This window comes from Salvelinus alpinus, chromosome 1 (genome assembly GCF_045679555.1).
Source record: "Salvelinus alpinus chromosome 1, SLU_Salpinus.1, whole genome shotgun sequence".
NCBI lineage: Eukaryota > Metazoa > Chordata > Actinopteri > Salmoniformes > Salmonidae > Salvelinus > Salvelinus alpinus.
In genome coordinates this window covers 16,481,207-16,553,295 of record NC_092086.1, presented here as the reverse complement: position 1 = coordinate 16,553,295, position 72,089 = coordinate 16,481,207, and the positions used below count along the sequence as shown (strand labels likewise).

The window sequence follows — 72,089 nt, the reverse complement described above, 5'->3', positions numbered from 1 at the left end:
GACTCCTGTCTTTATTCCTCCTGAAAACAGATTCCTGTCTTTATTCCTCCTGACAACAGACTCCTGTCTTTATTCCTCCTGAAAACAGACTCCTGTCTTTATTCCTCCTGAAAACAGACTAATGTCTTTATTCCTCCTGACAACAGACTCCTGTCTTTATTCCTCCTGACAACAGACTCCTGTCTTTATTCCTCCTGACAACAGACTCCTGTCTTTATTCCTCCTGACAACAGACTCCTGTCTTTATTCCTCCTGACAACAGACTCCTGTCTTTATTCCTCCTGACAACAGACTCCCGTCATTATTCCTCCTGACAACAGACCTCTGTCTGAGGAGGACAGCAGCAGAGGAGGTGGGGTGGGGGAGGACAGCAGCAGAGGAGGTGGGGTGGGGGAGGACAAGAGGAGGACAGCAGGCTAGTGACATCACAAGGGAATGATGGGAACGTTCACGATGTGAAGTCAGGTTCCTTGTGATAATCATGAGAGATAAACTAAGGAAGGAGAGAGAGAGAGAGAGAGAATCAGAATCAAAGCCCGTAGTCTACTAACAACTACACTGAGTATACTAAACATTAGTGTACTAAACCCCCCCCCCCCCCCCACACCCTCAGAACAGCCTCAATTTGTTGGGGCATGGACTCTACAAGGTGTTGAAAGTGTTCCACATGGATGCTGGCCCATGTTGACTCCAATGCTTCCCACGGTTGTCAAGTTGGCTGGATGTCCTTTGAGTGGTGGCCATGCTTGATACACACGGGAAACTGTTAAGCGTGAAAAACCCAGCAGCGTTGCAGTTCTTGACACAAACCGGTGTGCCTGGCACCTACTACCATACCCCGTTCAAAGGCACTTAAATATTTTGTCTTGCCCATTCACCCTCTGAATGGCACACATACACAATCCATGCCTCATTTGTCTCAAGGCTTAAAAATCCTTCTTTACCCCTCCCCTTCATCCACACTGACTGAAGTGGATTTAACAGGTGACATCAATAAGGGATCATAGCCTTCACCTGGATTCACCTGGTCAGTCTATGTCATGGAAGGTGTTCTTGATGTTTTGTCATTGTGAAATCGACCATGTCTTTATCTCTGCTGCCCTCGTGTGGTTTAGCCTCAACAGTGTCTCTGCTCTTTTCTGAGGTTGTGTTTTTTTTATCTGTAGTTTCATCAGAATGTCTTATCAAGTTAAGGACTACAAACAGAAAAAGTCGATGTCATGCAGGTTGGCATTTATTGTCATGAATCTTGTTCTGGAGGCAGCTCTGCAGAGTGGTCACTAGCTGGCACAGCCACAAAGTCATAACGTCTGACTTTAAACCCTAACCTTAACCACACTGCTAACCCTAATGTCTGACCCAAACCTTAACGATAACCTTAACCACACTGCTAACCCCAATGTCTGACCCAAACCTTAACCACACTGCTAACCCTAATGTCTGACCCAAACCTTAACCACACTGCTAACCCTAATGTCTGACCCAAACCTTAACGATAACCTTAACCACACTGCTAACCCTAATGTCTGACCCAAACCTTAACCACACTGCTAACCCTAATGTCTGACCCAAACCTTAACGATAACCTTAACCACACTGCTAACCCTAATGTCTGACCCAAACCTTAACGATAACCTTAACCACACTGCTAACCCTAATGTCTGACCCAAACCTTAACCACACTGCTAACCCTAATGTCTGACCCAAACCTTAACGATAACTTTAACCACACTGCTAACCCCAATGTCTGACCCAAACCTTAACGATAACCTTAACCACACTGCTAACCCCAATGTCTGACCCAAACCTTAACCACACTGCTAACCCCAATGTCTGACCCAAACCTTAACGATAACCTTAACCACACTGCTAACCCCAATGTCTGACCCAAACCTTAACGATAACCTTAACCACACTGCTAACCCTAATGTCTGACCCAAACCTTAACGATAACCTTAACCACACTGCTAACCCCAATGTCTGACCCAAACCTTAACGATAACCTTAACCACACTGCTAACCCCAATGTCTGACCCAAACCTTAACGATAACCTTAACCACACTGCTAACCCTAATTTCAGACACTAACCTTAAATTAAGACCAAAATGCTAATTTTTGTTTTTATGAATTTTTACAATATAGATAATTTTGACTTTGCAGCTGGACTATCTTGCTGGAAATTGCTCAGTTATGCCTCCAGGGAAAGATTCATGACAATAAACGTCAACTTGCACAAATGCCACCCTATTCCCTACATAGTGCATTACTTTTGATCAGGGCCCATAGGGTTCTGGTCAAAAGTAGTACACTATATAGGGAATATTATGCCATTTGGGACACAGTTCAAATCTCTTGACCAGACTATCCTCTGTCTGATTCCTCTCTTTACACCATAGACTATGAGCCTCAATGAGTTTGAAATGTCACAGAATATCTACTGAATGTATTTTATACTGTTTCCATAGGCCTGTGTGGGTGGCAAATACCTCAAAGTAATGCATTTTATACTGTTTCCATAGGCCTGTGTGGGTGGCAAATACCTCAAAGTAATGTATTTTATACTGTTTCCATAGGCCTGTGTGGGTGGCAAATACCTCAAAGTAATGCATTTTATACTGTTTCCATAAGCCTGTGTGGGTGACAAATACCTCAAAGTAATGCATTTTATACTGTTTCCATAGGCCTGTGTGGGTGGCAAATACCTCAAAGTAATGCATTTTATACTGTTTCCATAGGCCCGTGTGGGTGGCAAATACCTCAAAGTAATGCATTTTATACTGTTTCCATAGGCCTGTGTGGGTGGCAAATATCTCAAAGTAATGCATTTTATACTGTTCCCATAGGCCTGTGTGGATGGCAAATACCTCAAAGTAATGTATTTTATACTGTTCCCATAGGCCTGTGTGGGTGGCAAATATCTCAAAGTAATGCATTTTATACTGTTCCCATAGGCCTGTGTGGATGGCAAATACCTCAAAGTAATGCATTTTATACTGTTCCCATAGGCCTGTGTGGGTGGCAAATATCTCAAAGTAATGCATTTTATACTGTTCCCATAGGCCTGTGTGGGTGGCAAATACCTCAAAGTAATGCATTTTATACTGTTCCCATAGGCCTGTGTGGGTGGCAAATATCTCAAAGTAATGCATTTTATACTGTTCCCATAGGCCTGTGTGGATGGCAAATACCTCAAAGTAATGTATTTTATACTGTTCCCATAGGCCCGTGTGGGTGGCAAATACCTCAAAGTAATGCATTTTATACTGTTCCCATAGGCCTGTGTGGGTGGCAAATATCTCAAAGTAATGCATTTTATACTGTTCCCATAGGCCTGTGTGGGTGGCAAATACCTCAAAGTAATGCATTTTATACTGTTTCCATAGGCCTGTGTGGGTGGCAAATACCTCAAAGTAATGCATTTTATACTGTTTCCATAGGCCAGTGTGGATGGCAAATATCTCAAAGTAATGCATTTTATACTGTTCCCATAGGCCTGTGTGGGTGGCAAATACCTCAAAGTAATGCATTTTATACTGTTTCCATAGGCCTGTGTGGGTGGCAAATACCTCAAAGTAATGCATTTTATACTGTTTCCATAAGCCTGTGTGGGTGGCAAATATCTCAAAGTAATGCATTTTATACTGTTTCCATAGGCCTGTGTGGGTGGCAAATACCTCAAAGTAATGCATTTTATACTGTTCCCATAGGCCTGTGTGGGTGGCAAATACCTCAAAGTAATGCATTTTATACTGTTCCCATAGGCCTGTGTGGGTGGCAAATACCTCAAAGTAATGCATTTTACCCTTAAATAAAAAAAAGAAATAACATTATGTGCTTGACATTTTAAAAAGTGTTTATTTACGATTTCCCTTTAAGAACAAGGGTTCTGGGCTTGTGTCAGGCCTCTAGACTCTTCAGTAGGAGACAGAACGTTGAAGTGGTCATAGAATGGAGCCTTGAGTTCCGAGACGTAGCAACAAGAGAGCTGTTTCCATGGCAACGTGGATCTACCTTCCCTTTCCTCCATCAGGAGCACACTGAGTCACACTACTCCGTTGTGTGTGGAGAAAACAACTGTCTGTCTGTTCCAAATGGTACCCTATTCTCTATATGGTCCACTACTTTTGAACAGAGTCCTATGGGCCTCGGCTAAAAGTAGGGCACTACATAGGGAATAGGGTGCCATTTCGGATGCAATCAGTGTGGCTGTGTGGAGAAAATAACTCTTATGTGCTGTGTACTCGTTCAAGACAGTGGCCTTGATTAGAATAAAGGAGAGGAGATGGCGAGATGAAGACATGGGGAGATGGAGACATGAAGAGAGGGAGACATGGGGAGATGGAGACATGGAGAGATGGAGACATGGAGAGATGGAGACATGGGGAGATGGAGACATGGGGAGATGGAGAGATGGAGAGATGGAGAGATGGAGACATGGAGACATGGAGACATGGAGACATGGAGACATGGAGACATGGGGAGATGGAGAGATGGAGAGATGGGGAGATGGGGAGATGGGGAGATGGAGACATGGAGACATGGGGAGATGGAGAGGAGACATGGGGAGATGGAGACATGGGGAGATGGAGACATGGGGAGATGGAGACATGGGGACATGGAGAGAGGGAGAGAGGGAGACATGGGGAGAGGGAGAGATGAAGAGAGGGAGACATGGGGAGATGGAGACATGGGGAGAGGGAGACATGGAGAGATGGAGACATGGGGAGATGGAGAGAGGGAGAGATGAAGAGAGGGAGACATGGGGAGATGGAGACATGGGGAGAGGGAGACATGGAGAGATGGAGACATGGGGAGATGGAGACATGAGAGAGAGAGGGAGGGAGACATGGGGAGATGGAGACATGGAGAGAGGGAGAGAAGGAGACATGGAGAGAGGGAGAGAGGGAGAGAGGGTTGGAGGAGTGGAGGGTTGGAGGAGTGGGTAGTTGTTTTGATGTATTGTGGAGTCTGTTCTGTTATTGCGTGTCACTCTGTCTCCACTCCAATATCTGGTTTACACTTAATGTGAAACTGCAAGGCATTGTCTGTACCTCACGATCTGTAATCCAGAAACCTTCAACTGTCAGTCCTACTCCACAGGGCTGGTTTAACCAGACTCTCTACAGAGTATGTTTTTAGCATATAGAAAGCCTATTCCTGAAAAATATATATACATTTCAGTAGAGAGTGTCAGTTGGTTTTTCATTGACGTCAAACTGTTTGAATGTGTGAGTTCTCCAAGAGTAGGGTGCAACACACTGGCCCAGAATGTTCTCTGCTTTTAACCCAGGTGCATTCTGGCACAGAATGTTCTCTGCTTTTAATCTAGGTGCATTCTGGCCCAGAATGTTCTCTGCTTTTAACCCAGGTGCATTCTGGCCCATAATGTTCTCTGCTTTTAACCTAGGTGCATTCTGGCCCATAATGTTCTCTGCTTTTAACCCAGGTGCATTCTGGCCCATAATGTTCTCTGCTTTTAACCTAGGTACATTCTGGCCCATAATGTTCTCTGCTTTTAACCTAGGTGCATTCTGGCCCAGAATGTTCTCTGCTTTTAACCTAGGTGCATTCTGGCACATAATGTTCTCTGCTTTTAACCTAGGTGCATTCTGGCACATAATGTTCTCTGCTTTTAACCTAGGTGCATTCTGGCCCAGAATGTTCTCTGCTTTTAACCTAGGTGCATTCTGGCCCAGAATGTTCTCTGCTTTTAATCTAGGTGCATTCTGGCCCAGAATGTTCTCTGCTTTTAACCTAGATGCATTCTGGCCCAGAATGTTCTCTGCTTTTAATCTAGGTGCATTCTGGCCCAGAATGTTCTCTGCTTTTAATCTAGATGCATTCTGGCCCAGAATGTTCTCTGCTTTTAATCTAGGTGCATTCTGGCCCAGAATGTTCTCTGCTTTTAACCTAGATGCATTCTGGCCCAGAATGTTCTCTGCTTTTAATCTAGATGCATTCTGGCCCAGAATGTTCTCTGCTTTTAACCTAGGTGCATTCTGGTCCAGAATGTTCTCTGCTTTCAACCTAGATGCAGCACAGGGGCCCAGAATGTTCTTTGCTTTTAACCTAGATGCATTCTGGCCCAGAATGTTCTCTGCTTTTAATCTAGATGCATTCTGGCCCAGAATGTTCTCTGCTTTTAATCTAGGTGCATTCTGGCCCAGAATGTTCTCTGCTTTCAACCTAGGTGCATTCTGGACCAGAATGTTCTCTGCTTTTAACCTAGGTGCATTCTGGCCCAGAATGTTCTCTGCTTTTAACCTAGGTGCATTCTGGCCCAGAATGTTCTCTGCTTTTAACCTAGGTGCATTCTGGCCCAGAATGTTCTCTGCTTTTAATCTAGGTGCAGCATTTGACATCTTCTGGTATCAGACAGTATAGTACCTGGAACATAGTCTGGACAGACTCAGGACCCAACATGTAACAATACTGATATTCTGTTCCTGTAGGCCTGTTTATCCTTTCCATTTGGAGACGTCATGTGTTCAAAAAGAGGTGTGATGTCATGTGTTGTCTCTCCTTTTCATGTGATGATGATGATGATGATGCGTCCTTCTCTGTCACATGTTGATTTTCCTACGGATGACCAGGCACAGCAGCTGTCACGTTCAAAGTGTTCCCCTGGACATACAGGCACAGCAGGTGTCACGGTCAAAGTGCTCCCCCTCTCGACATACAGGCACAACAGGTGTCATGATCAAAGTGTTCCCACTAGACCCACTGTCACAGTGATGTAGACAGAGAGAGAGAGAGAGAGAGAGAGAAAGCATTTGTGAGAAAGAAGAACATATTGATGGATAGGACAGAGACGGCAGATTGAGAGACAGATCTGTTGTTGTGCGTTTCTGTTTTTCTCAGGTAATTGTAGGTGACTACTAAATCACATTACTGTTCTTCCTTTACGATTACCAGTTGGATGACTCATCGCTGGGTGGTGTTGTCTTGAACAGTGTAGGCCTACCGTTGAAACACAACCCACTGGCTGGGTTCTGAACCTCCATCATGTAATATGAAGTATGAACATGATGTGCCCTTTCCTCCCTCTCTGAAAGTGAGATGGTGGTCGCATCCTAAAATGGAACCCTATTCCCTACGTAGTGCACTAGCACTGGTCTGAAGTAGTGCACGGGAGTAGGATATAGAGGTGCCATTTGGAATGCTTCCATTATGACACAATCAAATACGATCCAGTTTATCACCTCGGGTTCTAAAGAGCGACTGCATCAGTAGTTATTGTGATTCATAGCAGCCCTTGAGGGTGTTAAGTGAATATTTAGGTGTCTGTCACAAATGGCACCCTATTCCCAGCCCCATTGGTTCCGGTCAAAAGTAGAGCACTATATAGGAAATAGGCTGGCATCTGGGACGCTAACCGAAGTCTCTCCACAGAAGGGATAAAGTAAGTAGCCTGAGAAAGGCGTGATCACAGTGAAAACTGAACACGATGAGGCTCAAAAACATCATGTGTCACACGGCAGAAAGCACTAGAACTATTGAGCTGCAAGGGAAATAACAACCAGCCACAGCAAATAGACCAACCTGTTGATGTTGTACTGCTGCATGGGACACGGATCCTTTACTGCTGCATGGGACTGATCCTTTACTGCTGCATGGGACACTGATCCTTTACTGCTGCATGGGACACTGATCCTTTACTGCTGCATGGGACACTGATCCTTTACTGCTGCATGGGACACGGATCCTTTACTGCTGCATGGGACACGGATCCTTTACTGCTGCATGGGACACGGATCCTTTACTGCTGCATGGGACACGGATCCTTTACTGCTGCATGGGACACGGATCCTTTACTGCTGCATGGGACACTGATCCTTTACTGCTGCATGGGACACTGATCCTTTACTGCTGCATGGGACACGGATCCTTTACTGCTGCATGGGACACGGATCCTTTACTGCTGCATGGGACACTGATCCTTTACTGCTGCATGGGACACTGATCCTTTACTGCTGCATGGGACACTGATCCTTTACTGCTGCGTGGGACACTGATCCTTTACTGCTGCGTGGGACACTGATCCTTTACTGCTGCATGGGACACGGATCCTTTACTGCTGCATGGGACACGGATCCTTTACTGCTGCATGGGACACTGATCCTTTACTGCTGCATGGGACACTGATCCTTTACTGCTGCATGGGACACTGATCCTTTACTGCTGCATGGGACACGGATCCTTTACTGCTGCATGGGACACGGATCCTTTACTGCTGCATGGGACACTGATCCTTTACTGCTGCATGGGACACTGATCCTTTACTGCTGCATGGGACACTGATCCTTTACTGCTGCGTGGGACACTGATCCTTTACTGCTGCGTGGGACACTGATCCTTTACTGCTGCATGGGACACGGATCCTTTACTGCTGCATGGGACACGGATCCTTTACTGCTGCATGGGACACTGATCCTTTACTGCTGCATGGGACACTGATCCTTTACTGCTGCATGGGACACTGATCCTTTACTGCTGCATGGGACCCGGATCCTTTACAGCTGCATGGGACACTGATCCTTTACTGCTGCGTGGGACACGGATCCTTTACTGCTGCATGGGACACGGATCCTTTACTGCTGCATGGGACCCGGATCCTTTACAGCTGCATGGGACACTGATCCTTTACTGCTGCATGGGACACTGATCCTTTACTGCTGCATGGGACACTGATCCTTTACTGCTGCATGGGACACTGATCCTTTACTGCTGCATGGGACCCGGATCCTTTACTGCTGCATGGGACCCGGATCCTTTACAGCTGCATGGAACACGGATCCTTTACTGCTGCGTGGGACACGGATCCTGGGACTTCACAGAGAATCATTATTTCATGTTGCACACAACGTGATGCTTTTTAATTTGCTCCCTTTATTATCCACACAAACCCTAACCCTGTCCATCATGGAAATACTGTGATGCTTTTGAAAAGTCTAATTGAATACATTTTTTATAAACACATCATAGAAAAAAAACCTTTATCCATATTTATAGCACACAAATTAGCCAGCCTGGTCACAAAGCTGAACCATTAGGAAACCAATTAGTGACCACAGACATAACAATGATCTTAATTACTGCAATGTACCATACAGGGGGAACACTATGTCTGTTACTGCAGTGTACCATACAGGGGAAACACTATGCCTGTTACTGCAGTGTATCATACAGGGGAAACACTATGTCTGTTACTGCAGTGTACCATACAGGGGAAACACTATGCCTGTTACTGCAGTGTACCATACAGGGAAAACACTATGTCTGTTACTGCAGTGTACCATACAGGGGAAACACTATGCCGTTTACTGCAGTGTATCATACAGGGGAAACACTATGTCTGTTACTGCAGTGTACCATACAGGGAGACACTATGTCTGTTACTGCAGTGTATCATACAGGGGAAACACTATGCCTGTTACTGCAGTGTATCATACAGGGAAACACTATGTCTGTTACTGCAGTGTATCATACAGGGGAAACACTATGTCTGTTACTGCAGTGTACCATACAGGGAAAACACTATGCCGTTTACTGCAGTGTATCATACAGGGGAAACACTATGTCTGTTACTGCAGTGTACCATACAGGGAAAACACTATGTCTGTTACTGCAGTGTACCATACAGGGAAAACACTATGTCTGTTACTGCAGTGTACCATACAGGGAAAACACTATGCCGTTTACTGCAGTGTATCATACAGGGGAAACACTATGTCTGTTACTGCAGTGTACCATACAGGGAAAACACTACGCCTGTTACTGCAGTGTATCATACAGGGAAAACACTATGTCTGTTACTGCAGTGTATCATACAGGGAAACACTATGCCTGTTACTGCAGTGTATCATACAGGGGAAACACTATGCCGTTTACTGCAGTGTATCATACAGGGGAAACACTATGCCTGTTACTGCAGTGTATCATACAGGGGAAACACTATGCCTGTTACTGCAGTGTATCATACAGGGGAAACACTATGCCTGTTACTGCAGTGTATCATACAGGGAAACACTATGCCTGTTACTGCAGTGTATCATACAGGGAAACACTATTCCTGTTACTGCAGTGTACCATACAGGGGAAACACTATGCCTGTTACTGCAGTGTATCATACAGGGGAAACACTATGTCTGTTACTGCAGTGTATCATACAGGGGAAACACTATGTCTGTTACTGCAGTGTACCATACAGGGAAACACTATGCCTGTTACTGCAGTGTATCATACAGGGGAAACACTATGCTGTTTACTGCAGTGTATCATAGAGGGCAAACACTATGTCTGTTACTGCAGTGTACCATACAGGGAAACACTATGCCTGTTACTGCAGTGTATCATACAGGGAAACACTATGTCTGTTACTGCAGTGTATCATACAGGGAAACACTATGTCTGTTACTGCAGTGTACCATACAGGGAAACACTATGCCTGTTACTGCAGTGTATCATACAGGGGAAACACTATGTCTGTTACTGCAGTGTACCATACAGGGGAAACACTATGTCTGTTACTGCAGTGTATCATACAGGGAAACACTATGCTGTTACTGCAGTGTATCATACAGGGGAAACACTATGCCGTTTACTGCAGTGTACCATACAGGGAAAACACTATGTCTGTTACTGCAGTGTATCATACAGGGAAACACTATGTCTGTTACTGCAGTGTACCATACAGGGAAACACTATGTCTGTTACTGCAGTGTACCATACAGGGAAACACTATGCCTGTTACTGCAGTGTACCATACAGGGAAACACTATGCCTGTTACTGCAGTGTATCATACAGGGGAAACACTATGTCTGTTACTGCAGTGTACCATACAGGGGAAACACTATGTCTGTTACTGCAGTGTATCATACAGGGAAACACTATGCTGTTACTGCAGTGTATCATACAGGGGAAACACTATGCCGTTTACTGCAGTGTACCATACAGGGAAAACACTATGTCTGTTACTGCAGTGTATCATACAGGGAAACACTATGTCTGTTACTGCAGTGTACCATACAGGGAAACACTATGCCTGTTACTGCAGTGTATCATACAGGGGAAACACTATGTCTGTTACTGCAGTGTACCATACAGGGGAAACACTATGTCTGTTACTGCAGTGTATCATACAGGGAAACACTATGCTGTTACTGCAGTGTATCATACAGGGGAAGCACTATGCCTGTTACTGCAGTGTATCATACAGGGGAAACACTATGTCTGTTACTGCAGTGTATCATACAGGGGAAACACTATGCCTGTTACTGCAGTGTATCATACAGGGGAAACACTATGTCTGTTACTGCAGTGTATCATACAGGGGAAACACTATGTCTGTTACTGCAGTGTACCATACAGGGAAAACACTATGTCTGTTACTGCAGTGTATCATACAGGGGAAACACTATGTCTGTTACTGCAGTGTATCATACAGGGGAAACACTATGTCTGTTACTGCAGTGTATCATACAGGGAAAACACTATGTCTGTTACTGCAGTGTATCATACAGGGAAACACTATGCCTGTGTGCACACGGTGAATGATGATCTGTCACGTTTCCCAGGATCATTCCCCACCTACGTGTGAGCCCCAGGACCCATGATGACTAGCTAGCTGGATGATGTGGGTAGAGAGCCATCACATTATTACAGGGAGAGGGGAGAACAGGGCCAGGGGTGGGTAGAGAGCCATCCCGTTATTACAGAGAGAGGGGAGAACAGGGCCAGGGGTGTCCCGTCGCCCACGTCTCATCGGATGTCCAGAAATAGCCTAAATCGAATGTCTAAATATACCCCATATACCCCATATACCTCATATTACACCCCATAACCTCTAAATATACCCCATGTACCCCTAATTATACCCCATATACCTCTAATTATACCCCATATACCTCTAATTATACCTCATATACCTACTAATTACACCCCATATACCCCTAATTATACCCCATATACCTCTAATTATACCCCATATACCTCTAATTATACCTCATATACCTACTAATTACACCCCATATACCCCTAATTATACCCCATATACCTCTAATTATACCCCATATACCTCTAATTATACCTCATATACCTACTAATTACACCCCATATACCCCTAATTATACCTCATATACCTACTAATTACACCCCATATACCCCTAAATATACCCCATATACCTACTAAATATACCCCATATACCTCTAATTACACCCCATATACCCCTAATTATACCCCATATACCTACTAATTATACCCCATATACCTACTAATTATACCCCATATACCCCTAAATATACCCCATATACCTACTAATTATACCCCATATACCCCTAATACCTACTAAATATACCTCTAATTACACCCCATATACCTCTATCTACACCCTATATACCTCTATCTACACCCCATATACCCCATATACCTCTAATTACACCCATATACCTACTAATTACACCCATATACCTACTAATTATACCCCATGTACCCCTAATTATACCCCTAATTATACCCCATATACCAAATATACCTACTAATTACACCCCATATACCCCTAATTACACCCCATATACCCCTAAATATACCTCTAAATATACCCCATATACCTACTAATTACACCCCATATACCCCTAAATATACCTCTAATTATACCCCATATACCTACTAATTATACCCCATATACCTACTAATTACACCCCATATACCCCATATACCTCTAATTACAGCCATATACCTACTAATTACACCCCATGTACCTCTAATTATACCCCATGTACCCCTAATTACACCCCATATACCCCTAAATATACCTCTAATTATACCCCATATACCTACTAATTATACCCCATATACTGCTAATTACACCCCATATACCCCATATACCTCTAATTACACCCATATACCTACTAATTACACCCATATACCTACTAATTATACCCCATGTACCCCTAATTATACCCCTAATTATACCCCATATACCAAATATACCTACTAATTACACCCCATATACCCCTAATTACACCCCATATACCCCTAAATATACCTCTAAATATACCCCATATACCTACTAATTACACCCCATATACCCCTAAATATACCTCTAATTATACCCCATATACCTACTAATTATACCCCATATACCTACTAATTACACCCCATATACCCCATATACCTCTAATTACAGCCATATACCTACTAATTACACCCCATGTACCTCTAATTATACCCCATGTACCCCTAATTACACCCCATATACCCCTAAATATACCTCTAATTATACCCCATATACCTACTAATTATACCCCATATACTGCTAATTACACCCCATATACCCCTAAATATACCTCTAATTATACCCCATATACCTACTAATTACACCCCATATACCCCATATACCGCTAATTACACCCCATATACCCCTAATTATACCCCATATACCTCTAATTATACACCATATACCCCTAAATATACCCCATATACCTCTATCTACACCCCATATACCTACTAATTATACCCCATGTACCCCTAATTACACCCCATATACCCCTAAATATACCTCTAATTATACCCCATATACCTACTAATTATACCCCATATACTGCTAATTACACCCCATATACCCCTAAATATTCCCCATATACCTCTAATTATACCCCATATACCAAGAAACATTGCTTTTGTAGTTCAAGTTCTTCCTTCCGGTGTTTAAATGAATGTGTCTCTGTCCAGCACTGGTCAGCTCCTTATGTTCAGTACTGCTCCATCTCCATCTCTAGCTGTGCTCCATCTCCATCTCTAGCTGTGCTCCATCTCCATCTCTAGCTGTGCTCCATCTCCATCTCTAGCTGTGCTCCATCTCCATCTCTAGCTGTGCTCCATCTCTAGCTGTGCTCCATCTCCATCTCTAGCTGTGCTCCATCTCTAGCTGTGCTCCATCTCCATCTCTAGCTGTGCTCCATCTCCATCTCTAGCTGTGCTCCATCTCTAGCTGTGCTCCATCTCCATCTCTAGCTGTGCTCCATCTCCATCTGTGCTCCATCTCCATCTCTAGCTGTGCTCCATCTCTAGCTGTGCTCCATCTCTATCTCTAGCTGTGCTCCATCTCTATCTCTAGCTGTGCTCCATCTCTAGCTGTGCTCCATCTCCACCTCTAGCTGTGCTCCATCTCCATCTCCATCTGTGCTCCATCTCCATCTCTAGCTGTGCTCCGTCTCCATCTCTAGCTGTGCTCCATCTCCATCTCTAGCTGTGCTCCATCTCCATCTCTAGCTGTGCTCCATCTCCATCTCTAGCTGTGCTCCATCTCCATCTCTAGCTGTGCTCCATCTCCATCTGTGCTCCATCTCCATCTCTAGCTGTGCTCCATCTCTAGCTGTGCTCCATCTCTATCTCTAGCTGTGCTCCATCTCTATCTCTAGCTGTGCTCCATCTCTAGCTGTGCTCCATCTCCACCTCTAGCTGTTCTCCATCTCCATCTGTGCTCCATCTCCATCTCCAGCTGTGCTCCATCTCTAGCCGTGCTCCATCTCCAGCTGTGCTCCATCTCCATCTGTGCTCCATCTCCATCTCTAGCTGTGCTCCATCTCCATCTCTAGCTGTGCTCCATCTCCATCTCTAGCTGTGCTCCATCTCCATCTCCAGCTATGCTCCATCTCCATCTCTAGCTGTGCTCCATCTCCATCTCTAGCTGTGCTCCATCTCCTTCTCTAGCCGTGCTCCATCTCTATCTCTAGCTGTGCTCCATCTCCAGCTGTGCTCCATCTTCCTTTGCTATGGGTTTCCCTGATATGTGAATTTGAAGGCTATAGCCTACACTTGACTGATATCACATGATTACAGATATTTCTATGATACTACCATAAAAGGAGCGGAGTGTTGATGCGATGTTTCTATCTAATGACGTAGCAACCAATCTGCCCAGCCATACTCTATAAATACCCGCGCCGACGCTCCTCTCCGCACACTGCAACGCTCCACTGCAACGCATCACATGGTGAAGTAACAGGTGTAACAGACCTGTAACAACAGACACTCCGGATGATCCCCGTGCCTGGAAGGAACATGGAGGTGAACACAACAGAGAAAGTAGTCTACCTTTCCGTTGATGGCACCACCGACACGTTCAGCTCTTGTGCAACAGCCGGGCATCCACAGACCCAGCTCAACATGGACGATAATGTTGAACAAACGATGTCCGACCAGCTTCCCAATGTTAAAGTCTCAGGTGTCAACTGTCAATCTCCTACAATCCTCATGCAATACAAAAAGGTCTCGAGCATGACCAAGGCGAGTAAAGGGATCTTTAAAACGGTCACTGAGCACTGGAGACACACGGACAAGACGAGGGTGGTCCGGTCTTCCAGCACGGGGACCACTCAGGCTACATCCTCGGAAATGTTCCCCAAAAGAAGATCCTTCGACCCGCTAGCGACGTTGACCCTCCCGGACCAGACTCCATGCACCGCGCCACTGGAGGAGATGCGCCTCACCAAGCCCCGTAACTGCCGGCGCGTTGTAGTACTCGGCGCGCCCAGAGTGGGCAAGACGAACATTCTCAGGCGGTTCCTGCGCGACGGGTTCGAGGAACAGTACGAGCCGACGGCAGAAGACTTCCACAGGAAGTTGTACCAGATCCGAGGAGAAACCTATCAGATTGATATCCTGGACGCAGCGAAGGAGAGAGACTTCCCCGCCAGACGGAGGCTGTCCATACTGACAGGTGTGTAGGTTATGAGTGTATAGGCTATTGACTGTGTATAAATCGAATTGAGTTGGACAATGAAAAGTGTTTTTGTGTGCATTGAATTGGCCTTTGCATAGCCTTGATCTAATACATTGAGTTGGAAAATGAATGTGGGTGTTTTTTGTTGTTGCATTGAATCAAATCACTAAATCTGTGCTCTTCTCTACAACAGGTGACATATTTCTCCTGGTGTTCAGTGTGGATGACAGAGACTCCTTCAAAGAGGTGTACACACTGCGCAAAGAGATAATAGCAGCCAAGACCAAGCTGATGAAGCTCAAAGAGAATGCCCGGGTTCCCATGGTGATATGCGGCAACAAAGTGGATTTAGAGGCGGAGAGGGTCATCAGTCGTCCGGAGATGTTCCGAGCTCTTGGGGAGGACACGGCGCTCTTCGAGACATCAGCCAAAGACAGTACCAGTCTAGAAGAGATGTTCGAAGCCCTTGTCAAGCTAGGCGGTCTCCCTACCGAGACGCGTCCGTCGCAGCACCGCGAGATCTCCATACGTACCTACCAGGCGCTGAGCACCAGCAGAAGCCGTTGCGGCAGACGTAGTCGTGCGTTGGTTCCAGACGCGCCATGCGGTGCGGTGTACCCACTGGCCCGCCGCCCCAGCTTTAACAGCGACCTACAGCGGGTAATGGGCCCCAGCCCCACTAAACGGAGCAAACCCATAGAGAAGTGTCAAATTCAATGAATTGAGGGACTTCTCAGTACAAGAAACATATTGTAGTATTACAATATATAACCACTATGTCAAGAGTTATACTCTGCTTTAGGCTACTGGCTGGACCAGTTGAGCCAACTATGTAAATTTAGATTTTCTTTGTGTACTGTGAAATAATAAAACATGTATTATTATATTGATATGAGTGTGTGTTGTGATATTTTAGGTAGCCTATCATTTTACACTTAGCAGGCGCCCAAAGCGAGATTCAACTAAGTTAGTAGGGAGAAAAAAAAACATCAGACAATTTGAAACAAGTGATTGATATCAAACAATTGACTCTTTATAGGTATTGGTTATATATTCCATTTGATATCAAACAATTTACTCTTTATAGGTATTGGTTATATATTCCATTTAACAGGCGCTTTAAATGGAATCCAAAGCGACTTACATTCACTCGTGCATAAATGTTGTGGGTGGTCCCAGGTATCGAAACAACTAGCGTTGCAAGCGCCATGATCTATCAACTGAGCTACAAAGCTCCATATCAAATCCGAAGGATTACCATTTATGGACAGATTCACAGAGAAAGTATGTGGGTGGTAAAAGCCTGCAGGGGTGCTATGTTCTATAACACCTCTCCAGTGGGCACGTCAGTTCTCTCCTTTCTGTTAAAAGCTCAAGGCAATGCTTTGAGTGTGGAGCATTTCCGCAATGCCCCCCCCCCCCCCCCGGCGTTCTATTGCAACGAAAGGCTCTTAATGACGTGAATTAATCGTGCTCAATTAACCATAGAAATTACACAATTACGCAGCCATAGTATCAGCAGGGAAGTGAGAGTCCTTTTACAGGTCGACTTAATTATAAATGCCAGGGTTATTAAGTTAATTACCAAATATTGAAAGCAACAGGCCTACATTATTTCCATGGGGAAGTGTCAATGTGATATTATCCGTCCTCTCTGTTTCAGCACCATGGACAGGGCGTACCAACATGTACGTTCATACAGGAGTATTTCCAAGGGAAACATGATCAAACATTAACCGGCACGAAACACTCATTAAATACTGTTGGGTACCATGTTGTTAACGGTGAGCACTGCGGTTCCAATATAGACACGAAAGTCTCCCTTGTGACAGACAATAAACTGCATATCATTCCTTTTGGGGGCAAGTAGACAAAACCATTCATTCTGAATGTGAAAACATTGAGAGAGAGAGATAGTACAACGAAGAAGACATATTATTCTAAAACATTATTCTATACATTTATTTTATGATAGAGCTTACTGTCCTGCCCTTGTCTAAAGCAAACGTTCACCACATTGAATGTCCTTCCATTATAAAAACCGAATAAAAATAACAGACTGTTTATCAAAATAACAAATCTTAACACTCAATGTGTGACGTAGTAATTGAAGAGTTTCATTCCAAAACGCTATATATCCATTTTCAAAAATGTTGATAAATTAGCTTTAATTGTTTAAAGAAATTATGAAAGAGATTGGTGTGTTTTTTCACTAATGAAAATCACTCAAGCGGTTGTTCAATGACAGACGTGTTTAGTTTTAAATAACTTGCTTCATTTCAGAGACAAATAATAATGTTTTTTTTTGCTAAATATCTGCCTCACTCTCAGAGAAATCAGTAGTACTGCTAGGTTTCACACAGTAATAATATATATCTGCCTCACTCTCAGAGAAATCAGTAGTACTGCTAGGTTTTACACAGTAATAATATATATCTGCCTCACTCTCAGAGAAATCAGTAGTACTGCTAGGTTTTACACAGTAATAATATATATCTGCCTCACTCTCAGAGAAATCAGTAGTACTGCTAGGTTTTACACAGTAATAATATATATCTGCCTCACTCTCAGAGAAATCAGTAGTACTGCTAGGTTTTACACAGTAATAATATATATCTGCCTCACTCTCAGAGAAATCAGTAGTACTGCTAGGTTTTACACAGTAATAATATATATCTGCCTCACTCTCAGAGAAATCAGTAGTACTGCTACACAGTCAAATGTAACTATTAAAAAAAAAAAAAAAATGAAAATTATAAGTGACAAATAAAAAAAAAGGTAAACAATTATTCAATACAGTAATATGAGATCTGTATGTAAAACATTTACATTTCAAATGTAGTCATTTAGCAGACGCTCTTATCCAGTGCATTAATCTGAAGATATGGTGAGACGACCACATATCACAGTCCAGTATACAGGGTAGGAACGTAACATTCCAGCTACTGTATAGTGTTTCGCAAAAAAAACAAATTTTCATACACATCCAAAATCTACGGGGGAAAAAAATAACAATATCTATGAATAATAACAATAATTTTTTACAGAAACATGAAGGAACCCGTTAGCAACCATTTCTGATGAAAAAACACAAATGTGAAAACATGCCTAGTAAAATAAAAGTTAAAAAAAATGTTTTTACAAAAAAAATTGTGTTTTGGAAATAAACTCATCAATTATGTAGGCAATTAAAGGCTGTGGGTCGTCACTACTCTTCCCATAGAATGTAGCATTCTATGATCCTACCTGCCTGGTATATTGGGTCATAGAGCTGCATCAATGAATTTGTATTCATTGGGTCCTTGTCAACAGCTTCCAATTTGACTGCACCTGCAGATGCTCCACTATTGAAATGCAAAACCCCCTCAGCAGCAGGTTGTAGGAGTGGTGAACATTACCCAGTAGTGTCAGTCTGCTCACATTACTGCTAATCATTCATCCAGACATCTCTGAAGAACACAGCAGCACCAGTACAAGCCTATCATGATACCAAGGAGGCCTCCCAAATGGAACTCTATTCCCTACATAATGCACTACTTTAGACCAGAACCCTATGGGTCAAATGTAGCGCACTACACAGGGAATAGAGTGCCATTTGTGTCTCCTTCTCTATACAGGTCAACACAGGGCCCTTCTCTATACAGGTCAACACAGGGCCCTTCTCTATACAGGTCAACACACGGAACAGGGGAAAACACAAGTTTAGAGCAATAAACAGAGAGAGACATGGAGAGAGACATGGAGAGAGACATGGAGACATGGAGAGAGAGACATGGAGACATGGAGAGAGACATGGAGAAAGAGACATGGAGACAGAGACATGGAGACATGGAGAAAGAGACATGGAGACAGAGAGAGACATGGAGACAGAGAGAGACATGGATGGAGACATGGAGAGAGAGACATGGAGACATGGAGAGAGAGACATGGAGACATGGAGAGAGACAGAGACATGGAGACATGGAGAGAGACATGGAGAGAGACATGGAGACATGGAGAGAGACATGGAGACAGAGAGAGACATGGAGACAGAGAGAGACATGGAGACAGAGAGAGACATGGAGACAGAGAGAGACATGGAGACAGAGAGAGACATGGAGACAGAGAGAGACATGGAGACATTGAGAAAGAGACATGGAGACATTGAGAAAGAGACATGGAGAGAGAGAGAGACATGGAGACAGAGAGAGACATGGAGAGAGAGAGAGACATGGAGAGAGACATGGAGACAGAGAGAGACATGGAGACATTGAGAAAGAGACATGGAGAGAGACATGGAGACAGAGAGAGACATGGAGACAGAGAGAGACATGGAGACATTGAGAAAGAGACATGGAGACATTGAGAAAGAGACATGGAGAGAGAGAGAGACATGGAGACAGAGAGAGACATGGAGAGAGAGAGAGACATGGAGAGAGACATGGAGACAGAGAGAGACATGGAGACATTGAGAAAGAGACATGGAGAGAGACATGGAGACAGAGAGAGAGACATGGAGACATTGAGAAAGAGACATGGAGAGAGACATGGAGACAGAGAGAAAGAGACATGGAGACAGAGAGAGACATGGAGACATGGAGAAAGAGACATGGAGACATGGAGAAAGAGACATGGAGACAGAGAGAGACATGGAGAGAGACATGGAGACAGAGAAAGACATGGAGAGAGACATGGAGACAGAGACATGGAGACAGAGAGAGACATGGAGAGAGACATGGAGACAGAGAGAGACATGGAGACAGAGAGAGACATGGAGAGAGACATGGAGACATTGAAAAAGAGACATGGAGAGAGACATGGAGACAGAGAGAGACATGGAGAAAGAGACATGGAGACAGAGAGAGACATGGAGAAAGAGACATGGAGACAGAGAGAGACATGGAGAGAGACATGGAGACAGAGAGAGACATGGAGAAAGAGACATGGAGACAGAGAGAGACATGGAGAGAGACATGGAGACAGAGAGAGACATGGAGAGAGACATGGAGAAAGAGACATGGAGACATGGAGAAAGAGACATGGAGACAGAGAGAGACATGGAGACAGAGAGAGACATGGAGAAAGAGACATGGAGAAAGAGACATGGAGACAGAGAGAGACATGGAGAAAGAGACATGGAGACAGAGAGAGACATGGAGAGAGACATGGAGAAAGAGACATGGAGACATGGAGAAAGAGACATGGAGACAGAGAGAGACATGGAGACAGAGAGAGACATGGAGAGAGACATGGAGACATTGAAAAAGAGACATGGAGAGAGACATGGAGACAGAGAGAGACATGGAGAAAGAGACATGGAGACAGAGAGAGACATGGAGAAAGAGACATGGAGACAGAGAGAGACATGGAGAGAGACATGGAGACAGAGAGAGACATGGAGAAAGAGACATGGAGACAGAGAGAGACATGGAGAGAGACATGGAGACAGAGAGAGACATGGAGAGAGACATGGAGAAAGAGACATGGAGACATGGAGAAAGAGACATGGAGACAGAGAGAGACATGGAGACAGAGAGAGACATGGAGAAAGAGACATGGAGAAAGAGACATGGAGACATGGAGAAAGAGACATGGAGAGATGACAACCCACAGCTGATATTGTGTGCATTCCAAATGGCATCCTATTCCCTATGTAATGCACTCGTTTTGGTCAGGGCTCAGGTCAGGACTCAGGTCAGGGCTCAGGTCAGGACTCAGGTCAGGGCTCAGGGCTCAGGTCAGGGCTCAGGTCAGGGCTCAGGGCTCAGGGCTCAGGTCAGGGCTCAGGGCTCAGGTCAGGGCTCAGGTCAGGGCTCAGGTCAGGACTCAGGTCAGGACTCAGGTCAGGACTCAGGTCAGGACTCAGGTCAGGACTCAGGTCAGGGCTCAGGTCAGGGCTCAGGTCAGGACTCAGGTCAGGACTCAGGTCAGGACTCAGGTCAGGACTCAGGTCAGGACTCAGGTCAGGACTCAGGTCAAAAGGAGTTACATTTATAGGGAATGCACACAATTTCTTTAATGAGCATGAATGACCATTAATATCAGAATGAATAGTAGAAAGCACTTTACATTTTTATTGAGTAAGAATTAAACCAACTATGCATTTCACAGTCTATCTTACTTGGCAATCGGTTATAATTATTATATTATAAATGTGCTCTTCTTATTAACCCATGTACACTATAACTACAATACACCCAGCGTGTCAAGAGGCCCATCTCAACAAGCCTCCACAACACGCTCCAGTCTACAGTGTTGTGATGCTGTCTTCATGCTTAAACAACACGCTCCAGTCTACAGTGTTGTGGTGCTGTCTTCATGCTTAAACAACACGCTCCAGTCTACAGTGTTGTGGTGCTGTCTTCAGGCTTAAACAACACGCTCCAGTCTACAGTGTTGTGGTGCTGTATTCATGCTTAAACAACACGCTCCAGTCTACAGTGTTGTGGTGCTGTCTTCAGGCTTAAACAACACGCTCCAGTCTACAGTGTGGTGGTGCTGTCTTCATGCTTAAACAACACGCTCCAGTCTACAGTGTTGTGGTGCTGTCTTCATGCTTAAACAACACGCTCCAGTCTAGTGTTGTGGTGCTGTCTTCATGCTTAAACAACACGCTCCAGACTCTTCTTGGTGGATTACATGTTGTGTACCTGTCAGACCAAGCCTTTCATCACAGCTGATGGACAACAGAAGGTTTAAGTCTGTCTGTCTAATCTGGCATCTGCTCTGCACCTGGGCCAGATACAGGGACCACGACCGCGTCACTCTCCCCATCCAACCACCCACCCACTCTCTCTCTGCCAGGTGACCCAGCCCCCTGCTCACCCACTCTCTCTCTGTCAGGTGACCCAGCCCCCTGCTCACGCTACATCTTCTCACGCTATGATGATGGGGAAGCAGAGATCCATTAGAGGGACTTTGACAATAACAGTGGTTCACTACAGCTCTGATGACAGATAACTAGATAAGCGTGGAGAAACTGGAGTCCGTGGCACGCTAACCTTTTATTTAACTGCTGCTTTTGGTAACTGCTTGTCGTGTGTGTGTGTGTGTGTGTGTGTGTGTGTGTGTGTGTGTGTGTGTGTGTGTGTGTGTGAGAGAGAGATTACCTCTACTACATTGAAGGGGTACAGAATGATTTGTTCATAGAGGACATGGTGTGGAGAACCTTTCCTGAGTCCCGGCAGCATCCTGTTCAACTGTAAATATCCTGTACAGATCTTTATCAGCATCTCAGGCCCATCTAACCCGTCACTGATCAGAACATGGTGACTGTAGTTTAGTGTCATCTTACTGCAGCTAATCTACTTCATCAGTGGAGATGGTAGATTAGACCCGTATCTACAGTTCATAGTGGCTGCCGGGTCAGTCGCTGGGTCAGTCTCCGGGTCAGTCTCCGGGTCAGTCTCCGGGTCAGTCTCCGGGTCAGTCTCTGGGTCAGTCTCCGGGTCAGTCTCTGGGTCAGTCTCCGGGTCAGTCTCTGGGTCAGTCTCCGGGTCAGCCAGGCTTGGAGCCCCTCTGTCCTCCATCTCTCTGGTCTCCTATGGTGGCCCCCTGGCCTGCTGCTCCTGGAGCCCCTGGGAGATGTAGGCCTCCAGCAGCAGCAGCAGGGTGGGTAACATGCTGTCCAGTAAGGCCAGGCCCTGCCACGAGCACCGCAGACCCCTACACACAAGACAAAAGGGGTTGTCAGTGTTTCCCAAACTCAGTCCCGGGACCCCAAGGGGAGCACGTTTTGGGTTTTGCCCCTACCACTACACAGCTGATTCAAATAGACTCATACAGACACAGAGATACAACTACTGGGTCCCACTTTAAACAAGCCACAAGTTATAAGGCTTGTCTGTTGAAGGTCTGGGTTACCTGTGATCCAGGATTAGAAGACCTGTGTTGAAGGTCTGGGTTACCTGTCATCCAGGATTAGAAGACCTGTGTTGAAGGTCTGGGTTACCTGTCATCCAGGATTAGAAGACCTGTCTGTTGAAGGTCTGGGTTACCTGTCATCCAGGATTAGAAGACCTGTCTGTTGAAGGTCTGGGTTACCTGTCATCCAGGATTAGAAGACCTGTGTTGAAGGTCTGGGTTACCTGTCATCCAGGATTAGAAGACCTGTCTGTTGAAGGTCTGGGTTACCGGTCATCCGGGATTAGAAGACCTGTCTGTTGAAGGTCTGGGTTACCTGTCATCCAGGATTAGAAGGCCTGTCTGTTGAAGTTCTAGGTTACCTGTCATCCAGGATTAGAAGACCTGTCTGTTGAAGGTCTGGGTTACCTGTCATCCAGGATTAGAAGGCCTGTCTGTTGAAGGTCTAGGTTACCTGTCATCCAGGATTAGAAGGCCTGTCTGTTGAAGATCTAGGTTACCTGTCATCCAGGATTAGAAGGCCTGCCTGTTGAAGGTCTTGTACTTCAGAGGATGAGCTGAGAATCTGGTGTAGATCTGCCCTGGGACTGAACAACTGCCAATGCTGCCACAGAAATAGCACGAATCAGAGACATAAAGACAGATGTAGACAGGAAGTAAGGTGAACCAGAGACATAAAGACAGATGTAGACAGGAAGTAAGGTGAATCAGAGACATAAAGACCGATGTACACAGGAAGTAAGGTGAATCAGAGACATAAAGACCGATGTACACAGGAAGTAAGGTGAATCAGAGACATAAAGACAGATGTAGACAGGAAGTAAGGTGAACTAGAGACATAAAGACAGATGTATACAGGAAGTAAGGTGAATCACAGACATAAAGACAGATGTAGACAGGAAGTAAGGTGAATCAGAGACATAAAGACAGATGTATACAGGAAGTAAGGTGAATCAGAGACATAAAGACAGATGTATACAGGAAGTAAGGTGAATCAGAGACATAAAGACAGATGTAGACAGGAAGTAAGGTGAATCAGAGACATAAAGACAGATGTAGACAGGAAGTAAGGTGAACTAGAGACATTACCTGGTGAGTGATGAGGTCAGTATTCTGGGTTAGCCTAGATTACCTGGTGAGTGATGCCGTCAGTATTCTGGGTTAACCTAGATTACCTGGTGAGTGATGCGGTCAGTATTCTGGGTTAACCTAGATTACCTGGTGAGTGATGCCGTCAGTATTCTGGGTTAGCCTAGACTACCTGGTGAGTGATGCCGTCAGTATTCTGGGTTAACCTAGATTACCTGGTGAGAGATGCCGTCAGTATTCTGGGTTAACCTAGATTACCTGGTGAGTGATGCCATCAGTATTCTGGGTTAACCTAGATTACCTGGTGAGTGATGCCGTCAGTATTCTGGGTTAACCTAGATTACCTGGTGAGTGATGCCATCAGTATTCTGGGTTAACCTAGATTACCTGGTGAGTGATGAGGTCAGTATTCTGGGTTAACCTAGATTACCTGGTGAGTGATGCCATCAGTATTCTGGGTTAACCTAGATTACCTGGTGAGTGATGAGGTCAGTATTCTGGGTTAACCTAGATTACCTGGTGAGTGATGCCATCAGTATTCTGGGTTAACCTAGATTACCTGGTGAGTGATGAGGTCAGTATTCTGGGTTAACCTAGATTACCTGGTGAGTGATGAGGTCAGTATTCTGGGTTATCCTAGATTACCTGGTGAGTGATGAGGTCAGTATTCTGGGTTAACCTAGATTACCTGGTGAGTGATGCCATCAGTATTCTGGGTTAACCGAGACTACCTGGTGAGTGATGAGGTCAGTATTCTGGGTTAACCTAGATTACCTGGTGAGTGATGAGGTCAGTATTCTGGGTTAACCTAGATTACCTGGTGAGTGATGCCGTCAATCAAACGCAGTCCCATGACCAACACTTCCTCCAATCTGCAATCAGATGAATAAAGTTAACAAGTTGCTACAGTATATTATCTGCCATGCTGTGAGAAAGGAAGCCTTGTCCGAGTCAGAACGGCCCATTGGGCAGGACTTCCTGTTTCTGTAGCGTGAGCGCTTGATGTACAAATACAACCCCTGAATAGAATCCCATGCTATGAGTGAGTCTGCAGTATTATTAGAAGTAGATCATTAACGTGCAGCACCGTGTGAACCCGGCAGGTGAACAGTATTATTAGAAGTAGATCATTAACGTGCAGCACCGTGTGAACAGTCTTATTAGAAGTAGATCATTAACGTGCAGCACCGTGTGAACCCGGCAGGTGAACAGTATTATTAGAAGTAGATCATTAACGTGCAGCACCGTGTGAACCCGGCAGGTGAACAGTCTTATTAGAAGTAGATCATTAACATGCAGCACCGTGTGAACCCGGCAGGTGAACAGTATTATTAGAAGTAGATCATTAACGTGCAGCACCGTGTGAACAGTCTTATTAGAAGTAGATCATTAACGTGCAGCACCGTGTGAACCCGGCAGGTGAACAGTATTATTAGAAGTAGATCATTAACGTGCAGCACCGTGTGAACCCGGCAGGTGAACAGTCTTATTAGAAGTAGATCATTAACGTGCAGCACCGTGTGAACAGTATTATTAGAAGTAGATCATTAACGTGCAGCACCGTGTGAACCCTGCAGGTGAACAGTATTATTAGTAGTAGATCATTAACGTGCAGCACCGTGTGAACAGTATTATTAGAAGTAGATCATTAACGTGCAGCACCGTGTGAACCCGGCAGGTGAACAGTATTATTAGAAGTAGATCATTAACGTGCAGCACCGTGTGAACCCGGCAGGTGAACAGTATTATTAGAAGTAGATCATTAACGTGCAGCACCGTGTGAACCCTGCAGGTGAACAGTATTATTAGAAGTAGATCATTAACTTGCAGCACCGTGTGAACTCTGCAGGTGAACAGTATTATTAGAAGTAGATCATTAACGTGCAGCACCGTGTGAACAGTATTATTAGAAGTAGATCATTAACGTGCAGCACCGTGTGAACCCGGCAGGTGAACAGTATTATTAGTAGTAGATCATTAACGTGCAGCACCGTGTGAACAGTATTATTAGAAGTAGATCATTAACGTGCAGCACCGTGTGAACCCTGCAGGTGAACAGTATTATTAGTAGTAGATCATTAACGTGCAGCACCGTGTGAACAGTATTATTAGAAGTAGATAATTAACGTGCAGCACCGTGTGAACCCGGCATGTGAACAGTATTATTAGAAGTAGATCATTAACGTGCAGCACCGTGTGAACCCTGCAGGTGAACAGTATTATTAGTAGTAGATCATTAACCTGCAGCACCGTGTGAACCCTGCAGGTGAACAGTCTGAAGAGCAGACAGTAGATCAGCTGACTCAGTCAACCAGTCTGTTCATGCCCTCTACTGGCTGATATGGGGAGTGCACTTACGGATTTTTTAAGTGTCATGAAATGTGATAGTTTGTTATTCCCGATCTACAGTGACGAGAACCTTACCGCGATGACGTGGCACGACACGATTTTCTGTTTGCACAGACGGACCACTTAGAAGTCAAATCATGGTGAAAATAGTTATCTTACCCACTCAGAGATCATAGAATATTAACAAATTGACAGGAATTTCATTCCTGTGTGGAATATCCCTTTAATATTAAAGGGAGTGGAATATCCCTTTAATGAGCAGCACGGTGTGAACTCTGCAGGTAAACAGCCTGAAGCGGAAAGTAGTTGACTCACAGTCCCAGGTGGGTGAGGGGTATCCTGCGTCGAGTCCCGTGACCCCTCTGCTGCACCTCTCTCAACCAGACATCAGGCTCCAGAGTCTGGGTACGGGCCTCTCGACACACATCCCCTTCTCCATGGGGGACGAAGCGACCATGGGCACCTGGTAGACAGAAGAGTCCCTCTTCAAATAAACAACCACAGATAAAGTCTTTATAGAGCATTCATAAAGTCTTTATAGAGCATTCACTACGGTGTTATAGAGCATTCATAAAGTCTTTATAGAGCATTCATTACGGTGTTATAGAGCATTCATAAAGTCTTTATAGAGCATTCATAAAGTCTTTATAGAGCATTCATAAAGTCTTTATAGAGCATTCATAAAGGTGTTATAGAGCATTCATTACAGTGTTATAGAGCATTCATAAAGTCTTTATAGAGCATTCATTACGGTGTTATAGAGCATTCATTACGGTGTTATAGAGCATTCATTACGGTGTTATAGAGCATTCATAAAGTCTTTATAGAGCATTCATTACGGTGTTATAGAGCATTCATTACGGTGTTATAGAGCATTCATTACGGTGTTATAGAGCATTCATTACAGTGTTATAGAGCATTCATAAAGTCTTTATAGAGCATTCATTACGGTGTTATAGAGCATTCATAAAGTCTTTATAGAGCATTCATTACGGTGTTATAGAGCATTCATAAAGTCTTTATAGAGCATTCATTATGGTGTTATAGAGCATTCATTATGGTGTTATAGAGCATTCATAAAGTCTTTATAGAGCATTCATAAAGTCTTTATAGAGCATTCACTACGGTGTTATAGAGCATTCATTACGGTGTTATAGAGCGTTCATTACGGTGTTATAGAGCGTTCATTACGGTGTTATAGAGCATTCATTACGGTGTTATAGAGCATTCATCAAGTCTTTATAGAGCATTCATTACGGTGTTATAGAGCATTCATAAAGTCTTTATAGAGCATTCATAAAGTCTTTATAGAGCATTCATAAAGTCTTTATAGAGCATTCACTACGGTGTTATAGAGCATTCATTACGGTGTTATAGAGCATTCATAAAGTCTTTATAGAGCATTCATTACGGTGTTATAGAGCATTCATAAAGTCTTTATAGAGCATTCATAAAATCTTTATAGAGCATTCATAAAGTCTTTATAGAGCATTCACTACGGTGTTATAGAGCATTCATAAAGTCTTTATAGAGCATTCATTACGGTGTTATAGAGCATTCATAAAGTCTTTATAGAGCATTCATTATGGTGTTATAGAGCATTCATAAAGTCTTTATAGAGCATTCATAAAGTCTTTATAGAGCATTCACTACGGTGTTATAGAGCATTCATTACGGTGTTATAGAGCATTCATTACGGTGTTATAGAGCGTTCATAAAGTCTTTATAGAGCATTCATTATGGTGTTATAGAGCATTCATAAAGTCTTTATAGAGCATTCATTATGGTGTTATAGAGCGTTCATAAAGTCTTTATAGAGCATTCATTATGGTGTTATAGAGCATTCATAAAGTCTTTATAGAGCATTCATTACGGTGTTATAGAGCATTCATTACGGTGTTATAGAGCATTCATAAAGCACTATAAACTCACCTGGGCCCACTCCAAGATACTGACTGGCCTTCCAGTAGCTCATATTGTGTTGGCTGATGGCACCCTTCAAAACAAACAGAAAATACACAAGGTATATTACAGATGTGTGCTGACTGTAGCAGGTAATATTCATATTCAATAGTTACCACAACCAATACAGCACAGAGAATAGCCTGGTGTTTCTACTGCAGGGTTTTCTACTAAAGCTATTTCTACAGCAGGGTTTTCTACTAAAAGGTATTTCTACAGCAGGGTTTTCTACTAAATTAATTTCTACAGCAGGGTTTTCTACTAAATTAATTTCTACAGCAGGGTTTTCTACTAAATTAATTTCTTCAGCGGGGTTTTCTACTAAATTAATTTCTACAGCAGGGTTTTCTACTAAATTAATTTCTACAGCAGGGTTTTCTACTAAATTAATTTATACTGCAGGGTTTTCTACTAAATTAATTTCTACTGCAGGGTTTTCTACTAAATTAATTTCTACAGCAGGGTTTTCTACTAAATTAATTTCTACAGCAGGGTTTTCTACTAAATTAATTTCTACTGCAGGGTTTTCTACTAAATTAATTTCTACTGCAGGGTTTTCTACTAAATTAATTTCTACAGCAGGGTTTTCTACTAAATTAATTTCTACAGCAGGGTTTTCTACTAAATTAATTTCTACAGCAGGGTTTTCTACTAAATTAATTTCTTCAGCAGGGTTTTCTACTAAATTAATTTCTTCAGCAGGGTTTTCTACTAAATTAATTTCTACAGCAGGGTTTTCTACTAAAGGTATTTCTACTGCAGGGTTTTCTACTAAATTAATTTCTACAGCAGGGTTTTCTACTAAAGGTATTTCTACTGCAGGGTTTTCTACTAAAGGTATTTCTACTGCAGGGTTTTCTACTAAAGGTGTTTCTACTGCAGGGTTTTCTACTAAAGGTGTTTCTACTGCAGGGTTTTCTACTAAATTAATTTCTACAGCAGGGTTTTCTACTAAAGCTATTTCTACAGCAGGGTTTTCTACTAAAGGTATTTCTACTGCAGGGTTTTCTACTAAATTAATTTCTACAGCAGGGTTTTCTACTAAAGGTGTTTCTACTGCAGGGTTTTCTACTAAATTAATTTCTACAGCAGGGTTTTCTACTAAAGCTATTTCTACAGCAGGGTTTTCTACTAAAGGTATTTCTACTGCAGGGTTTTCTACTAAATTAATTTCTACAGCAGGGTTTTCTACTAAAGGTGTTTCTACTGCAGGGTTTTCTACTAAATTAATTTCTACAGCAGGGTTTTCTACTAAAGGTGTTTCTACAGCAGGGTTTTCTACTAAAGGTATTTCTACTGCAGGGTTTTCTACTAAAGGTATTTCTACTGCAGGGTTTTCTACTAAAGGTGTTTCTACTGCAGGGTTTTCTACTAAAGGTGTTTCTACTGCAGGGTTTTCTACTAAAGGTGTTTCTACTGCAGGGTTTTCTACTAAAGGTATTTCTACTGCAGGGTTTTCTACTAAATTAATTTCTACAGCAGGGTTTTCTACTAAAGGTGTTTCTACTGCAGGGTTTTCTACTAAAGGTGTCTCTACTGCAGGGTTTTCTACTAAAGGTGTTTCTACTGCAGGGTTTTCTACTAAAGGTGTTTCTACAGCAGGGTTTTCTACTAAAAGTATTTCTACTGCAGGGTTTTCTACTAAAGGTATTTCTACTGCAGGGTTTTCTACTAAAGGTATTTCTACTGCAGGGTTTTCTACTAAAGGTGTTTCTACTGCAGGGTTTTCTACTAAAGGTGTTTCTACTGCAGGGTTTTCTACTAAAGGTGTTTCTACAGCAGGGTTTTCTACTAAATGTATTTCTACTAAACGTATTTCTACTATAGCACAGTGGTAGGACAGACACAAGGACACACACACACACACACACACACACACACACACACACACACACACACACACACACACACACACACACACACACACACACACACACACACACACACACACACACACACACACACACACACACACACACACACACACACACACACACACACAGAGAGAAAGAGAGTAGAACTTACATTTGTTGCAAAGTTGGACACCTCATACTGCAGATAGCCTCTCTTCTGGAGAATCCTCCTGGCAGATTCATACATGACAGCTGTGATGTCATCACTGGGCACGCTCAGTTGGCCTTTCTGGACCTGCCTGAAGAGCTGTGTGCCTGCAGTTGACATGTTTACATTGGAGTCATTTAGCAGCAGAATCTCTTATCCAGAGTGACTTACAGTCAGGTCATATATTCATACCTATTACCTGTCAATCACTACAGCTACTAACTCAACTACGGTAAGTAAAAACAACCACATATCACTGCAAGTAAAAAAATTCAGTCTGCTGGGGGCGGTGTAGTGGTGGTGTTCCTGCTACTGTCTCTCCTGTAGTCATCTCCTCCATCTCCCCATCTGTACCTGTCAATTCAACTTCTAAATACCCCAAAACGATCAGTGTTAGGAAGACATGCCTCTCTCCAGGGTCAGCTGGTACAGGGAGACGTGGTCATCACACACCAAACCTATCAGTGTTAGGAAGACATGCCTCTCTCCAGGGTCAGCTGGTACAGGGAGACGTGGTCATCACACACCAAACCTATCAGTGTTAGGAAGACATGCCTCTCTCCAGGGTCAGCTGGTACAGGGAGACGTGGTCATCACACACCAAACCTATCAGTGTTAGGAAGACATGCCTCTCTCCAGGGTCAGCTGGTACAGGGAGACGTGGTCATCACACACCAAACCTATCAGTGTTAGGAAGACATGCCTCTCTCCAGGGTGAGCTGGTACAGGGAGACGTGGTCATCACACACCAAAACTATCAGTGTTAGGAAGACATGCCTCTCTCCAGGGTCAGCTGGTACAGGGAGACGTGGTCATCACACACCAAACCTATCAGTGTTAGGAAGACATGCCTCTCTCCAGGGTCAGCTGGTACAGGGAGACGTGGTCATCACACACCAAACCTATCAGTGTTAGGAAGACATGCCTCTCTCCAGGGTCAGCTGGTACAGGGAGACGTGGTCATCACACACCAAACCTATCAGTGTTAGGAAGACATGCCTCTCTCCAGGGTCAGCTGGTACAGGGAGACGTGGTCATCACACACCGACAGCAGCTCATCCAATTCCAACTCCCAGGATGCAACGCTCTGACCAGGACGTCCGAACATGACGTCGACCGACACCCTACCGGGGCAGAGCCTCCGAGCCTCCGCTACGGTCTGCAAAGCATGCTGGGAGTTATGGTCTCTCCCCAAAACCTTCAGGTCGTCGTCCCGGAGAGACTGTTGGTTGAAAAGAAGCAGACATATGAGACATGTTAAAACAGTGTCTCCTTCAGCTCCCCGACCAGCTCTCCTTCCACATAGGAAAAGGACAACTGGCTCTCAGAACAAAGCTAGTGATCAGTGACTGACTGGTCAGAACAAAGCTAGTGATCAGTGACTGACTGTTCAGAACAAAGCTAGTGATCAGTGACTGACTGTTCAGAACAAAGCTAGTGATCAGTGACTGACTGTTCAGAACAAAGCTAGTGATCAGTGACTGACTGTTCAGAACAAAGCTAGTGATCAGTGACTGACTGTTCAGAACAAAGCTAGTGATCAGTGACTGACTGTTCAGAACAAAGCTAGTGATCAGTGACTGACTGTTCAGAACAAAGCTAGTGATCAGTGACTGACTGGTCAGAACAAAGCTAGTGATCGGTGACTGACTGTTCAGAACAAAGCTAGTGATCGGTGACTGACTGTTCGGAACAAAGCTAGTGATCAGTGACTGCCTGTTCAGAACAAAGCTAGTGATCAGTGACTGCCTGTTCAGAACAAAGCTAGTGATCAGTGACTGACTGTTCAGAACAAAGCTAGTGATCAGTGACTGACTGTTCAGAACAAAGCTAGTGATCAGTGACTGTCTGTGTTGCATCACACTCTTATCCTCCAGGGACTCCTCTCCTTCCTCCCTTTCCACCAGTAACAGTGTTTTCTGTTGTTTCAGTGTCCGTAGCAGAAATGGGTTTTATGGGAAAGGGTTGCTAGTCTCCACCTAACCGTTCTCATTACTCGTATAGTCCAGGGGATGTACAGTAGAAGGACGTACTTCAACACTTCTGAGAACGCTTTCTGGAAATCTACTATGTGCAACTGACTGAACACCAGCCTTAATCTCACCTGCACCCCGATGGAAAAACGGTTGACACCAGCATGGAGGAAGTCCTCCAACTTAGAGCTTCCTACGGGGGTGGGGTTGACCTCCAGAGTGACCTCCGCCTCCTCTGATAGTCCAGAGTGCCGGGCAACCGTCTCTAGGACCGCAGCGATAGTGGAGGGGCGGGCCAGGCTAGGAGTCCCACCTCCAAAAAACACAGAGGTGATCCTGAAGATGAGAGAGACATGGAGAGAGAGAGAGGGAGACAGAGCGAGAGAGAGGGGGAGACAGAGAGAGAGAGACAGAGAGAGATACAGAGGGAGACAGAGAGAGAGTTAGAGAGAGACATGAGAGAGAGAGAGACCGAGAGAGAGGCATGGAGAGAGAGAGAGACGGAGACAGAGAGAGAGACATGGAGAGAGAGAGAGGGAGACAGAGTGAGAGAGAGGGGGAGACAGAGAGAGATACAGAGGGAGACAGAGAGAGAGTTAGAGAGAGACATGAGAGAGAGAGAGACCGAGAGAGAGAGAGAGGCATGGAGAGAGAGAGACGGAGACAGAGAGAGGGACATGGAGAGAGAGAGAGGGAGACAGAGAGAGAGTTAGAGAGAGACATGGAGAGAGAGAGAGACCGAGAGAGAGAGAGAGAGAGAGGGGCATGGAGAGAGAGAGACGGAGACAGAGAGAGGGACATGGAGAGAGAGAGAGGGAGACAGAGAGAGAGTTAGAGAGAGGCATGGAGAGAGAGAGAGACGGAGACAGAGAGAGAGACATGGAGAGAGAGAGAGAAACATGGAGAGAGAGAGAGAGAGACATGGAGAGAGAGAGAGAGACATGGAGAGAGTTAGATGTTAAAATAGAAAGAAGAAAAAATGCTCAGACTATAGTGGTTGGAGTTGAACTCCAGGAGGAGGAGCAGCCTGAGTGAGTCTGAAAATGGCCCCTATTCCCTCCATAGTCAGCCTCAGGCACGCTGGAAATAGTGCACTGTTTAGGGAACAGGGTGGCATTTCAGATGCTCCCAGGGAGACACTAAAGCTAAAGGCGATGGCCCACAGAGGAGGGTTGAATTTAGACGGTAAACCTACCGGGACACCTGGCTGAGCTTTAGTAAGGTCTCCGTCTCCCGCTGGAGACACTCCAACATGACGTCCTGGTTGTCAGAGCGAGGAATGTACTTGTTGAAGTTACAGTAGGAGCATCTCTTCAGACAGTAAGGCCACTATGAACAAGAGAGGATCAGGGTTAGTTACAGTAGACAGAGGAGGCTGGTGGAGGAGCTATAGGAGGACAGGCTCATTGTAATGGCTGGAGTGGACTCAATGGAACTGAGTCAAACACACTGTTCCCATATGTTTGGCACCATTCCATTTGTTTTTACATTTAACCTTTATTTAACTAGGCAAGTCAGTTAAGAACAAATTATTATTTACAATGACGGCCTACACCTGCCAAACCCGGATGACGCTGGGCCAATTGTGCGCCGCCCTATGGGACTCCCAATCACAGCCGGTTGTGATACAGCCTGGAATCCGTTACAGCCATAATAATGAGCCCATCCTCCTATAGCACCTCCCACCAGCCTCCTCTGCAGTAGGCGCATCTCTATCGAGATGCGCGGGGGCTCTTTCGCTCATTCATTCATTCATTCGTTGCCTTTTGCGAGAAGGATAGCTAGCAGAAAGAGGGACGGTAGGCAGAATGGTAGAGAGAGAGAGATGCTCATTGAATATAATGTTAGTAGTCTAGCAATACTCACGTGAACATAGAGTGAAGCCTCGGTTGAGAATGGTGGAGAGGAGAAACCGGCTAACGTGGAAACTGCACCACTCACTTCACTACTGAAACACCGACCCACGAAGACCGCAGGCCCTCGGACAGCTGTTAAAAATGTTCTCAGCATCCTTTCACTCAATATGTGAGCGACTGTCAGACAATCATTTCAAGTTGTTGCACTACTGTACAGTAACGTTACCTCGTAAGTTGGTTGCCTTTGAACTGTAACACCAACCGCATGCAAGTCAAACTAACCGGTTATTTTAGTAACAATGTAACACCATGTCGATGTATCTATCCGTGATTTACCACGGGCATTATCATGACATGACACAATGTAGCTAAAGCGTTACTGTCAATAGACCGTGCAATAGCATGCGATCAACTTCCTACCGCAACACACATCTAGAAACAGGAAGACAACAAACCGATTTCCGTTGTGTAATACCTACTACGACCAGACGGTGGTGCTATTTCGTCTGCTGTACAGGCAGTCTGATGGGCCAGACCATTATTTTTTCCCAGGGCCAGGAGTTGTTCCTGGTAAGGTAGAGTGGTCGGGAAAAAACTCTTATCATATATTTTGGCCTCCAAAACAGTCAGGCCATTAGTGTAACTTTATATAGAGACATGTGACCACTGAGCACCATCTACAGCAGACTAATCTCATCTCTAACCATATTGTGGATCGGGAGATGTCAGATGTCTCCAGGCAACAGGTTTGAAATGTAAGAGAAATAGAGCCGTAGCAGGAGTTTGACTATCTAGACGATGTGGACGTGTTCACATGGACCACACGTCATGTTTGGAATCTAAGACGACAAGAGATAAATGGCAGTAGACTAATGGAAATGGAAACATCTGTTTCTATGGAAATAAATGGAAACATCTGTTTCTATGGAAATAAATGGAAACATCTGTTTCTATGGAAACATTTGGAAACATCTATTCCTATGGAAACATCTATTTCTATGGAAACATCTATTTCTATTTCCACATACTTTTAGAACACACTGAAGGCACCCGCCAACATTGTTGAGATCGGTCTGTCAATCAATAGAGACAGGCCTGTCATTTATGACCCTGTTCTTCTCACAGGATCAAACATAGCTCTGCCAATCAATAGAGACAGGCCTATCATTTATGACCCTGTTCTTCTCACAGGATCAAACATAGATCTGCCAATCAATAGAGACAGGCCTATCATTTATGACCCTGTTCTTCTCACAGGATCAAACATAGCTCTGCCAATCAATAGAGACAGGCCTATCATTTATGACCCTGTTCTTCTCACAGGATCAAACATAGATCTGCCAATCAATAGAGACAGGCCTGTCATTTATGATCCTGTTCTCCTCACAGGATCAAACATAGGTCTGTCAATCAATAGAGACAGGCCTATCATTTATGACCCTGTTCTTCTCACAGGATCAAACATAGGTCTGCCAATCAATAGAGACAGGCTTATCATTTATGACCCTGTTCTTCTCACAGGATCAAACATAGGTCTGCCAATCAATAGAGACAGGCCTATCATTTATGACCCTGTTCTTCTCACAGGATCAAACATAGGTCTGCCAATCAATAGAGACAGGCCTATCATTTATGACCCTGTTCTTCGCACAGGATCAAACATAGCTCTGTCAATCAATAGAGACAGGCCTGTCATTTATGATCCTGTTCTCCTCACAGGATCAAACATAGCTCTGTCAATCAATAGAGACAGGCCTATCATTTATGACCCTGTTCTTCTCACAGGATCAAACATAGGTCTGCGTCACAAATGACACCCTATTCCCAATCAAGTGTACTACTTTTGACCAGGGCCCATTGGGTGCCATTTAGGACAATGGGCCTTGGTCAAAAGTAGTCCACTATATAGGGAATAGGGTAGAATTTATGACTTGTCCATAGACTATGGCTACAGTAGATAATGAGCTATTGATCTGTCACTCCTGATGTAGAACTGTCTGCTGTTCTGTTAGTCTGGATAACCTGGCTAAATGACTACCGCCCCGTAGCACTCACGTCGGTAGACATGAAGGAACAACTCTGAGCTATTGATCTGTCGCTCCTGATGTAGAACTGTCTGCTGTTCTGTTCACTGTTCTGTTAGTCTGGATAACTTGGCTAAATGACTACTGCTCCATAGCACTCACGTCGGTGGCCATGAAGTGCTTTGAAAGGCTGGTCATGGCTCACATCAACACCATCATGGCGGAAACACTAGACCCACTCCAATTTGCATACCGCTCAAGCAGATCCACAGATGACGCGATCTCAATCGCACTCCACACTGCCCTTTCCCACCTGGACAAAAGGAACACTTATGTGAGAATGCTATTCATTGACTACAGCTCAGCGTTCAACACCATAGTGCCCTCAAAGCTCATCACTAAGCTAAGGACCTTAGGACTAAACACCTCCCTCTGCAACTGGATCCTGGACTTCCTGACGGGCCGCCCCCAGGTGGTGAGGGTAGGCAACAACACATCTGCCACACTGATTGTCAACACGGGGGTCCCTAAGGGGTGGGTGCTCAGTCCCCTCCTGTACTCCCTGTTCACCCACAACTGTGTGGCCAAGCACGACTCCAACTCCATCATTAAGTTTGCTGACGACACAACAGTGGTAAGCCTGATCACCGACATCAATGAAACAGCCTGTAGGAAAGGATGTCAGAGCCTTGGCAGTGTGGTGCCAGGACAACAACCTCTCCTCAACGTGATCAAGACAAAGGAGATGATCGTGGACTACAGGAAAAGGAGGGCCGAACAGGCCCCCATTGACATTGTGGTAGTGGAGCGGGTCGAGAGTTTCAAGTTCCTTGGTGTCCACATCACCAAAAAACAATCATAGTCCAAACACACCAAGAAAGTTGTGAAGAGGGCACAACAATGCCTTTTCCCCTTCAGGAGACTAAAAAGATTTGACATGGATCCCCAGATCTTCAAAAAGTTCTACAGCTGCACCATCGAGAGCATCTTGACCATTTGCATCACGGCCTGCTATGGCAACTGTTCGCCATCTAACCGTAAGGCGCTACAGAGGGTTGTGCGTACGGCCCAGTACATCACTGGGGCCAAGCTTCCTGCCATCCAGGACCTATATACTAGGCGGTGTCAGAGGAAGGCCCAAAAAATGGTCAAAGATTCCAGTCACCCAAGTGGTACCGGAGCGCCAAGTCTAGGTCCAAAAGGCTCCTTAACATCTTCTACCCTCAAGCCATAAGTCTGCGGAACAATGAATCAAATGACCACCCAGACTAGTTGTCTTGATTAGAACTGCATTGTTGGATTGTTGGTTAAGGGCTTGTAAGTAAGCATTTCATTTTGATTTGATTTGATACTGGTACAGTTCAACTGATTGACCTCTAGTGGAGTTTAATGATCTAAGCTGCTATACTGTTTAACCTCTAGAGGAGTTTAATGATCTAAGCTGCTATACTGTTTAACCTCTAGAGGAGTTTAATGATCTAAGCTGCTATACTGTTTAACCTCTAGAGGAGTTTAATGATCTAAGCTGCTATACTGTTTAACCTCTAGAGGAGTTTAATGATCTAAGCTGCTACACTGTTTAACCTCTAGTGGAGTTTAATGATCTAAGCTGCTATACTGTTTATCTGAATGACCTCTAGAGGAGTTTAATGATCTAAGCTGCTATACTGTTTAACCTCTAGAGGAGTTTAATGATCTAAGCTGCTATACTGTTTAACCTCTAGAGGAGTTTAATGATCTAAGCTGCTATACTGTTTAACCTCTAGAGGAGTTTAATGATCTAAGCTGCTACACTGTTTAACCTCTAGTGGAGTTTAATGATCTAAGCTGCTATACTGTTTATCTGAATGACCTCTAGAGGAGTTTAATGATCTAAGCTGCTATACTGTTTAACCTCTAGTGGAGTTTAATGATCTAAGCTGCTATACTGTTTAACTGTTTAACCTCTAGAGGAGTTTAATGATCTAAGCTGCTATACTGTTTAACCTCTAGTGGAGTTTAATGATCTAAGCTGCTATACTGTTTAACTGTTTAACCTCTAGAGGAGTTTAATGATCTAAGCTGCTATACTGTTTAACCTCTAGTGGAGTTTAATGATCTAAGCTGCTATACTGTTTATCTGAATGACCTCTAGAGGAGTTTAATGATCTAAGCTGCTATACTGTTTAACCTCTAGTGGAGTTTAATGATCTAAGCTGCTATACTGTTTAACTGTTTAACCTCTAGTGGAGTTTAATGATCTAAGCTGCTATACTGTTTAACCTCTAGAGGAGTTTAATGATCTAAGCTGCTATACTATTTTTATTTTTTATTTTACTTTTATTTAACTAGGCAGGTCAGTGAAGAACAAATTCTTATTTTCAATGACGGTCTAGGAACAGTGGGGGACAGGGACAGAACGACATTTTTACCTCGTCAGCTCGGGGATTCAATCTTTCTGTTCAACTGATTGACCTCTAGAGGAGTTTAATGATCTAAGCTGCTATACTGTATAAAGATGTTTTGTACAGTAGGTCACACTTTAAACAAGCAACAACCTGTACAGGCTTCATAGAGCATTCATAAAGGCTTCATAGAACATTCATAAAGGCCTCATGGAGCATTCATAAAGCCACTGTGCATCTGTATCTGCAATGCTTGCTCTTTGGGGGTTTAGGCTGGGTATCTGTAAAGCTCTTGGGGGTTTAGGCTGGGTATCTGTAAAGCTCTTGGGGGTTTAGGCTGGGTATCTGTAAAGGACTGTGTGACAACTGCTGATGTAAAAAGGGCTTTAAAAAATACATTTGATTCATTGATTGAGCCCTACATAGATTTGTAAGCAAAATCCTACTACGTAAAGGGTGATAAAATCCTACTACTACTACGTAAAGTGTGATAAAATCCTACTACTACTACGTAAATGGTGATACAATTATACTACTACTACTACGTAAAGAGTAATACAATCATACTACTACGTAAAGTGTGATACAATTATACTACTACGTAAATGGTGATACAATTATACTACTACATAAAGAGTAATAAAAGCTTAAATCAGGTGTGCCGAATGAATGTTTGGTCTAAAGTAGGACAATTACATATATCATTGCATAAGCCAGACATAATCAGGCCATCATTCTCCCTCACGCTACGTTTTAGCCGTCGATATCGGATATGACAACATGCATATGTGTCACAGGTGAATTCAGTCATGCCAACCAAATGCTCTCCTGACATAACATTGATCTCTGAATGAACCACACTCTGGCTCTACGGAGGATGCTCCATAGAAACACTACTGACTGTAGACTCAGTGGCTTTGGATATGACAACATGTCACCGGTGAATTCAGTCATGCAAACCAATCAAGCTGTTCCCAAAGTGCTCCCCTCCCTTTGCGTAACTCTGACCCTTGCCCTCTGATTGCAGATCTGTAGGGTCTGTAGTGTTTCTGTGGAACCACACATGCGGAGATCATCCGTTCAACTACTCTGCATCTCACAAGACACGGCGGTTGGAACCAAAAATAAAAAATTTGGACTCATTAGTCCAAAGGAAAGATTTTCATCTGTCTAATGTCCATTGCTCGTGTTTCTTGGCCCAAGCAAGTCTCTTCCTCTTATTGGTGTCCTTTAGTAGTGGTTTCTTTGCAGCAATTCGACCATGAAAGGCCTGATTCACACAGTCTCCTCTGAACAGTTAATGTTGAGATGGGTCTGTTACTTGAAATCTGTAAAGCATTTATTTTGGGCTGCAATTTGAGGTGCAGTTAACTCTAATTAACTTATCCTCTTCAGCAGAAGTAACTCTGGCTCTTCCTTTCCTGTGGCGGTCCTCATCAGAACCAGTTTCATCGTAGCACTTGATGGTTTTTGCAACGGCACTTGACGAAACGTTCAAATTTCTTGAAATGTTACGGATTGACTGACCTTCATGTCTTAAAGTAATGATGGACTGTCATTTCTCTTTGCTTACTTTAGCTGTTCTTGCCATAATATGGACTTAGTCTGTTACCAAATAGAGCTATCTTCTGTATACAACCCCTACCTTGTCACAACACAACTGATTGGCTCAAACGCATTAAGAAGGAAAGAAATTCCACAAATGATCTTTAACAAGGTACACCTGTTAATTGAAATGCATACCTGAAGTTGGTTGAGAGAATGCCAAGAGTGTGAAAAGCTGTCTTCAAGGCAAATGGTGGTGACTTTGAAGAATCTCAAATAGAAAATATATTTTGATTTGTTTAACACTTTTTTGGTTACTACATGATTCCATATGTGTAATTTCATAGTTTCGATATCTTCACTATTATTCTACAATGTAGAATATAGTAAACATAAATAAAAACCCTTGAATGAGTAGATGTGTCCAAACTTTTGACTGGTACTGTACAGATATCTACTGTAGACTCAGTGGCAGTGCCATATATATTTACTGTAGACTCAGTGGCAGTGCCATATATATTTACTGTAGACTCAGTGACAGTGCCATATGTATCTACTGTAGACTCAGTGACAGTGCCATATATATCTACTGTAGACTCAGTGACAGTGCCATATAGATTTACTGTAGACTCAGTGACAGTATCATATATATCTACTGTAGACTCAGTGACAGTGCCATATATATCTACTGTAGACTCAGTGACAGTGCCATATATATTTACTGTAGACTCAGTGACAGTGCCATATATATTTACTGTAGACTCAGTGACAGTGCCATATATATTTACTGTAGACTCAGTGACAGTGCCATATATATCTACTGTAGACTCAGTGACAGTGCCATATATATCTACTGTAGACTCAGTGACAGTGCCATATATATTTACTGTAGACTCAGTGACAGTGCCATATATATTTACTGTAGACTCAGTGACAGTGCCATATATATATACATGTATATAGTATATATATATGTCTTAGAACAAATGAACAAACATTCTGATTCAGAACACTGTGTGTTGACTAATCTGAGTTAATTGGCTGAGTCATTAACCACCCACATTATCCACCCAGATTATCCACCCAGATTATCCACCCACATTATCCACCCACATTATCCACCCACATTATCCACCCACATTATCCACCCACATTATCCACCCACTGTTACGTTGAAGAGACAGGTTCTCTACTGTTTCCACTGGGACTACATGACGTATCTTTTAATTTAAACTGAGACTCAGCGATATGGCAGGTTCTCTACTGTTTCCACTGGGACTACATGACGTATCTTTTCATTTAAACTGAGACTCAGCGATATGACAGGTTCTCTACTGTTTCCACTGGGACTACATGACGTATCTTTTCATTTAAACTGAGACTCAGCGATATGACAGGTTCTCTTGTCTCTCCTGCAGCAACGGGACAGCTGATGCTGACTTATGCAGCAGCCTCTCAGTACATACGCTACGTGTTCCCAGTGACACCCTATTCCCTTTATAGTGCACTACTTTTAACCAAAATGGCACCCTATTCCCTATATAGTGCACTACTTTTGACTAGAGACCTACGGGCCCTTGTCAAAATAAGTGAACACTCTTTTCACACTACTTTTCACACACTCTTCTAAGGGCTCCTTAGTGCTGAGTCTACCTTTAAATTTGACAGTAAGGCAAAATAAAAAAAAGGGATGAGTAAATTTGTGCTGCAGTGTGTGTGTGTGTGTGTGTGTGTGTGTGTGTGTTTGACAGTACTGTTCTTATTTTAGCTGGCTCCTGACCTGAGGGCATTTTCCACCTAATATGAAATCAGCTGAGAGGACGATCAATGAGGACAGAGGGAGAGAAGCGAGGAAGAGAAAGAGGGAGAGAATGGAGGGATGATGTACAGTATCTATCCAAATCCATGGAGCCAAAGGGGGGGGGGGGAGAGATAGAGAGATGAGAGAGTGAGAGAGAGAGAGAGAGAGAGATGAGTGAGATGAGAGAGAGAGAGAGATATGAGAGAGAGATACTGTACAGTACAGTGGGTTCTGCAGCCAGAGATCCAGTAGTCATCGTGGAAGGCTGGACACCAGAGCCCTGCTAGAGTGGATTTGTGAGGCAGTGTAGGAGGTTAGCCGTGTAGCCGTGAAGGAGTGCTGGAGGCAGTGCATCTCTGCAGAGCTACAACCTGGCCTGTGGAAGAGCTGTCCTGGAGTGTTTCTCTGTCTGTACCATTAACAGCCTGGGAGAGATGGACAGTCACAACCACAGCCACAGGAGGCAGGAGATTGAGTTTTTGAACAGAATAATGTAAGTATCGTTTATGACTGTCATATAGTAGGCAGTTAATCCAAGGGTGACTTTTCAGTGAAATGTACAGTATGTATGAATCCTTTTTACTGTGACCCCAGCGTCCTGTCCAGGGGGTGTCCAGGGGTCCATCAGGCTGCCTCACGCTACAGAAACAGGGGAAACAGCCCTGCAGGCTGTTCTGGTTGGGACAAGGCTTCCTTACTCGACTGTAATGCTGCTGTGAGCCATAAGCGTGTTAAATGTCAGGGTATAAACGTGTATAAAAGGTCCATGTTTGACCAAAACACTAACCTATACTTTTGTGTTGTTGGAAACCTCTATGAATTGGTCTCTATGTTGATCTCTGGCTATGTCCCAAATGGCAACAAATGGCAACTTATTCCCTATGCAGATGTAAAGGAGAGTGATTTATCACCTTAAGTGATAAATACACTATTTTGGGCATCTTTGTTTTTTGTAACTTTTTATTTATTTGTACATATACATAAGGTTGAATTATTGTACAGTATTGTGATGATTCATGATCATTCTTGTTTGTTGTTCCAGCAGCATCCCACTGATGCGTGGTTTGACTGGTCTGTTTAACTGTTAACAGGGCTGTGGTCTGACTGGTCTGTTTAACTGTTAACAGGGCTGTGGTCTGACTGGTCTGTTTAACTGTTAACAGGGCTGTAGTCTGACTGGTCTGTTTAACTGTTAACAGGGCTGTGGTCTGACTGGTCTGTTTAACTGTTAACAGGGCTGTGGTCTGACTGGTCTGTTTAGCTGTTAACAGGGCTTTGGTCTGACTGGTCTGTTTAGCTGTTAACAGGGCTGTGGTCTGACTGGTCTGTTTAACTGTTAAACAGGGCTGTGGTCTGACTGGTCTGTTTAGCTGTTAACAGGGCTGTGGTCAATTAGAATGGTATTTTAAGCTGTTAAACAGGGCTGTGGTCAATTAGAATGGTCTGTTTAACTGTTAAACAGGGCTGTGGTCAATTAGAATGGTATTTTTAGCTGTTAAACAGGGCTGTGGTCAATTAGAATGGTATTGTTAGCTGTTAAACAGGGCTGTGGTCAATTAGAATGGTCTGTTTAGCTGTTAAACAGGGCTGTGGTCAATTAGAATGGTCTGTTTAGCTGTTAAACAGGGCTGTGGTCAATTAGAATGGTCTTTTTAGCTGTTAAACAGGGCTGTGGTCAATTAGAATGGTATTTTTAGCTGTTAAACAGGGCTGTGGTCAATTAGAATGGTCTGTTTAGCTGTTAAACAGGGCTGTGGTCAATTAGAATGGTCTGTTTAGCTGTTAAACAGGGCTGTGGTCAATTAGAATGGTCTGTTTAGCTGTTAAACAGGGCTGTGGTCAATTAGAATGGTCTTTTTAGCTGTTAAACAGGGCTGTGGTCAATTAGAATGGTCTGTTTAGCTGTTAAACAGGGCTGTGGTCAATTAGAATGGTCTGTTTAGCTGTTAAACAGAGCTGTGGTCAATTAGAATGGTCTGTTTAGCTGTTAAACAGGGTTGTGGTCAATTAGAATGGTCTGTTTAGCTGTTAAACAGGGCTGTGGTCAATTAGAATGGTCTGTTTAGCTGTTAAACAGGGTTGTGGTCAATTAGAATGGTCTGTTTAGCTGTTAAACAGGGCTGTGGTCAATTAGAATGGTATTTTTAACTGTTGAACAGGGTTGGGGTCAATTTGAATAGGAATGCAATTCTGGAGGTGATTTGAATTTAAAATAAATTCATTTGAACTTTTTAAAATAAATAGCTTCTACTTAGTTTAGTTTATTGATGTCATTGAAAATAGATGACCTTTCTTTATTATTGAATTGTAAATTCAGTTTGCTTCCTGAATTGACCACAACCCTGTTGTTCAGAATCTAATGGTCTTTATCCAATGAAATTTTTGTCCAAAATCCAATGATATTTTTGACTTTTTTGTTTCTCAGTAAAGAGACGTCGACATAGCTGTGATAGTGATAATAGTTGATGAAAGGTAAAGGAATATTTTGTTGGTCTTTGTTGTCCCGGCAACATGTGCTAATATGTGGTCTGACTTACCTTTCCATAGCTGTTGATGATCAAATGGTCTTAGCATGATGAAAACATCATGATCTTCTCCGGACACTGATACGTGGTTAGAAGGATCTTTAACTGACCTTAGTATAAACCTTTCCATAACTGTTAACCATCAAACGGTCTTTGTTGTCCCGGAAGCTCAGTCCACTGACATGGAGTTGAGGATCCTGGTGGTGGGGTCCAGTGGACCGTCTCAGTTCTCCCTGACCAACTCTATCCTGGGGCGGGAGGAGTTCTCCAAGGACGTCACCAGCATCGTCCAGAGCAGGAAGAACCTGGGGGACGTGGCCGGGACGCGTGTTGCTGTGGTCAACGGACCCAACCTCTACGGGAAGCACCTGTCCCGCACCAAGATGAAGACAGAGATGAAGAGGTGGCCGTAATGTTGTGTTTTGGTTCTGTGTCTATGCTCTTCTGTGTGTTTTGGTTCTGTGTCTATGCTCTTCTGTGTGTTTTGGTTCTGTGTCTATGCTCTTCTGTGTCTTTTGGTTCTGTGTCTATGCTCTTCTGTGTCATGTATTCTGTAGTGTCAACTTACGTACGCATAAGAAGAGGTGACTTTAACTTTAACATGATCGGTCCTTGCTCACAGTTGACAGAAACTGAAGAAATGATAAATGTAATATATTAATACTACATGGCATTTAGCAGAGACTTTTATCCAAAGCCACTTACAGTCATGTATGCAGACATCTCACATGTGAGTGGTCCTGGGAATCTAACAGTTCTGGTGTTGCACGAGCCATGCTCTCCCACCTGAGCTACAGAGGTCCAGACGTCCATCATAAACAGTGACATATTAGACAACAATAGAACACAACACAATACAACTCTACCAACTGAGCTACAGAGGTCCAGAAGTCCATCATAAATAGTGACATATTAGACAACAATACAACACAACACAATACAACTCTACCAACTGAGCTACAGAGGTCCAGAAGTCCATCATAAATAGTGACATATTAGACAACAATACAACACAACACAATACAACTCTACCAACTGAGCTGCAGAGGTCCAGAAGTCCATCATAAATAGTGACATATTAGACAACAATACAACACAATACAATACAACTCTACCAACTGAGCTACAGAGGTCCAGAAGTCCATCATAAATAGTGACATATTAGACAACAATACAACACAACACAATACAACTCTACCAACTGAGCTACAGAGGTCCAGAAGTCCATCATAAATAGTGACATATTAGACAACAATACAACACAACACAATACAACTCTACCAACTGAGCTGCAGAGGTCCAGAAGTCCATCATAAATAGTGACATATTAGACAACAATACAACACAATACAACACAACACAATACAACTCTACCAACTGAGCTACAGCGGTCCAGAAGTCCATCATAAATAGTGACATATTAGACAAAAATACAACACAATACAACACAACACAATACAACTCTACCAACTGAGCTACAGAGGTCCAGAAGTCCATCATAAATAGTGACATATTAGACAACAATACAACACAATACAACACAACACAATACAACTCTACCAACTGAGCTACAGAGGTCCAGAAGTCCATCATAAATAGTGACATATTAGACAAAAATACAACACAATACAACACAACACAATACAACTCTACCAACTGAGCTACAGAGGTCCAGAAGTCCATCATAAATAGTGACATATTAGACAAAAATACAACAAAACACAATACAATACAACACAACCCAATACAGTACACTACGATACAACACAATACAACACAATACAACACAACACAATATAACACAATACAATACAATACAACACAATACAACACAGTACAATACAACACAATACAATACAATAATACAACACAACACAATACAAGATAATACAATACAACACAATACAACACAACACAATACAACACAATACAATACAAGATAATACAATACAACACAGTACAATACAAGATAATACAATACAAGATAATACAACACAACACAATACAAGATAATACAATACAACACAATACAACACAGTACAATACAAGATAATACAATACAATACAATACAACACAGTACAATACAAGATAATACAATACAACACAATACAACACAACACAATACAATACAACACAGTACAATACAAGATAATACAATACAACACAATACAATACAACACAGTACAATACAAGATAATACAATACAACACAATACAATACAACACAATACAATACAACACAACACAATAAAAACATATTGTTCTTTCTTGATTGTAGTCGCTGTATTGTCTCCCTGCAGGTGAAATTGTAGGCGTTTAGGCTGCACCTTTTCCGTAAGGTGTTTTGCAGCCTTTTCATGTGATATAACACTGTAAATAACATTTTATTTAATTTAGGTGCAAGTGTCTGTCAGCCCCTGGCCCTCACGCCCTGCTCATGGCCTTTGACCTGGAGCAGATCTGCCCCAACGACGTCAAGACGCCCAAGCTGATGGTGAAGCGTTTCGGTGAAGATGCACTTTCCCACACCATAGTCCTCCTGGCCTACGAGGGGGACGTAGACATTCTGGCCCTGGAGAACCGGGTCAGCACCGACTGGCACATCCGGGAGCTCATCGAGCAGTGCGGCGGGCGCTACCACGTCTTCAACAAGAACTGGAGGGACCGTTCTCGAGACAAGGAGCTCGTCCAGAAGATTGAACAGATGCTGGCGACCCTGGGCGGGCAGCACTACACCAGCCGCTCTTACGGGCAGGCGGAGGAGAGCGTGAGGAAGGAAGAGAGGAAACTGCTGAAGAAGAGGGCGGCGGAGACGGAGGAGGCGTGGAGGGAGCTGGAGCGGCAGTACCGGGGGGAGGCGCTGCGCTGGCAGATGGACGCCTACAACAACAGCGTGGGAGCAGAGATCAGGGCTAAAGCCGAGATGGACAACGGATGGTTGAGGACGTCGCTCGCCGTAGGGGCGGGGTTGGGGCTGGCCGCGGGGGCCGCCATGGGGATGGCGATGGGGGCGGTGGCGGGGGCGATGGGGATGACGATGGGAGGGGCTTTCGGAGGGTTGATGGGCGGGTCGGCGGGTGGGACGGCCCAGGTAGCGATAGAACACCTGGAGGACAGAGTGGGACCACACGCTACTAACTTCAACACGGTTTTCATCAACCGCTTCTACAGACCACCACGTTCCTGACCTGGAGGAAGTGTTTATGACTGGAACCAGGAGGAACACACAGGTAGTAGTTACTGGAACTGGTACTGATTGTGTGATAGATGGTCTTTCTATCTGACTCAACTCTAAACCACTGCTACAAATATGCTGCATTCGTGACGGGAACTCGGAACCTAGGAGTGAACATTAACATAAGTTATTTGCGTAGAGATTCCTATTGGTTCATTCTGATGCTTTGTCATCTCTCTACGAGTTTTCAAGTACTAGTTACCTAGCAACAGTATGTGTGTGTACCTGTATAGAGAATATCCTCTTAACTCTTATCGCAAGTCGAGGTAGTATTTTAGGATTATACTGAGTAGATATAGGTTCACTTGAAATAGTTATACTTTACCATGAGGTTATATATTCAGTAGACTGCTATATGGACAGGTTGAGGTTATATATTCAGTAGACTGCTATATGGACAGGTTGAGGTTATATATTCAGTAGACTGCTATATGGACAGGTTGAGGTTATATATTCAGTAGACTGCTATATGGACAGGTTGAGGCTATATATTCAGTAGACTGCTATATGGACAGGTTGAGGCTATTTATTCAGTAGACTGCTATATGGACAGGTTGAGGCTATATATTCAGTAGGCTGCTATATGGACAGGTTGAGGTTATTTATTCAGTAGACTGCTATATGGACAGGTTGAGGCTATTTATTCAGTAGACTGCTATATGGACAGGTTGAGGCTATATATTCAGTAGACTGCTATATGGACAGGTTGAGGCTATTTATTCAGTAGACTGCTATATGGACAGGTTGAGGCTATATATTCAGTAGACTGCTATATGGACAGGTTAAGGTTATTTATTCAGTAGACTGCTATATGGACAGGTTGAGGTTATTTATTCAGTAGACTGCTATATGGACAGGTTGAGGCTATTTATTCAGTAGACTGCTATATGGACAGGTTGAGGCTATATATTCAGTAGACTGCTATATGGACAGGTTGAGGCTATATATTCAGTAGACCGCTATATGGACAGGTTGAGGTTATTTATTCAGTAGACTGCTATATGGACAGGTTGAGGTTATATATTCAGTAGACCGCTATAGTGCCTTCAGAAAGAATTCACACCCCTTGACTTTTTTCCACACTTTGTTGTGTAACAAGGTGGGATTAAAATTGATTTAATTGTAATTTATTGTCAACGATCTACACAAAATACTCTGTAATGTTAAAGTGGAAGAAAAAAATCTAACAATTGTAAAGAAATTATGAAATATGAAACACTAATAGATTATTTAATTATTCAACCCCCTTGTCATAGATTTTCAAGAATATTTAAGTCAAAACTATAACTAGGCCACTCAGGAACAGTCTATGTAATTTTGGTAAACAACTCCAGTGATTTTTTGGCCTTGTTTTTAAGGCTATTGTCCTGCTGAAAGGTGAATTTTTCTCTCTGTGTCTGTTGGAAAGCAAACTGAACAAGGTTTTCCTCTAAGATTGTACCTGTGCTTAGCTCTATTCCATTTATTTTTATCCCCCAAAAAACTCCCTAGTCCTTGCCGATGACAAGCATACTCTTAACATGATGCAGCCACCACCATGCTTGAAAATATAAAGAGTGGTACTCAGTGTGGGGTTGGATTTCCCCCAAACATAACGCTTTGTATTCAGGACATAAAGTACATTTCGTTGCAACGTTTTTTGCATTTTTACCTTAGTGCCTTGTTGCAAACAGGATGCATGTTTTGGAATATTTTTTATTCTGTATAGGCGTCCTTATGTTCACTCTGTCATTTAGGTTAGTATGGTGGAGTAACTACAATGTTGTTGTTTGTTTATTTATTTGTTTTGGGGGGTAGATCATCTTTAATATTGCAGATAGATTGTAAGTTTTATCAATTTAATTGTTTGCAAAATTTCCAATCCCCCTTATTTTTTAAATATTTTTTTTGCTCACATCTGCGGTACCTGTAGTTAAATAATTATACATATATTCCTCATTTCCTCTTTCTTCAAGTGCTGGATTTTCACCCACAGCAGCCAACCCACCATTCATTCTGATGTTAACTCCAACCCTCCGACGTCCACAGATTAACTCATATTTCCCAGAATAATGCCATTTAGCTATTTCCTTTAGCAATACATCCCTCCATTTTACTGTGACGTCTTACGAGGATCCTGAACCTTCCTATTTGTAACATTTCTACCGATATTGCCCTAAAAATCAATACTTTACCCCAGAGAATTATAATATTTCCCATTGACTGATGGTGGTTTTTCAGAGCCCCTAACAATACAGTTTGCAGGTCCATCTGAACCCTGATACTATGACGTAACAACCATTCCTGGACCTGACTCCAAAAGCGAGCCACCGATGGACAGGACCAGAAGATATGTTTTATTGGTTGTGTTTCCTTGTGGCAGTCTGCACAAGGCTGACTGTTCAGTGCCCCATACTGCCCTACCAAGCAGAAAGGCAGCAACTGCTCATAGTGTGGAACTGAGAAAAATGTATTTTATTTACCTTGGTTTCACAGTAACCTAGTACAATTACTGCTAATATGACCCCCATTTGGCCCCCATATGACCCCCATTTGTCCACATGATTAAGCGTGTATTTAATGTAGAAAAAAATGACATGAACTCATTTTCGACCAAATCAGCAGTTACTGCCTTTTGCTTGGTAGGGCAGCATATATTGAGCATTCTTTTTGTAGCAAGTATTTTACTGTATATAATAGCTTCAATTGAAATGAACAGATTGATGTGTCAATTGTTTTTTAAAATGTCAGTTCTTAGACTCGTTCAGAAAAACCTGTTCCCAATCTATTTGAATTTCTTATGGTATTGCTGTCAAACACGTTTGACTTTCCTGCTAGAGCCATGATTAAATATATAAACTGTAATATCACTACATAATAAATCAGCAACTCTTCCCATAAATGGATAGGTGTTTCCCTTTCCACAGTTTCAAGATTCTATCTATTTTGCTAAGTTTTCAATCAAAGTTAATAGTTACAAGATCTCTAAACTTTTCTGGGTTACGTACATCAAGCACATGGACTTCACCGTCTGCCTATTTAACCGGGAGACCTCATCAAATCAAATTTCACTGGTCACATACACGTGTTTCGCAGATGTAGCGAAATGCTTGTAATGACAATTTAAAGTTTGTATCTTTTAGAGACTATATGTAACAGTTTAACTTTAGACCGTCCCCTCGCCCCGACGCGGCCTTTGTGGAGCGATGGGTAATGATGCTTCGTGGGTGACTGTTGTTGATGTGTGCAGAGGGTTCCTGGTTCGCGCCCGAGGGGACGGACTAAAGTTATACTGTTACATATATCCATAATATAGTGTACTCATCAGAGTTGGGTTTTAGAGAAACTGGAGACATTATCCAGGTCCTCAACGAGGCCCTTCAAGGTTGAATGATTGAGGAATCAAGAGAAATCTTGAATCACCGGAATACATTGATACTTTTGTCTCTATTGCCTTAATTTTTTGCCTCTTAATGTTATCATTAGACCTTAATGTTATCATTAGACCTTAATGTTATCATTAGACCTTAATGTTATCATTAGACCTTCATGTTATCATTAGACCTTCATGTTATCATTAGACCTTCATGTTATCATTAGACCTTCATGTTATCATTAGACCTTCATGTTATCATTAGACCTTCATGTTATCATTAGACCTTAATGTTATCATTAGACCTTAATGTTATCATTAGACCTTAATGTTATCATTAGACAGTTCTACTACAATGTTATTGATCCATCCTCAGTTTTCTCCTATCACAGTCGTTAAACTCTGTAACTGTTTTAAAGTCATCATTGACCTCATGGTGAAATCCTTGAGCGGTTTCCTTCCTCTCCGGCAACTGAGTTAGAAAGGACGCCTGTATCTTTGTAGTGACTGAGTTTATTGATACACTATCCACAGTGTAATTAATAACTTCACCATGCTCAAAGGGATATTCAATGTCTGTTTTTTTAAATTTACCTTTCTACCAGTAGGTGTCCTTCTTTGCGTGTCTTTGGAAAACCTCCCTGGTCTTTGTGGTTGAATCTCTAAAATTCACTGCTCAATTTAGGGACCTCACAGATAATTGTATGTGTTGTGTACAGAGATGAGGTAGTCATCCAAAAAGCATATTAACCACTATTACGGCACACAGTGACTTATACAACCTATTATGTGAATTGTTAAGCAAATATTTACTCCTGAAATTATTTAGGCTTGCCATAACAAAGGGTTTGAATAATTTTGACTCAAGACATTTCAGCTTTTCAATTTTGTATTAATTTGTGAAAATGTGGAAAAACCTAATTCCACTCTGACATTATGGGGTATTGTGTCTAGACCAGTGACACAACCTCTCAATGTAATCCATTCTAAATCCAGACGGTAACACAACAACATGTAGAACAATCCAAGGGGTGTTAATACTTTCTGAAGGCTGAAGTTGGCTTTGCGATTCATACAGGTACGTTTATGTCATACCAATAGATGTCACGCCAAGTCGTAGGGAGCTACAACAATGTCATACCAAACATGCATACAATCCATCCAAAAATGTAGATATTTAGGAGTGTTTTTGTAAGATGTGAAAGTGTAAGATCCCTATGGGGTTTCTGGATCTCCATTCAATTCCTAATAAACTGCCTGGCCATTTGTTGTACTATATTCATTGTGTTGAAGCACAGATCTGATCTTCCACATACTAAACTATAATAATACAGCCAGAATATAATAATACAGCCAGAAACAACTATGTTTTTACACACGGTGTGGCAGAACCAGTTATGTTTTTACACACGGTGTGGCAGAACCAGTTATGTTTTACACACGGTGTGGCAGAACCAGTTATGTTTTTACACACGGTGTGGCAGAACCAGTTGTGTTTTTACACATCATTGGGCAGAACCCATGACAGACAATTTCAACATTACTAGGGAGTCAGTCTCACAGACAGGTCAACCAGGAGAGACCGACTCCTTCATTGCTAGGGAGTCAGTCTCACAGACAGGTAACCAGGAGAGACAGACTCCTTCGTTGCTAGGGAGTCAGTCTCACAGACAGGTAACCAGGAGAGACAGACTCCTTCGTTGCTAGGGAGTCAGTCTCACAGACAGGTCAACCAGGAGAGACAGACTCCTTCGTTGCTAGGGAGTCAGTCTCACAGACAGGTCAACCAGGAAAGACCGACTCCTTCATTGCTAGGGAGTCAGTCTCACAGACAGGTCAACCAGGAGAGACCGACTCCTTCGTTGCTAGGTAGTCAGTCTCACAGACAGGTCAACCAGGAGAGACAACGTCTGTGATAAGAGTCTGTCTCTCCTGGTTACCTGTCTGTGAGACTGACTCCCTAGCAACGAAGGAGTCGGTCTCTCCTGGTTACCTGTCTGTGAGACTGTATGTTTTAGTGAACCTTTATTTAACAGGGCAGGTCAGTTAAGAACAAATTCTAATTTACAATGACGGACTACCCCGGACAAATTGTGCGCCGCCCTATGAGACTCCCAATCACAGCCGGATGTAATACAGCCTGGATTTGAACCAGGGACTGTAATGACGCCTCCTGCACTGAGATGCAGTGCCTTAGACCGCTGGGCTACTCTGGAGCCCTGAGGGAGAAAACAAGGTGTCATACATTTGGTGAGTTACCTTTTGCTTGAGTGTAGTCCGAACCAATGGAATGGTCTCAAATGAGTCAACTATGCACATCCGGGGCACCCGTAATGCATCCTGATTTGCTGTAAGCCATAGATATCACTTTCGATTTGACTCTAAATTATAAAGTAAACATTCTGGCAGTTCAAACACATTTGATCAGATTTGTATATGTCTATATCTTCTCATTTAAATTATATCGTGAACTGGATTAGTATGCAACGATAAACGATATAGTTTGTTATTTTAGCATGTGTGAATAAATAAAGTTTCGGAGCGCAAGACAGAACGACATCGTCGACAGAAATTAAGACATAGAATTCTCCTGTCTGCAAATTCCGTAAGTAATGGACGTACATGATTCCTGCGGTAAAACAGTTATTTCTATTGGTTGAATATTCCTGTCCACTTTATTATAGTTATCCTATGTATATTGTTATATGTCATGTTTTTTTCTTTCTGTGAAGTACTTGTGATGGTTTCGGTGTAGAGTAACTGTACAAAACGGTGCGTCGTGCCATTATAGGCCTGTACCCAAAGCCGTATGAGAAATTCAAATATACGTTCTGATCACACCAATTATCAGGCTACTAATTTCCTCCACATTAACCATATACACACTGTTGTTTTAATAGGTTAAGCTGCACAATTATGGCATCCAATGAGAGTGAGTATCATTCCTTATTTGATACATTGTTGGATTCCATTGGGCACAGACGTCAATTCAACGTCTATTCTACCTTGGTTCAACGTTGATTCAACGTCTATTCCACCTTGGTTCAACGTTGATTCAACCAATGTGTGCCCAGTGGGATATTGCAATTGTTATTTCTGAGTAGGCCTGTATGCAGTATATTGGGTATTATAGTATGTTATACTGTATTATAGTGTGTTGTGTTTGTGTACGCTGACTTCTCTAAATTAATTTCCATGTAAATAACAATAAAGTATATTTAAGCAATAAGGCCAGAGGAGGTGTGGTGTAATATACTACAGCTAAGGGCTGTTCTTAGGCACGACACAACATGGAGTGCCTGGACACAGCCCTTAGCCATGGTATACTAGCCATATACCACAAACCCCAAGGTGCCTTATTGCTATTATAAACTGGTTACCAAAGTAATTAGAGCAGTAAAAATAAATGTTTTGTCATACCCGTGGTGTACGGCCTGATAAACCACGGCTGTCAGCCAATCAGCATTCAGGGCTCGAACCAACCAGTTTATAATATACTTTATATTTATATATGTTGTGTTCCTGTATTTGTATGCTGACTTCTCTAAATGAATTTTCCATGGAAATGGACAGTAAAGTATATTGTATGGAATGTCAGGAAGGGATATGGGGTATGTCAGGAGGGGATATGGGGTATGTCAGGAGGGGATATGGGGTATGTCAGGAAGGGATATGGGGTATGTCAGGAGGGGATATGGGGTATGTCAGGAGGGGATATGGGTATACAGTGAATTTAGTAGGCCTATAACTTAACATGTTTTCATAGGTTCTAAACCGAAAAGAAGGAGGAAGAGCAGCATGGATGAGCCCCTTTATTGTGAGTTCTATACATTTTAGTTTTGTATTCATCTGTACATAAATAAATACTTGTGATGGTCAAGAGAATGGTGCATGCTGGTCTAATTGTGTACTTTTGTTGACTGTTGGTTGTGTGTGTGTGTTTGTTTGTCAGTGTCAGGCGATGCAGAGTTTAGAGTCCTTCTCTTTGGGAGAGGTGGCCGCAGTCAATTTTCTCTGGCGAACTCCATTCTGGGGACAGTTGTGTTCGCGGATGAGCTCTGCAACATTACAGACATTACAGAGAGTCAGATGTGATCAACACTCCAAACCTCTCTGAGTATGAGGCATCCCAGAAAGAGCTGAGAAGAGTGTTCAAGATGTCTGTGTGTATGTCCTCTCCTGGTCCCTACGTCGTTCTCTTTGCATTCGACCTGAACAACATCTCACCAAGTGCAGTAAGCATCCTGGAACTGGTCACAAAGCATTTTGGGGACAGCATCTTGAACCACATGATGGTTGTGGTGTGCCATGAGGAGGAGAAGGAGGATTCAGCTCTAGAGGAGAAAGTCAAGACTAACAGAGACTTCAGGGAGCTCATTGAGAAGTGTGGACAAAGGTATCACCTCTTCAATGAGAGGAAGGCCCGGAGAGACGAGAAGGTTTCCAGACAGCTCCTGGAGAAGATGGACGACATGTTGAGGGAAAACGGATGCAGATTCTACTCCAATCACCAATACCAGGAAGCAGAGGAGAGAATCCAGAAAGAGGAGCGTTTCATGATGAAAGCGAGAAAGAAAGAGATGCTGACAAAGAGGAAGGAGCTGGAGAGCAGGTACACAGGTGAAGGTCTTGAGAAGGAGCTGCTGCAGTTTGAGACGAGGATAAGAGTAGAGAACCGAGAGAAGGCTGAGAGGAAGATCTCCGAGGTACTGGGATTTACTCTCACAGCAGTTGACTATGCTGCTGCAGTAGGTAAAGGGGCAGCTCTCGGGGCTTTATGTGGAGCGGTCATGGGGTTTGAGGGTATGGCGGTGGGAGCCACTGTAGGTGCCGTCGTCGGGGGTGTCATAGGAGGTGCTGCCAGTGCGGCATGGGGTTACGTCACAAACGCTGCTGCACAAATGAATAGACGTTGAGACAATGCTGCCTACATCGATGATGCACTGCAGAGTTGAACAGGTTGTGTCATGTTGACGCCGTTCCTGCACAGTTTAACACCACTGTCAGATTTGTAGAAGTCTGAGGCCAATCAGTTCACTAATGAATCTTATTTGTCAGTGAGAAAATATTCAGAGATGTATGTTTTGTAGATAATAGACGCTGTTGATTTTTGGCTGCTGATCTGGTGATGGTTTCTAGTAGGTTATTTTACCCAGATTCATTGTTGAAATACGTAATGGTGAATAGAGGGAGATCCTTTAACGATGGAATATTTAAACACATTCTAAATGTACTGTTGTCTTTGTCTTTGTACTAGTGTCTTTGGAATTCACAATAAATCTGTGTACATTTAAATAGGTATGTAAATATAAATTCTAAATCCAATTATGAAAGAACATTGTTATTTTTAATTTTATATTACTGCTGCTGTATATGTCTCTATTTTGCCTAATAAATTCCCTTATTTTGAAAATAAATCCCCGTTTTGCTTCCCTGCGGTATTTTTATTGTGTTAAAGCACATATCTGATCTTCCATTACTGTACTGAACAGTCTGACAGTTCAATCAAGAGAGACCAGTCTGTCTCCCAAGGTTCACTTGCTCTTTCAGCTTCAACACTTCCTTCTCAAACACATTCCACTTCATCTTTCCACCAGCCGTCCCTCCAGCACTCCTTCACGGCTACACGGCTAACCTCCTACACTGCTAAACGGCTACACAGCTAACCTCCTACACTGCTAAACGGCTACACAGCTAACCTCCTACACTGCTAAACGGCTACACGGCTAACCTCCTACACTGCTAAACGGCTACACGGCTAACCTCCTACACTGCTAAACGGCTACACGGCTAACCTCCTACACTGCTAAACGGCTACACGGCTAACCTCCTACACTGCTAAACGGCTACACGGCTAACCTCCTACACTGCTAAACGGCTACACAGCTAACCTCCTACACTGCTAAACGGCTACACAGCTAACCTCCTACACTGCTAAACGGCTACACGGCTAACCTCCTACACTGCTAAACAGCTACACAGCTAACCTCCTACACTGCTGCACAAATCCACTCTAGCAGGGCTCTGGTGTCCAGCCTTCCACGATGACTACTGGATCTCTGGCTGCAGAACCCACTGATACTGTACTGTACAGTACCTCTCTCTCATCTCTCTCTCTGTCTCCTCTGTCTCTGTATCAGTGTGTGGCAGTTGAGGCTGGGGAGGAGGCTAGCCACCACATAGTCTCATCCACAGGCTCAACTGATACAGTACAGAGAGACAGCGCCGGCTAGTGGACGAGACTAGCTATTACAGGGCTAGCTCTGGTCCAGGGTGTTAGTGAACCTTCAGGATGGCTCAGCGTTAGCAAGCCACACTAACACACCCTGGACCAGAGCTACTGCAGGGCCAGGTGCTGCTGTTTGACAGCTCTAACACCCTGGACCAGAGCTACTGCAGGGCCCGGTGCTGCTGTTTGACAGCTCTAACACCCTGGACCAGAGCTACTGCAGGGCCCGGTGCTGCTGTTTGACAGCTCTAACACCCTGGACCAGAGCTACTGCAGAGCCTGGTGCTGCTGTTTGACAGCTCTAACACCCTGGACCAGAGCTACTGCAGAGCCTGGTGCTGCTGTTTGACAGCTCTAACACCCTGGACCAGAGCTACTGCAGAGCCTGGTGCTGCTGTTTGTCAGCTCTAACAGGGTGGGTGGGGCCTTACCTAAGACTGCCCTTTCTCCCCAAGTGTGCACTTGTTTACTTGACTTTACTTATTTGAAATGAATATAGGAAATATGGAAACTTCCTCTAGCCTATTGTCCATGGCTCCACCAATCAAATGCTTTTACGTTTGTGGGGAGTAGTGAAGTGCACACTTCAGGAAGAAGGAGAGATAATTGGGACGTGACCAATGTCTAAGGTTACAGCTTCCTCCCAAAGCAAACGCCTGATTGACTGACAACAGCTGAACACACCTGGATTAAACCCCACCCACAGCACCTTTCTAGGAACTCACACCTGTCACCTGGCCTCTGAATACAGGAAGAGAGACAGACTGACTAGCGACCGAAGCTCTGAGCACCTGGCCTCTGAATACAGGAAGAGAGACAGACTGACTAGCGACCGAAGCTCTGAACACCTGGCCTCTGAATACAGGAAGAGAGACAGACTGACTAGCGACCGAAGCTCTGAGCACCTGGCCAGGAACAAGTGGGACAGGTAGGTTTAACTTGTTAACATCATACTGAACATAGGTTGTAAATAATGAACACAGCTTGGGAACAATAAAGCTTATTCTAGTCTATCCTCCTTGTCAGGATGTTGGCTCTCTGTTCAGAACAGTATGTTAAACATCCATTTTCTTTTATAACATGTTTACGACTGAACAGGTCAGGACGTCACTCTTCTCAGTTCAGGAAGTCACAACTTTATAGGTACTACACTGTTTGTTTTTAACTGGTAAAAGAGAGAAAATACAATACCGCTTTGAGGTAAAACAAACAGTTGTGATTCTAGTGAGAATAATAGCTTGAAGAGCTCATGCAGGTGTTGAGTGTTGTGTTGGTTCCTTGATTATGTAACAGAATATGTGGTGTTACCTGTTCTACTGCATACCAAGGAATTTTACGCTCTCTGTCTCTCAAACACACAGACAGACAGAGCCAGACAGACTCTGACAGAATCTCCACATCCTGTCTTTCGTCCAATCAGATTGGATTAGCTGGAATGTGACTTTGCTCGCTGTGGTGATGTCAAGGACATCACCGCATTTAGGAGTTCATAGCTTTTATGTTGGGAGTCTGTTGGCTGCACCAAGTCTCAATGGCTTTATCTCCAATACTGCAAATGCACTACTTTTGACCCAGGGCCCCATAGGGAATAGGGTGCCATTTAGGATGCACCCTATATTTTCGTTAAAATATTTTTTATTGAACACACACAAGAATGGTGTCTAGGTATAAAAGACAAGTTTACAATTCTTATCTAAACATAAAAGAGCAGACAGGAACAACAAGACCCAGAGTTCTGGGTACAAAACAAATATTACAAAACAAGACATACAAATATTACAAAATATTACAAAACAAGAACAAGGACAGGTAGAAAGAAAGAGGGTAGATGTCACCCCCCACTTATTCCCCCACTTATTCCCCCCTATTCCCCTCCCGACTGCTCGGGTGGCGGGGCCAGCACAGGCTGTCCAAAGGTAGATTAAAATATTACAATTGAGAGTGCGTTAAAAAGTACAAATTCACAGCGCCGACTGGTCCAAGTAAGAGAGGAAAGGCTGCCAGATTTGATCAAATGTTGATAATTTATTGTTCAGAATATATCTAATTCTTTCTAAGTGTACAGTGTTTGCCAATTCGCTGAGCCATAATTTGGTAGAGGGCGCTTCCCTCCATTTCCAAAACAACAAGATACTTTTTTTTGCCGAAATGAGACTGTAAGAGATGAGTTGTTTTTGGGGGTTGGTTAGTCCGATTAGGGAATCAGACACTCCCAGGATTATCAGAAGCGGGTCTGGGTCAATTGAAGTCTCCAGAACTTCAGAGAGGATCCTAGATGCACACTATATTTAAGACAAAATACTGTATGTTCCCTCTAGTCAGTGTTAACATCTTAACTTCAGTAGCCCTCTGCTGTCCTTGAGTTTCATAACCGATGAGTTTTATAAACCTCTGTCCTTCTACAGCTTGTTATTTATCAGCAAATGGTGAAGAGGTTATTGAATGAATCAGTCTTTGTTATTTCACCTTGGAAAGTATGATTGTATTATATGCTGAGAGAAAACAGTCACGTACAGTGCCTTCGGAAAGTATTTTTCGTTACAGACTTATTCTAAAATGAATTAAATAAATAAAAATCCTCAGCAATCTACACACAATACCCCATAATGACAAAGCAAAAACTGTTTTATTTTATTTTGGGGGGGCAAATTTATAAAAATCTATGAACAGAAATACCTAATTTACGCTTTTGCTATGAGACTCAAAATTGAGCACAGGTGCATCCTGTTTCCATTGATCATCCTAGAGATGTTTCTACAACTTGATTGGAGTCCACCTGTGGTAAATTCAATTGATTGGACATGATTTGGAAAGGCACACACCTGTCTATATAAGGTCCCACAGTTGACAGTGCATGTCAGAGCAAAAACCAAGCCATGAGGTCGAAGGAATTGTCCGTAGAGCCCCGAGACAGGATTGTGTTGAGGCACAGATCTGGTGAAGGGTACCAAAACATTTCTGCAGGTCACCAAGAACACAGTGGCCTCCATCATTCTTAAATGGAAGAAGTTTGGAACCACCAAGACTCTTCCTAGAGCTGGCCGCCCGGCCAAACTGAGCAATCGGGGGAGAAGGACCTTGGTCAGGGAGGTGACTAAGAACCCGATGGTCACTCTGACAGACCTCGAGTTCCTCTGTGGAGATGGGAGAATCTTCCAGAAGGACAACCATCTCTGCAGCACTCCACAAATCAGGCCTTTCTGGCCAGATGGAAGCCACTCCTCAGTAAGAGACACATGACAGCCCGCTTGGAGTTTGCCAAAAGGCACCTAAAGACTCTCAGACCATGAGAAACAAGATTCTCTGGTCTGATGAAACCAAGATTGATCTCTTTGGCCTGAATGCCAAACGTCACGTCTGGCGGAAACCTGGCACCATCCCTACGGTGAAGCATGGTGGTGGCAGAATCCTGCTGTGGGGATGTTTTTCATCGGCAGGGACTGGGAGACTAGTCAGCATCGAGGCAAAGATGAACATAGCAAAGTACAGAGAGATCCTTGATGAAAACCTGCTCAAGAGCTCTCAGGTCCTCAGACTGGGGCGAAGGTTCACCTTCCAACAGGACAACGACCCTAAGCACACAGCCAAGAGAACGCATGAATGGTTTCGTGACAAATCTCTGAATGTCCTTGAGTGGCCCAGCCTGAGCCCGGACTTGAACCCGATTGAACATCTCCGGAGAGACCTGAAAATAGCTGTGCAGCAACGCTCCCCATCCGACCTGACAGAGCTTGAGATGATCGGCTGATAAGAATGGGAGAAACTCCCCAAATACAGGTGTGCCAAGCTTGTAGCGTCATTCCTAAGAAGACTCAATGCTGTAATCGCTGGAGTCTGAATACCAATATTAAGTTTTTTTTATTTTTAATACATTTGCAAAAATGTCTAAACCTGTTTTTGCTTTGCTTTTCATTATGGGGTATTGTGTTTGTAGATTGAGGGAGGGGGGGGGGACAATTTAATCAATTTTAGAATAAGGATGTAATCAAACAAAATGTGGGAAAAGTCAAGGGGTCTGAATACTTTCCGAAGACATTGTAACCCAACTTTCAATGACTAGTTGATTAAGTTTAACCTTGAAGAGAGTGAATACTGTGGCTTTTAACGCACGCTCTTCTTCCATTGGGAAAAATGAATGGGGGAAACCTTCAATAACTTGTTTAAAAAAGACGTACTGGTGAACTCTGTCTGGCCTATCAAATGGAAGTATTACGTGACAAGAACATGTCAAGAGACTTGACATTACATTTCATCTATATATTGATATATAATGGGGTGCAACTTTGGGTTTTTAGAAGTGAGGGGACGACAATGACAACTGGGGGGGGGACATGATATATTTTCAGACAGTCTACGCGACCGCTCGGAGACGTCCGCATGGTCCTAAAGCATACCGTCGCCTCGTTTTTGTATCACATTACAATGGTAATGGGGGGAGATAAAAATTCTATTTCAGTATGTGGGGGGGGGGGCTTGCCCCCAGTGAATGTTGCTTTCCTGTTAATTAGAGACGGTACACTACAAGTATCTGATACTACAAAGTGTTTCATGCTCAATCTCGTAATATATTGAACTTGGACCTTTTAGAAAATGGGGAATTGGAAAGGGTGGAGAGATGGATTGGAGGGAAAAGAAGGGTACCGAAAGGATGAATTGATTGATTTCTATGGTGTTCTTCCAGGGCATGGCATCTACCATCAGCCTCGTCTCCGAGAGGCACTTCCTGTGCCCGCTGTGTAAGGACATCTTCAGCAGTCCCGTGACTACTCCGTGTGGCCACAGTTTCTGTCAGGCCTGCCTGTGTGGGTACGTCCTCTTTATCTTACCATTATAAAACATGGAGGTCGGGGGTGTCTATCGTTTGTTGAACTTTATTGAAAGCATTGCATTGGATCCGTACATTGTTGTTCACCAGCTCTGAAGCTCAAATAGTGCATGAGTAAAACATGGACTGGAGTACTGAGCGTATCATCAGCATAATAAAAACATGGACTGGGCTCATTACAGGTACTGGACCCAGCACCGTTCAGACTACTGTCCCCTCTGCAAGAGGTTGTTCCATTCCAGGCCAGACCTTAGTGTCAACCGCATCCTGGTTGACGTCTGTGACAACTACAGGAAGACACGGCCTGAGAGCCTTGAGGAGAGCCACGACACGGTACTCTAGTGACCTTAGTGCAACACATTGTGACATTAAGAGGTTCAAGACGCTACGGTGTACCTGTAATAGATACCTTGATGTCATGATACCTTGGTGTAATCCTCTTGGTGGCATGATACCTTGGTGTAATCCTCTTGGTGGCATGATACCTTGGTGTAATCCTCTTGGTGGCATGATACCTTGGTGTAATCATCTTGATGGCATGTTACCTTGGTGTAAGCATCTTGATGTCATGATACCTTGGTGCCATGATACCTTGGTGTAAGCATCTTGATGTCATGATACCTTGGTGTAATCCTCTTGATGTCATGGTGTAATCATCTTGGTGTCATTATACCTTGGTGTAACCTCTTGATGTCATGATACCTTGGTGTAATCCTTTTGATGTTATGATACCTTGGTGTTATGATACCTTGGTGTCATGATACCTTGATGTAATCCTCTTGATGTCATGATACCTTGGTGTAATCCTCTTGATGTTATGATACCTTGGTGTAATCCTCTTCTGCAGCCACAGGTTGTAGACATTGACCAGATGATCCAGGAGAGACTGAAGAAAGTCGACAGACTCAGACACTCCCTGCAGCTCCTCAAAGTGAGTCCTGATCCCAAATGGGCCCCTAGCCCCTACACCAGGGCTCCCCAAGCCTGTTCCTGGACAGCTACCCTCCTGTAGGTTTTAACTCCAACCCCAGTTGTAACTAGCCTAATTCAGTTTATCAACCAGCTAATTATTAGAATCATGTGCGCTAGATTGGGGTTGTAGAGAACAGGATGGTATCTCTCCAGATACAGGGTTAGAGAGGTCCTACAGGATGGTATCTCTCCAGGTACACGGTTAGAGAGGTCCTACAGGATGGTATCTCTCCAGGTACACGGTTAGAGAGGTCCTACAGGATGGTAGCTCTCCAGGTACAGGGTTAGAGAGGTCCTACAGGATGGTATCTCTCCAGGTACAGGGTTAGAGAGGCCCTACAGGATGGTAGCTGTCCAGGTACAGGGTTAGAGAGGTCCTACAGGATGGTATCTCTCCAGGTACAGGGTTAGAGAGGTCCTACAGGATGGTAGCTGTCCAGGTACAGGGTTAGAGAGGTCCTACAGGATGGTATCTCTCCAGGTACAGGGTTAGAGAGGTCCTACAGGATGGTATCTCTCCAGGTACAGGGTTAGAGAGGTCCTACAGGATGGTAGCTGTCCAGGTACAGGGTTAGAGAGGTCCTACAGGATGGTATCTCTCCAGGTATAGGGTTAGAGAGGTCCTACAGGATGGTAGCTGTCCAGGTACAGGGTTAGAGAGGTCCTATAGGATGGTATCTCTCCAGGTACAGGGTTAGAGAGGTCCTATAGGATGGTAGAGCTCCAGGTACAGGGTTAGAGGTCCTACAGGATGGTATCTCTCCAGGTACAGGGTTAGAGAGGTCCTACAGGATGGTATCTCTCCAGGTACAGGGTTAGAGAGGTCCTACAGGATGGTATCTCTCCAGGTACAGGGTTAGAGAGGTCCTACAGGATGGTATCTCTCCAGGTACAGGGTTAGAGAGGTCCTACAGGATGGTATCTCTCCAGATACAGGGTTAGAGAGGTCCTACAGGATGGTATCTCTCCAGGTACAGGGTTAGAGAGGTCCTACAGGATGGTAGAGCTCCAGGTACAGGGTTAGAGAGGTCCTACAGGATGGTATCTCTCCAGGTACAGGGTTAGAGAGGTCCTACAGGATGGTAGCTGTCCAGGTACAGGGTTAGAGAGGTCCTACAGGATGGTATCTCTCCAGGTACAGGGTTAGAGAGGTCCTATAGGATGGTAGAGCTCCAGGTACAGGGTTAGAGAGGTCCTATAGGATGGTATCTCTCCAGGTACAGGGTTAGAGAGGTCCTACAGGATGGTAGAGCTCCAGGTACAGGGTTAGAGAGGTCCTATAGGATGGTATCTCTCCAGGTACAGGGTTAGAGAGATCCTACAGGATGGTAGAGCTCCAGGTACAGGGTTAGAGAGGTCCTACATGATGGTAGAGCTCCAGGTACAGGGTTAGAGAGGTCCTACAGGATGGTATCTCTCCAGGTACAGGGTTAGAGAGGCCCTACAGGATGGTAGCTGTCCAGGTACAGGGTTAGAGAGGTCCTACAGGATGGTATCTCTCCAGGTACAGGGTTAGAGAGGTCCTACAGGATGGTAGCTGTCCAGGTACAGGGTTAGAGAGGTCCTACAGGATGGTATCTCTCCAGGTACAGGGTTAGAGAGGTCCTACAGGATGGTATCTCTCCAGGTACAGGGTTAGAGAGGTCCTACAGGATGGTAGCTGTCCAGGTACAGGGTTAGAGAGGTCCTACAGGATGGTATCTCTCCAGGTACAGGGTTAGAGAGGTCCTATAGGATGGTATCTCTCCAGGTACAGGGTTAGAGAGGTCCTATAGGATGGTAGAGCTCCAGGTACAGGGTTAGAGGTCCTACAGGATGGTATCTTTCCAGGTACAGGGTTAGAGAGGTCCTACAGGATGGTATCTCTCCAGGTACAGGGTTAGAGAGGTCCTACAGGATGGTATCTCTCCAGGTACAGGGTTAGAGAGGTCCTACAGGATGGTATCTCTCCAGGTACAGGGTTAGAGAGGTCCTACAGGATGGTATCTCTCCAGATACAGGGTTAGAGAGGTCCTACAGGATGGTATCTCTCCAGGTACAGGGTTAGAGAGGTCCTACAGGATGGTATCTCTCCAGGTACAGGGTTAGAGAGGTCCTACAGGATGGTAGAGCTCCAGGTACAGGGTTAGAGAGGTCCTACAGGATGGTATCTCTCCAGGTATAGGGTTAGAGAGGTCCTACAGGATGGTAGCTGTCCAGGTACAGGGTTAGAGAGGTCCTACAGGATGGTATCTCTCCAGGTACAGGGTTAGAGAGGTCCTATAGGATGGTAGAGCTCCAGGTACAGGGTTAGAGAGGTCCTATAGGATGGTATCTCTCCAGGTACAGGGTTAGAGAGGTCCTACAGGATGGTAGAGCTCCAGGTACAGGGTTAGAGAGGTCCTATAGGATGGTATCTCTCCAGGTACAGGGTTAGAGAGATCCTACAGGATGGTAGAGCTCCAGGTACAGGGTTAGAGAGGTCCTACATGATGGTATCTCTCCAGGTACAGGGTTAGAGAGGTCCTACAGGATGGTATCTCTCCAGATACAGGGTTAGAGAGGTCCAACAGGGTGGTATCTCTCCAGGTACAGGGTTAGAGAGGTCCTACAGGATGGTAGCTTTACTGGTACAGGGTTAGAGAGGTCCTACACCCTACGCCCTTATGTAGATCTAGATGAGTTAGACAAATCCACCACCCTTACCACATACATGTTTTGTCCAATCACACATTATCATCTTAAAGTGATGTGAGATACAGACATGTATTTTATCCAATCAGAACTGATGTCTGAGCTATTGAGTCTCTTGTCCGATTAAAACTCGTCTGAGATATTGACATGTATTTTGTCCAATCAGAACTCGTGTGTGAGGGAGGTGCGTGAGAGCCAGAAGGTGTTCTCTGCCCTCGTCAGTTCCATGGAGAAGAGCCACAAGGCCGTGGTGACAGCCATTGAGGAGAGACAGGGGAAGGAGGAGGTCTGTAATGTACAGTAATACTCTGATTTATTCATGAACTTATAAACTTAGATTAAAAATAATAACGGATTGGATTTATTTAGCTCCATTCTCGTAAATGAGGTACACAAAGCGCTTTATGTATGTAAGGGGAAAACTCACCTCATCCACCACCTATTGACAGAATACAATGTGATTATCATTATACCAAATGTAACAATGTTTGTGTTTCTTTAGAGGATTGTTGAGAAGCTGGTGAAGGAGCTGGAACAGGAGATTCAACAGCTGAGGAATGGAGACTCTGACCTGGGGCCTTGTCAATCTCAGCAGAGCCATGATGAGCTCTGTGGTGGTGGTGGTGGTCAGAAGAGTGTTGCAGTGGTAAGCATGGAGTAGGGTGAAGTCGCCCCGAGACGCTAGTCTTGGGTCAGTTTAGCATTTTCTCCACTAATGGTTAAGGTTTAGATTGAGGGAAAGGAAGCTGATCCTAGATCTGTACCTAGGGGAAACTTCACCCCAGAGCGGTAATCATATACTTAAGCAATAAGGCCCGAGGGGATGAGGCATATAGTCAATATACCAGAGCCAGGGGCTGTTCTTATGCACGTCGCAAAGCAGAGTACGGACTGGATACAGACCTTAAAACTGGTTACCAACGTCATTAGAACAGGGAAAAAATAAATAAAATCATACCCGTGGTATACCATGGCATTCAGCCAATCAGCATTCAGGGCTCGAACCACCCAGTTTATAATGTCTGATATACCTCTGATTTCAGCCAATCAGAATTCAGGACCCAAACTACCTGGTTTATAATGTAGATTAGGACACAGTAGGTCGACACGTAGACCTCTGCTTCATCATGTCTTCATTTCCAAAAACAGTTTGTAAAACAGAGTTTCTTAATTATCATGACCACAGAAGAAAAGGCTTCAACCCTTAAATTAGTCCCCCAACCACTTATATTTAATCTTCAAATATAACCGTGTTTATTTGTTTGTCCTCTATGAACGTTGCAGAGCACCACTTCCACCACGGGCTACTCTGAGAGGAGGGACTGGTCCAAGGTCTCCATGGAGACAGACCCCTGTATGGGCGTGACCAGGAGAGCAGTGTCAGACCTGATGGACATGGTTAAAGGAGAGCTCTGTAGACTCTCTAAAGCTGGTTAGTATTACACTACAGATACTATCATATCATACTGGATCTATCTCTTACAGTTCTACATCCACCCTCAACACTTTAGTAGCCTACATGTTTTGTGTTGATTAGACATCTGTCAGCATCTGATAAATGGTTATAGTATTATTCTACTGCATATCTTTAGGGTGAGTGAAATGTCAGATCTGTTTGTCTGGGAAGGATTCTTATGGAACTGTTATCTTTAGGGTGAGTGAAATGTCAGATCTGTTTGTCTGGGAAGGATTCTTATGGAACTGTTATCTTTAGGGTGAGTGAAATGTCAGATCTGTTTGTCTGGGAAGGATTCTTACTGGAACTGTTATCTTTAGGATGAGTGAAATGTCAGATCTGTTTGTCTGGGAAGGATTCTTATGGAACTGTTATCTTTTGCAGAGCTGAAGAAAATACAGAAATACACAGGTACTGTATGTCTCCACCTGCCCAAAGAGTTAGATACGCCATAATATCTCTTTGTTGTTCTTAAAGGACCAGTGCAGTCAAAATTCAGTTTTTCTGTGTTTTATATCATATTGTACAACAGCTGATGAAACTAACACAGTAAAAGTGTGGGAAAGTGTTATTTCCTGATAGTTAATAGTTTAAAATACAATCCTAATCAGCAGGTTTGCGTGGGCGGAAGTTTAGGCTTTCCATGGTGACATCACAATGTGGTAAATTGGTTAATAGACTAATAACAAAGAGATTCCAAACCTCTCTGCCAATAACAGCTAGTCTTCAGTTTTCCCCTCCCCCTCAGACCCCAGACAGTCCTAGCAAAATCTTGCTTGAGAAATACTTCTCAAATTTTTGCCCATTTTAATCGAAATCTATTAGAGTAAGATACTTAATTATTACTCAGAAAATAATTTGATATTGATATAAGAATGGCGGCATTGGGCCTTCAAAGTACTTGTTTTACCAAGGTGAGTTTTCTGTTGCCATGGCACTTATATGTTTCTCTCTCCTTCCTCTACCCTAGTAGACATCTCCCTGAGTCCCAAGACGGCCCACGCCTTCCTCTCGGTCTCAGACGACCGGAAACAGGTGCGACACACAGACAAACACCAGGAGGTCCCAGACAACCCCAAGAGGTTTGACCGCGTGTCCAACGTCCTGGGAAGAGAATCCTTCAGCAACGGCAGGTACTGTAATGTCCCTCTTTATACTTTTGCCTATATAATAGCCTATATAATAGCATTCTATATCTATATATCTATATTATCATAAAGATCTATGATCATATATCTATGGTTCTAAGAACGGATGTCAGGCCGTCTGATATAGTTTGTTTGTTGAACTTTACTGAAACTATTGCAGGGATACAAACTTAAGTAGAAGTTAGGATTCACTCCTGGCTAGTGCTGTATTAAAACATGGACTGGACTTAAATACTAAGTTCATCCGTTATAATGATGAAAACTTGGACTGGACTTGAATGCAAAGTTCATCAGTTGTAATGACGAAAACATGGACTCCATTCCATTCCACCTGGACTAATGATGACTCCATTCCAGGTACTACTGGACTAATGTTGACTCCATTCCAGGTACTACTGGACTAATGTTGACTCCATTCTAGGTACTACTGGACTAATGTTGACTCCATTCCAGGTACTAATGTTGACACCATTCCAGGTACTACTGGACTAATGCTGACTCCATTCCAAGTACTAATGCTGACTCCATTCTAGGTACTACTGGACTAATGCTGACTCCATTCTAGGTACTAATGCTGACTCCATTCTAGGTACTAATGGACTAATGCTGACTCCATTCTAGGTACTACTGGACTAATGTTGGCTCCATTCTAGGTACTACTGGACTAATGCTGACTCCATTCCATTCCACCTGGACTAATGCTGACTCCATTCCAGGTACTAATGTTGTCTCCATTCCAGGTACTACTGGACTAATGCTGACTCCATTCTAGGTACTACTGGACTAATGTTGACTCCATTCTAGGTACTACTGGACTAATGATGACTCCATTCCAGGTACTACTGGACTAATGCTGACTCCATTCTAGGTACTACTGGACTAATGTTGACTCCATTCCAGGTACTACTGGACTAATGTTGACTCCATTCCAGGTACTACTGGACTAATGTTGACTCCATTCCAGGTACTACTGGACTAATGCTGACTCCATTCCAGGTACTACTGGACTAATGTTGACTCCATTCCAGGTACTACTGGACTAATGTTGACTCCATTCCAGGTACTACTGGACTAATGTTGACTCCATTCTAGGTACTACTGGACTAATGCTGACTCCATTCTAGGTACTACTGGACTAATGTTGACTCCATTCTAGGTACTACTGGACTAATGTTGACTCCATTCTAGGTACTAATGTTGACTCCATTCTAGGTACTAATGTTGACTCCATTCTAGGTACTAATGTTGACTCCATTCTAGGTACTAATGTTGACTCCATTCTAGGTACTAATGCTGACTCCATTCCAGGTACTACTGGACTAATGCTGACTCCATTCCAGGTACTACTGGACTAATGCTGACTCCATTCCAGGTACTACTGGACTAATGTTGACTCCATTCCAGGTACTAATGCTGACTCCATTCCAGGTACTACTGGACTAATGTTGACTCCATTCCAGGTACTAATGCTGACTCCATTCCAGGTACTACTGGACTAATGCTGACTCCATTCCAGGTACTAATGCTGACTCCATTCCAGGTACTAATGCTGACTCCATTCCAGGTACTACTGGACTAATGCTGACTCCATTCCAGGTACTAATGCTGACTCCATTCCAGGTACTACTGGACTAATGCTGACTCCATTCCAGGTACTCATGCTGACTCCATTCCAGGTACTACTGGACTAATGCTGACTCCATTCTAGGTACTAATGCTGACTCCATTCCAGGTACTACTGGGAGGTGGAGGTGGGAGAGAAGATAGAGTGGAACCTGGGCGTGGCCAGACAGTCCATCAACAGGAAAGGGAAGTTTACAGTCAGCCCAGCCAATGGCTTCTGGACACTGAGCCTAAAGAGCGGGGGTCAATACGTAGCTAACACCTCCCCCACTGTCACCCCCGTGGGCCTGCAGCAGAAGCCCAGGAAGGTGGGGGTGTTTCTGGACTACGTGGAGGGCCGAGTGTCCTTCTACTGCGCGGAGACTGGGGTTCACATCCATACGTTTACAGATAGCTTCACTGATAGACTACATCCCCTCTTTAGTCCTGGGAGGCAACATGGGGGCAGGAATATCGCTCCTCTTATTATTAGTACTAGCATCTGTAGCATCTGAGCACCCTGATTTAACCCCCACCTGGAATAGTCATTTAATAATGTCATTATGTAGCCTAATGTAGAATAAGGCTCACTCGGTCCTCTCTCACGTCTGCATTTTCAGTTGGATAAACCGGCTTCCTACCTAATATTGAGTTAATGCAGTGTCTGTATTATCAGGAAATGAGCTGGGTAATCAATGGTGATGCTATAATTTATTTGAATTATAATTTATGACAGTATATATGAACCTTCAAATATATATTTTTTTACCAAGTGTTGACTTTTTTAAATTCTGTGCATCATTAAAAAATCTGTAAATTATTCACATACATTCTAGTTCTAGAATGACTAATGTGAGTCATTTCATAAACCATGCCGCAGGCCCTAACTATTTGTTAGATAACAAGAAACCTTGACCATTCATGTATCAACCTTGTCCAATCATGCTACCTGGCTGGCTACCTGGCTGGCTAACGGCTGGCTAACGGCTAACTAACGGCTGGCTAACGGCTGGCTAACGACTGGCTGGCTAACGGCTGGCTAACGGCTGGCTAACGGCCGGCTAACGGCCGGCTAACGGCTGGCTGGCTAACGGCTGGCTAACGGCTGGCTGGCTAACGGCTGGCTGGCTAACGGCTGGCTGGCTAACGGCTGGCTAACTTGCCCAGTATGGTTTCAGATGGAAATATGGACTATAGATACTCCAGGTGATGTGCTTGAAAGGTAGGATTGATCATCTCCTTTTCTGGTTCCCCTGTGACTGTCTGGTGCTCCTAACTTCTTAAAAGTCCAATGCAGACATTTTATTTAAATGTCAAATAGTTTCTGGGTAACAATGAAGTGCCTTACTGTGATTGTTTTCAATTGAAATGGTCAAAGAGAAACCAAAATGTGCTTCTTAAAAAAAGAGCAATTTCTCAAACAACAATTTTGCTTGGACTGTCTGGGAGTGGTCTGAGT

At 43.6% G+C, this 72,089-nt stretch overlaps 5 protein-coding genes across 6 annotated transcripts; 4 read left to right on the top strand and 1 right to left on the bottom strand.

The window, feature by feature from the left end:
* The first annotated feature begins 14,954 nt into the window (after positions 1-14,954).
* rasd2a (RASD family member 2a) lies at positions 14,955-16,617 on the top strand. Its single transcript, XM_071392900.1, has 2 exons — positions 14,955-15,724; positions 15,921-16,617. The coding sequence occupies exons 1-2, from the start codon at positions 15,043-15,045 to the stop codon at positions 16,445-16,447; spliced, it is 1,209 nt and encodes a 402-aa protein (XP_071249001.1). The 5' UTR covers positions 14,955-15,042; the 3' UTR covers positions 16,448-16,617.
* A 1,261-nt stretch (positions 16,618-17,878) lies between these two features.
* Positions 17,879-35,308, bottom strand: rsad1 (radical S-adenosyl methionine domain containing 1). Its single transcript, XM_071392887.1, has 10 exons — positions 34,870-35,308; positions 34,199-34,332; positions 33,135-33,339; positions 32,030-32,252; positions 30,995-31,137; positions 28,940-29,003; positions 27,323-27,470; positions 25,476-25,530; positions 24,070-24,173; positions 17,879-23,371 (listed from the first exon to the last, which is right to left on the bottom strand). Exons 1-10 carry the CDS (start codon positions 35,011-35,013, stop codon positions 23,248-23,250), a joined length of 1,344 nt encoding a protein of 447 aa, XP_071248988.1. The 5' UTR covers positions 35,014-35,308; the 3' UTR covers positions 17,879-23,247.
* Positions 35,309-45,021: 9,713 nt separating this feature from the next.
* Positions 45,022-52,992, top strand: LOC139570737 (GTPase IMAP family member 9). The gene is made up of 2 exons (XM_071392875.1): positions 45,022-45,541; positions 47,536-52,992. The coding sequence occupies exons 1-2, from the start codon at positions 45,321-45,323 to the stop codon at positions 48,323-48,325; spliced, it is 1,011 nt and encodes a 336-aa protein (XP_071248976.1). The 5' UTR covers positions 45,022-45,320; the 3' UTR covers positions 48,326-52,992.
* Positions 52,993-54,091: 1,099 nt separating this feature from the next.
* On the top strand, positions 54,092-57,142 carry LOC139570728 (GTPase IMAP family member 9). Its single transcript, XM_071392865.1, is given in 5 exon segments — positions 54,092-54,330; positions 54,626-54,657; positions 55,492-55,542; positions 55,678-55,797; positions 55,800-57,142. Coding segments are annotated over 4 exon segments (1,029 nt in total). The 5' UTR covers positions 54,092-54,330; positions 54,626-54,641; the 3' UTR covers positions 56,642-57,142.
* A 1,519-nt stretch (positions 57,143-58,661) lies between these two features.
* On the top strand, positions 58,662-71,462 carry btr02 (bloodthirsty-related gene family, member 2). Of its 2 annotated transcripts, none has more exons than XM_071392848.1 (10): positions 58,662-58,882; positions 62,636-62,760; positions 62,962-63,112; positions 63,627-63,710; positions 66,591-66,710; positions 66,927-67,070; positions 67,709-67,856; positions 68,265-68,291; positions 68,851-69,013; positions 70,761-71,462. In XM_071392848.1, the coding sequence occupies exons 2-10, from the start codon at positions 62,639-62,641 to the stop codon at positions 71,143-71,145; spliced, it is 1,344 nt and encodes a 447-aa protein (XP_071248949.1). In that variant the 5' UTR covers positions 58,662-58,882; positions 62,636-62,638; the 3' UTR covers positions 71,146-71,462. The 2 variants fall into 2 exon arrangements, with proteins under 2 accessions (XP_071248949.1, XP_071248956.1); XM_071392855.1 differs by having other exon boundaries at positions 58,716-58,882; positions 68,854-69,013.
* The last annotated feature ends 627 nt before the right edge of the window (positions 71,463-72,089 follow it).

Excerpts from the sequence above, each read along its gene's own strand:
- rasd2a (XM_071392900.1), top strand. The coding sequence starts at position 15,043 with ATGATCCCCGTGCCTGGAAGGAACATGGAGGTGAACACAACAGAGAAA. Across the intron at positions 15,725-15,920 it reads GAGGCTGTCCATACTGACAG|GTGACATATTTCTCCTGGTG; the intron begins GTGTGTAGGTTA and ends TCTCTACAACAG.
- rsad1 (XM_071392887.1), bottom strand. The coding sequence starts at position 35,013 with ATGCTGAGAACATTTTTAACAGCTGTCCGAGGGCCTGCGGTCTTCGTG. Across the intron at positions 33,340-34,198 it reads AAGCTCAGCCAGGTGTCCCG|GATCACCTCTGTGTTTTTTG; the intron begins GTAGGTTTACCG and ends TCTCATCTTCAG. Across the intron at positions 24,174-25,475 it reads TTGACGGCATCACTCACCAG|CATTGGCAGTTGTTCAGTCC; the intron begins GTAATCTAGGTT and ends TTTCTGTGGCAG.
- LOC139570737 (XM_071392875.1), top strand. The coding sequence starts at position 45,321 with ATGGAGTTGAGGATCCTGGTGGTGGGGTCCAGTGGACCGTCTCAGTTC. Across the intron at positions 45,542-47,535 it reads ATGAAGACAGAGATGAAGAG|GTGCAAGTGTCTGTCAGCCC; the intron begins GTGGCCGTAATG and ends TATTTAATTTAG.
- btr02 (XM_071392848.1), top strand. The coding sequence starts at position 62,639 with ATGGCATCTACCATCAGCCTCGTCTCCGAGAGGCACTTCCTGTGCCCG. Across the intron at positions 66,711-66,926 it reads AGAGACAGGGGAAGGAGGAG|AGGATTGTTGAGAAGCTGGT; the intron begins GTCTGTAATGTA and ends GTGTTTCTTTAG. Across the intron at positions 67,857-68,264 it reads CTGTAGACTCTCTAAAGCTG|AGCTGAAGAAAATACAGAAA; the intron begins GTTAGTATTACA and ends TATCTTTTGCAG.